We start from the raw sequence: 72,089 nt of genomic DNA, 5'->3' as shown, positions 1-72,089 counted from the left end.
ATGGACCAGGATGATTACACTTCTAGTATTGAAACTTTACTTCATAGTGAAGCTTATTTGGAAGTCTCTTTGAACGAAGTCAACGGTGCTTACCGTAAACTGTCGGGGTTCATTAGAGACCTCTTTATAGATGGACGGATTGATATGGATTTGTTTAAATACTTGGAGATTGCTTACCCAATCACCAAGTCTATTTGGTCTTCCCAAAATTCACAAAAACTTGACCAAGCCCCCCTTTCTTCCAATCATTGACAGACGACAGTCATTAACCTTTGGTTGTGCAAAATATGTGGATCTAAAATTAAAGGAAGCCTTAATAGGGGAAAAACGGATTTGTAGGGACTCGTGGGCTTTCTTAAAAGCAATCAATGAAATTCCCTTCGATGAAAATCTCAACTTCCTCACGATAGATGTATGTGACCTACACACTTCCATTTTACAAGATGTTGGTTGTGAATGGGTAAGGGATTTCTTGTTGGAGAAACATCTAGAGGGCCAAGTCATTGATACTATCATTTATTTGTTGGAATTAGTACTTAAAAACAACTATTTTTTGTTTAATGGACATCTGTACCTACAAAAAACTGGGGTGGCTATGGGTTTCCCCTGTGGCGCAACTTTTGCCAATGTAGTAATGGCATTTTGGGAGAAACATTACCTGTTTACCAACTCTATTTTTGAGAACAAAGTTGCATGGTACACCAGATATTTGGATGATATTTTCATCTTATGGAAGGGCGACAGCACTTCAGCTAATAACCTTTTGAATGAAATGGAGAAACAGACTAACTTTTTGAAATTTACCTGTGAATTTCGAACTGACTTGGTCTCATATTTAGATGTAGAACTAAGAAAGGATTTAGGTAGAAGGAGTTTCACTTCTAAAATCTTTAGAAAATCAACATACTCTACCGCCTTCTTACACTTCTCCAGTTGCCATCCACAACATCAGAAGAGAGGGGTTGTCAAGGGACAATTAGTTAGAGCCTCAAGGTGCAAACTTCTCCCCCCCCTCCCCCCCAAAAGGAGAGATATCTATACCAAGCGATTGCAGCCCCCCAAACATCTCCAACGCCCAAGTGAGAACTGCTCTCTCCAAAGCAAAAAACACAGCATCCATGGGACCTGATGGTGTCCCCGGCTGTGTGCTCCACGAACTCAATGAGGAATTAAACCCACAGCTAGGACAGCTGTTTAATCATAGTCTTACCTCTGGATACGCCCAGGAGTGGCGCACTGCAACTGTGGTCCCACTTCACAAAGGCGGTGCCTCCACCGACCCTGGAAATTACCGGCCCATTAGCTTGACAAGCCTTATCTGCAAAGCCATGGAGAGGATCATAATGGACCTCATAAATAAAGACATAGGGAATTTGCAGACTTTGGATCCATCCCAGTTTGGCTTTGTCAAAGGCAGATCATGCCTTCTAAACTTGGTTGACTTTTTCGAAACAGTCACCAAAGCCATTGATGAGGGAAAGGCAGTCCATACAGCCTACCTCGATCTGGCGAAGGCCTTTGATACAATACCCCACTCATTGAAAAACTCATCAGCTTAAATGTTAACCCATACATCACAAGATGGGTTGCAAACTGGCTGAGTGACAGAACCCACAGGGTCAGAGTTGCTGGCCATGTCAGACTCAAAGCCTGTCACAAGTGGTGTACCACAGGGCTCAGTCCTGGGCCCACTCTTGTTTGGCATCTACTTTTCCGAAGTACAAGCAAACACAGGAGGGTTATGGCTGACAAAGTTTGCAGATGACTGCAAACTAGGCCATAGTAGAAAACACATCTGACACAGATATCCTTCAGAAGGGTCTCACAGAAACGGATAACTGGTGCCAGAGCCATGGCCTAAAGTTAAATGCCAAAAATGCATAGTCATACCCTTCGGAAAAACAAGGTTACCCCTAGCTACCAAATAGGTGGCAATCCACTGAGTACAGAAGGCGTTATCTGGGACCTGGGGACCCAGGTTGATAGTAGTCTGTCATTCGACACCCATGTAGCTAAAGTAGTTAGGAAGACCTTCTACATTGCCCACCTTATCATGAAGGGATTCTCATCTAGATCAAGGGAGGTCATAGTCTCCCTATACTCATCACTCATCAGACCAATGATTGAGTACAATGCCCCATTGAATGTATCTGACCCGACACTTGCAGCAGCTGGAGAGGCCACAAAGTTCCTCACCAAAAGGATAAAGGGTCTCAAACATCTGTCCTATGCTGCCCGACTGAAAGAACTCCAGCTCTATTCAGTCGCCACGCTTGCTCAGAGGTGACCTTTGCCTAACATACAAGGCCATGTCAAACCCAGATTTGATGAATATGCTTCACCTCAAAAATCTAGATCCGTCAGAGCCACAAGGGCGGAGACTTAAACCTCGACACGGCTATTAATAGGGCGTGCTGGAGGGATAGATTCATCACCCAAAGACTCCCTATGCTGTGGAATAAAATCCCGGTATATGTGAGGCAGAGCACCTCGCTGGCCTTGTTCAAGAGAAATCTTGACCAATGGATGGGAGATCGCAGATATACCCCAGGGATTACCTCAGTGTCACTGCTCAACAGAGGCACAGCAAAATAATGGGTATAGTTCCCCATACTAAAGGGGTGGCGTAAGCCACAAAACTATGGGCTAGGCTTGTAAATGCCCTCGGGCAGATAGCCTAGTATGAACCTATGAACCTATGAACCTATGAACTTTGGATGATGATTTTTTTCAAGAATGTGAAATTCTGAAGAACATGTTTGTGAAACATGGTTACCCCAACAGATTGGTTAACAATTTGATTAGGGAAGTTTCAAATAAAAGGACAAGTGGTAGTTTCAAGCCAATTTTAAACATCAGGGAACTGAATACAATGCTAGAACAAGTCATAGAGAGAACTGATGTAGGAACACAGATGGATTTGGGGTACCCACATTTAGATAATTGTCCCCAAATTCATTTGAGGACCGATGGGTCGACCAGTTTGAATTTCATCACTACATTTTCCTCAGATGCAGACTTGTTAAAATCTATTTTTTGTAAAAACTGGTGTTTTTTGTCTGAAGATCAAAGTGTCAATAAATACATCACCGAATACCCCCAGTTTACCTTTAGGAGGGGAATGAATTTGAAAAGCATATTAGAACACAGTAAACCTTACTGCCACAAACCACACTGTGGTATGTACAAATGTGAGAACTGCACTTGGTGTAAATACATCAAAGTGACTAGTTCATTAACAGTGGGTAGAATTAAAATTTACATCAATGACAAATTCAATTGTAACACCAGAGGAGTAGTTTATTTAGGGTTATGTTCCCAATGCTCTTCTTTTATGTGGGCAAAACGGATAGATCACTGAAAAATAGAATTTATGAGCATTGTTATGCTATTAGGAAGAACAATTTCAATAATGCACTAGCTAGACATGTGTTTAGCTTTCCAGGACATGAATTTCAGTTTTTAATAACTGATAAGGTCTCAGATAGTGGTAAGGGTGGCCCTATTTGTTTAAAACTAGAGGAGAAAGAAGTGTTGTGGCAACTAAAATTGAATGCTGCAACACCACCAGGGCTAAATGATGTTATTTCCATCAAAAGCATTTTAAAATTAAAAGCTTTAATAAGATGAGAGATTTCTCTCATTAGGTATACGTTATGTGTCTTTTACGACAGTAAATGGAACATTTTGTGCTATCTAGTACTATTTATTGCATTTTATACCATGCTTTATTATGCTTGTTATTTGTTTCTTTAAAATGAGGTGGGTCATTTTTTCAATTGATGACATTACTAATTTAATTGTATTTAAGGTTTGTGAATTGAATTTTGATTGTCTGAAGAAGTTTACAACATTCAAGTAAACGAAAGCACTAACTTTTAAGTGTGTTGTTTCCAGTGTGGTTTTTTTCCTCTTTCTTTTTTGGTTATACAGTTTTTTATACATTTGTGTTTATTTATTTTGTGTTCTGTCTAGTGAGACAAGGTACAGGGTTATTGTGAGTCCTGTTTAGTGAGATAGGGTACAGGGTTACTCTGTGCTCCATATAGTAAGACAGCGTAGAGATTTATTATTTGTTCTGTCTAGTGAGATAGGGTACAGAGGTACTAGGTGTATTGTCTTGTGAGACAGGGTACAGGGTTAACGTGTTTTGTCTAATGAAACAGGGTAAAGGGTTACTATGTGTTCTGTCTAGTGAGCCAGGTTACAGGGTTTCTCTGTGTTTTGTCTACTAGTGAGACAGGGCACAGGGTTATTTTTTCTGCCTAGTGAAACAATCTACAGGGGTATTATTTGTTCTGCTTAGTGAGACAGGTACAGGGTTAGTATGTGTTCTGTCTAGTGAAACAGTGTATATAGTACAATGTGTTCTGTCTAGTGAGACAGGGTACAGGGGTATTATGTGTTCTGTCTAGTCAGACTGGTTATGTTATGTGTTCTGTCTAGTTCATGGGTGTTTACTAGGCTAATGACAACAAGGGCATTTTTAAGCCTAGCCATGCATCCCAAATCTCTAACAAGTTCTGATACCCTTGATAAGTTTAACTGGGGGCTTTGGAAATGAAACATTTACAAGCTATGGCCTGGAAGAATAAACCATTTACAGGTTGCCTGTTTGCATCAGAGAGACAGGTGCCAAGCCAGAGATGAATTTCCTGTTCCCCATCCAAATGTCTATTTGACATTTGAATTGGCTTAGAGAGGAACTCTGCTTCACATAGAGGGGGAGCCTGTGGGTAATCTCTCGGATACACACCTGTCTCTCCAGCACATCCTATTTATATCACAGGAAAGGTTTAAGTCTTTAGAATGGGCAATTCTGGTGTTGTTTGTTTTGCGGATATGCAAGGGTTCCATCAGAGTGGGGTATGACAATGCCCTGTATACAAGGCATAGATCTCCCCTCAAAAGCCTGTAGGAGACAGAATACAGGGATAGGGCCTTGAGGTAGTCTGCATAGATCATTTTACTTAAGCCCTGTATTCTTTTAGTGAGGAACCTCTGTGGATGTTCTAATTGTTGGATATGCCTGGTTAGGTGCATACCAAAGGGGGGCACTGTACTCAATGATGGGTTTAATAAATGCCCAATACAAAGGAACGATGACTTCCTTGGACTTAAATGCCATAACATTTTTTAGAAGTTGTGCAACATACCATGATTTCCTCACAGCTGTACACACATGATGGTCAAAGGCTAGATTACTATCTACATGTGTCCAAAAGTCCCCGACTACTGGGACAACTCTAAAGGGTGTGTTGTCAGTATGGTAGTTACCAGGGGGGATGACTTCCTGAAGGATACTATTATGTATTTCTTGGCATTTAGTTTAACTCCATGTCTCTGGCACCAACTGTCTGTGTCAGCCCCTCCTGGAGAACATTTGTGTCAGTGTGGGATTTAATGACACCTCCTAATCTGCGAATGAAACAGGGTACAGGGTTATTACCTGTTATGTCTAGTGAGACAGGATACAGGGTTATTATGTGCTTTGTCTAGAGAGATAAGCTACAGGTATATTACCTGTTCTGTCTAGTGAGACAAGGTAGAGGGTTATTATCATCTGTTCCGTCTAGTGAGATAGGGTACAGGGTTATTATGCGTTCTGTGTAGTGAGACAGGGCACATCGTTATGTGTTCGGTCTAGTGTGACAGATTATAGGGGTATTATGTGTTTGGTCTAGTAAGACAGGGTACAGTGTTTTGTGCGTTCAGTTTAGTGAAAAATGGTACCGGGTTATTATGTGTTCTGTCTAGTGGGACAGGGTATACGGTTTTATGTGCTCTGTCTAGTGAAACAGGATACAGGAGTATCATGTGTTCTGTCTAGTGAGACAGGTACAGAGATTTATATGTTCTGTCTAATGAAACATGAAACAGAGATATTATGTGTTCTGTCTGGTGAGACAGGGTACAGGTTTATTATTTGTCTGGTCTAGTGAGACAGGGTACAGCGTTTTCTGTGTTCTGTCGAGTGAGACAGGGTACAGAGATATAATGTGTTCTGTCTGGAGCAATAGTGTAAAAGGTTGTTACATGTTCTGTCTGCTGAGACAGGATATAAGGCAGTATGTATTCTATCTAGTGAGGCAAGGTTATGTGTTATGTGTTCTGTCTAGTGAGACAGGATACAGGGTAATTATGTGTTCTGTCTAGTGAGACAGGGTACAGGGTTATGTGTTCTGTCTAGTGAGACAGGGTACAGGGTTATTATGTGTTCTGCCTAGTTAGGGTACAGGGTTAGCATGTGTTCTGTCTAATAAGACAAGGTAAAGGGTAAGTATGTGTTCTGTCTAGTGAGATAAGCTACAGGTATATTACGTGTTCTGTCTAGTGAGACAGGGTAGAGGGTTATTATCTGTTCCGTCTAGTGAGATAGGGTACAGGGTTATTATGTGTTCTGTGTAGTGAGACAGGGCACATTGTTACTATGTGTTCGGTCTAGTGTGACAGAGTATAGGGGTATTATGTGTTCGGTCTAGTAAGACAGGGTACAGTGTTTTGTGTGTTCCGTTTAGTGAAAAAGGGTACAGGGTTATTATGTGTTCTGTCTAGTGAGACAGGATACAGGAGTATTATGTGTTCTGTCTAGTGAGACAGGTACAGGGTTATTATGTGTTCTGTCTAGTGAGATTGGGTGCAGGGTTATTGTGTGTTCTGTGTAGTGAGACAAGGTATAGGGGCATTATGTGTTTTGTCTAGTGAGACAGGGTATACAGTACTATGCACCCTGTCTAGTGAGAGAGGGTACAGGGTTATTATGTGTTTTGTCTAGTGATAAAGGGTACATGGTTATTATGTGTTCTGTCCAGTGAGACAGGGTACAGGGTTACTACATGTTCTGTCTAGTGAGACAGGGTACAGGGTTAGCATGTGTTTTGCCTAACGAGACAGGGTAAAGGGTTATTAAAGGTTCTGTCTAGTGAGACAGTTAACAGGGTTATTATGTTTTCTGTGTGGTGAGACAAGGTACAGAATTACTACATGTTCTGCCTAGTGAGACAAGCTACAGGGGCATTATTTGCTCTGTCTGGCAAGACAGTGTACAGGGTTATTATGTGTTCTGTCCAGTGAGACAGGGTTTAGGGTTTCTACATGTTCTGCCTAGTGAGACAAGCTACAGGGGCATTATTTGCTCTGTCTAGCAAGACAGTGTACAGGGTTATTATGTGTTCTGTCCACTGAGACAGGGTTTAGGGTTTCTACATGTTCTGCCTAGTGAGACAAACTACAGGGGCATTATTTGCTCTGTCTAGCAAGACAGTGTACAGGGTTATTATGTGGTCTGTCCAGTGAGACAGGGTTTAGGGTTTCTACATGTTCTGCCTAGTGAGACAAGCTACAGGGGCATTATTTGCTCTGTCTAGCAAGACAGTGTACAGGGTTATTATGTGTTCTGTCTAGTGAGACAGGGTATAGGGATATTGTGTTCTGTCTAGGGACACAGGTACTGGGTTATATGTTCTGTCTAGTGAGACAGGGTACAGGGTTATGTGTTCTGTCTAGTGAGACAGGGTACAGGGTTATGTGTTCTGTCTAGTTATATTGGGTACAGAGTGTGTTCCGTCTAGTCACACAGGGTACAGAGGTATCGTGTTATGTTTAGTGAGACAGGGTACTGGGTTATTATGCTTTGTCTCATGAGACAGAGTAAAGGTGTATTATGTTTGCTGTCTAGTGAGACAGTGTACACGGCTATTATGTGTTCTATCGAGGCAGGGCATAGGGTTATTATGTGTTCTGTGTAGTTAGACAGGGTACATTATTATTCATAAGTTCATAGGTGTTTACTAGGCTAATGACCACAAGGGCCTTTTTAAGCTTAGCCATGTATCCCCAGTCTCTGACAAGTTCTGATACCCTTGATACGTGAAAGCATGGGCCTGGGAGATGAACCATTTAACCATTTACCTGTGTCCATTAAAGACATAGGTGCCAAACCAGGGATGCATTTCTGGTTTCCCATCCAACTGTCCAAGTTGCACTTGAATTAGGTTTGAGAGGAACTGCTTCACATGGAGGAGGAACCTGTTCTATAGATGGGGTAGTCTCTGGGATACTTACCCATCTCTCCAGCATGTCCTACTTATATCACAGGCAAGGTTTAAGTCTTTAGAACAAGTAATTCTGGTGCTGTTCATTTTGTGGAGATACAGCTGGTCAATCAGAGTGGGGTCTGACAATACCCTGTATGTAAGGCATTGATCTCCCCTCAAAAACCTGTAGGAGACAGAATACAGGGATAGAGCCTTGAGGTGATCTGCAGAGGTCATTTTACTTAAGCCCCATATTCTTTTAGTGAGAAACCGCTGTGGATGTTCCAATTGTTGGATACGCCTGGTTAGGTACATACCAAAGGGGACACTGTACTCAATGACAGGTCTGATGAATGCCCAATACAGTGGAACAATGACTTCCTTGGACTTAAATGCCATACCTTTGTGCAACATAGCATGATTTCACTGCTGTATACACGATTGACAAAAGCCAGATTACTGTCTACGTGTGTCCAAAAGTCCCTGAATACTGGGACAATTCTAAAGGGTGTGTTGTCAGTATGGTAATTACCAGGGGTGGATGACTTTCTGAAAGATACTATTATGTATTTCTTGGCATTTAGTTTTAGTCCATGGCTCTGACACCAGTTATCTGTGAGTCCCTCCTGGAGAACGTCTGTATCAGTGTGGGATTCAATGATGGCTCCTAACTTGCGAGTGCAACAGGGTACAGGGTTATTACTTGTTATGTCTAGTGAGACAGGATACAGGGTTATTATGTGTTCTGTCTAGTGAGATAGGGCACAGCATTATTATGTGTTTGGTCTAATATGACAGAGTATAGGGGTACTATGTGTTCAGTCTAGCAAGACAGTGTACAGTGTTATTATGTGTTCTGTCTAGTTACATAGGATACAGGGTTATGTGTTCAGTCTAGTGAGACAGGTTATAGGGGTATTGTGTGTGCTGTCTATGAGACAGAGTATATGGTTATGTGTTCTGTCCATAGAGACAGGGTATAGGGTTACTATGTGTTCTGTGTAGTTAGATAGGGTACATTGTTATTTATAAGTTCCTAGGTTCATAGGTGTTTAATAGGGCCTTTTTAAGCTTAGTCATGTATCCCAAATCTCTGCCAAGTTCTGATACCCTTGATAAGTGTAACCATGGGCCTGGGAAATTAACCATTTTACCACTTACCTGTGTCCATTAAATACATAGGTGCCAAACCAGGGATGAATTTCCGGTTTCTCATCCAATTGTCCAAGTTGCACTTGAATTGGGTTAGGGAGAAACTCTGCTTCACATGGATGGGGTTACCTGTTCTACAGATGGTATAGTCTCTGGGATGCCTACCTATCTCTCCAGCATGCCCTATTTATATCACAGGCAAGGTTTACGTCTTTAGAACAGGTAGTTCTGGTCCTGTTCATTTTGTGGATATACAGGAGGTCCATCAGAGTGGGGTGTGACAATGTCCTGTATATAAGGCATAGATCTCCCCTCAAAAGCCTGTAGGAGACAGAATACAGGGATAGAGGTGTGAGGCAGTCTGCACAGATCACTTTACTTACGCCCTGTATTCTTTTAGAGAGGAACCTCTGTGGATGTTCCAATTGCTGGATATGCCTGGTTAGGTACACACCAAAGGGGGCGCTGTACTCAATGACAGGTCTGATACATGCTGAATACAGTGGAACAATGACTTGGATATGCCTGGTTAGGTACACACCAAAGGGGGCGCTGTACTCAGTGATAGGTCTGATACATGCTGAATACAGCGGAACGATGACTTCCGGTTAGGTACACACCAAAGGGGGCGCTGTACTCAGTGATAGGTCTGATACATGCTGAATACAGCGGAACGATGACTTCCATGGACTTGGATGCCGTACTTTTGTTTATAAGTTACGCAACATAGAATGATTTCCACACCACTGTAGACACATGATGGTTAAAGGCTCGATTTCTATATGTGTGTGTCCCTAAGTCCCCGACTGCTGGGTCACCTCTAAGGGGTGTGTTGTCAATACGACAGTTGCTAGGGATGGATGACTTCCCAAAGGATACTATTATGCTTTTCTTGGCATTTAGTTTTAATCCATGACTCTGACACCAGTTGTTTGTCTGTGTCAGCCCTTCCTGGAGAACATTTGTGTCAGTGTGAGAATCAATGACACCTCCTAATTTGCAAGCATCTGCAAATTTAGTCAGCCAGAGACCACTGACATCGGCCTTGACTTCTGGGAAGTAAATGCCAAAAACAAGCGGTCCAATGACTGATTCTTGAGAGAACCCACTTGTGACTGGCCTCTTTGTAGAGGTGGACTTCCCAGTTCTAACTTCCTGGGTCCTTTCTATGAGTCAGTTGGCTATCCACTGGGTGACATACAGGTTTGCACCTAACCTCCTGAGTTTGTCAACAATGCCCGAGTGGGTATTGTATCAAATGCTTTGGTAAAGTCAAGGTAGGCAGTGTGAACGATTTTGCCCTCATCCATTGCTTTGGTGATCTTCTCAAGAAGTCCACCAGGTTGAGTAGGTATGATCTGCCCTTCATGAAACCAAACTGGGCTGGGTCCAATTTCTGGGGGTTTACTATATCTCTATTGATCACCTCTATGATAATTCTTAGCGTGGCTTTACATAAAAGACAAGTAAAACTTAAAGGTCTGTAGATGGCCCAATTTTGTGCAGAGGAATGGCTGTTTCCTTTCTGCATTCATAAGGCATGAAGCGTGTTTGGAGGCTACAGTTAAATAGTAACTCCAGAGGTCCTGATAGGTCATACTTCATGCTATTCAGAAGGCTTCATGAGATATTGACTGGGCCCATTCATGCAGTATTCTTGGTCTTGGACAGAGCATTAAGGACATGTTCCTTAGTGATAGTAGGGGAGGGGTTATATTTGATGATATTTTCTGGGGGAAGGTTGAGGGGGAGAAAGGGGTAAAGTTGGTGAGATGAATTTATCAGCCAGGAGCTTTGCTATGTCTTCTGGCTCAGTATAGCTGACTCCACTTACAATGAGCTCTGCACAGAATTGTGTATGGCCTTTGAGGTTGTGGACACAGCTAAAAATGCTTTGTGGTTTTCCTTGCCTGGGAGGCCAAACTTACCTCAAACGTGGCTTTGGTAGACTTTATTTGTCCTCCGAGTTGTCTGTTTAGTTTGATGAGAGCACTTTTATCTTGCTGGGTGCTGCACAGTATAACTTTTGCCATGATGTTCTTCCTCTTGTTATACAGCCTATTGATTATGTGATTCCACCAGAATGGCTCGTTTTTAGAGTTCTGTACTTCTTCCTGGTGGGTACAGCTGCATCTATGCACCTAATAACATGCTGGTACAGGGTTTCTATGAAGTTCTGCATAGGCAGCAGAGTTCTCGGGGTTTAAGGGGGCTGGAAATTGTGCTATGTTCTCACTTAATAGCAGGTGTTCTGTCTACAGAGACAGGGTACAGGGTTATTAAGTGTTATTATGTGTTTTGTCTGGTGAGACAAGGTACAGGTGTATTATGTGTTCTGTCCAGTGAGACAAGGTACAGGTGTATTATGTGTTCTGTCCAGTGAGACAAGGTACAGGTGTATTATGTGTTCTGCTAGTGAGACATGCTACAGCGGTATTATGTGTTCTGTCTACTGACACAGGGTACAGGGTTATTAAGTGTTATTATGTGTTTTGTCTGGTGAGACAAGGTATAGGGTTATTATGTGTTCTGTCCAGTGAGACAAGGTACAGGTGTATTATGTGTTCTGCTAGTGAGACATGCTATAGCAGTATTATGTGTTCTGTCTACAGAGACAGGGTACAGGATTATTAAGTGCTACATTGTGTTTTGTCTGGTGAGACAAAGTATAGGATTATTATGTGTTCTGTCCAGTGAGACAAGGTACAGGTGTATTATGTATTCTGCTAGTGAGACATGCTATAGCGGTATTATGTGTTCTGTCTACTGACACAGGGTACAGGGTTATTATGTTTCTGTCTAGTGACACAGGGTACAGCGCTATTATGTGTTCCATCTAGTGAGACAGGGTAGACGGTAGAATGTGTTTTGTTTAGTGAAACAAGGTACAGGGTTATTATGTGCTCTGTCTAGTGAGACAGAGCACAGGGTTAGCATCTGTTCTGTCTGGGGAGACAAGGTACAGGGTTACTATGTGTTCTGTCTGGTGAGACAGCGTATACGGTACAATGTGTTCCGTCAACCCTGACAGCATACAGTGTTATGTCTCTGTCTGGTGAGACAAGGTATAGGATTTTCATATGTTCTGTCCATTGAGACAAGGTACAGGGTTATTATGTGTTCTGTCCAGTGAGACAAGGTACATGATTATTATGTGCTCTGTCTAGTGAGAGAGGGTACAGCGTTTTTATGTGCTCTGTCTAGTGAGACAGGGTATAGCAGCATTATGTGTTCTGTCTAGTGATATAGGGTACAGGGTTATTATGTCTTCTGTCTAGTGAAACAAGGTACAGGGATATTATGTGTTCTGTCTAGTGAGACACAGTACAGGGGCATTATGTGTTCTGTCTCTTGAGACAGGGTATATACAGTAGTATGTGGTCTGTCTACTCTGACAGCACACAGGGTTATTATGTGTTCTGTCTGGTGAGACAAGGTATAGGATTATCATGTGTTCTGTCCGCTGAGACAAGGTACAGGGTTATTAAATGTTCTGTCTAGCAAGACAAGCTACAGAGTTTTTATGTTTTTCTGTCTAGTGAGACAGGTTACAGGGTTATTATGTGTTTCTTATATACCACCAAAGTATGCACAAAAGGAAAAAAATACCATAAAAGAGGGGAAAGAGCTGTAACTGTTGTATAAAACAATGTCTTTAATAGATCTTAGCACCTGGGCTCACACAAGCCGTCAAGAGATAAAGTATACTCACATAAGTTCTTATAAAGTACATAAATCAACATATTAAATCAGTCAAGTTAATTATGTAATGACCAAAAAAATCACCAAAAATGGACAGAGTGCTGAAAAATAGTCATCAACAAACCAGAAAAGCACTCAGGCAGCCGTTTATGCCCCAGGAACTCTTAACAAAGCACAAAAGAGTAACGCTGATCACTTAACAGTACGTTTTCATCCAAGACTTCATCAGAATAACCATCTAAACCACCTCCCCCCATTTTATTATAACACAGGAAATTCACATATGTCAGTCATTAAAAGAAACAATTGAGCATAATTAAGTAACAGTAAAGTCACAAAAATTAAACAAAGTTTAAAATAAATTCAGAGATGCAGGAACAACTCCTCTTCATACAAAACTTCACTTATAACATATTATAAAAATCCCTACTGTTAAAAACCTTATTTAATAAATATATTTTAAAAATTATACAAATGGATAAATAAAAAATGCCTACTAAAAGCCAAGAATACAGCATCCATGGGACCAGATGACATCCCAGGCTGTGTACTACATGAACTACAAAATGAACTGGCACCTCACCTAAGTGTCATGTTTAATCATAGCCTCACCTCAGGCTTTGTGCCCACTGAGTGGCGCACAGCTACAGTTATCCCACTCCACAAGGGAGGATCCACCTTGGATCCCACGAACTACTGTCCCATCAGTCTTAAAAGCCTGATCTGCAAGGGCATGGAATGCATTATCATGGAATTTATAAACAAAGACATTGGCAACCTTCAAACACTGGACCCCACCCAGTTTGGGTTTGTGAAGGGCCGATCTTGTCTCTCGAATCAGTCTCCAGAGTTGTGGACGAGGGTAAGGCAGTCCACACAGCCTATCTGGACCTCGCCAAGGCCTTTGACACCATCCCCCACTCTGGAATCATAGATAAATTTACTAAGCTGGGTATAAATCTCTACATCACTCGATGGGTTGCCAACTGGCTTACTGACAGAACCCAGACCGTAAAAGTAGCCAACTCCAAATCCAGCTCAAGACAAGTGGAGTACCTCAGGGTTCAGTCCTGGGACCACTCTTGTTTGGCATCTACTTCTCTGAAGTACAGGCCAACACTAAGGGACTCTGGCTAACAAAGTTTGCAGATGACTGCAAACTGGGAGCCATTATTGAATCCCCAAATGATGTGGATATTCTACAAAAGGGCCTTACAGAAACAGGTGCCTGGTGCTAGAGCCATGGGCTCAAGCGTAATGCCAAGAAATGTATAGTTATCCCCTTTGGAAAAAAACATGTACCCATGAATTACCACATAGGTGGCAGGTCACTAAACATCGAAATTGTGATGAGAGACTTAGGGACACAGGTAGACAGTGGTCTCACTTTCGATAACCACATCACCACAACAGTCAGGAAATCCTTCTGTGTGGCACACCTCATCACTAAGGGCTTTTCATCCAGAAAAAAAGAGGTCATTGTCCCACTGTACTCATCTCTCATTAGACCCATTATAGAGTATAAATGCCCCGTTTGGTATGTACCTCACAAGACATCTGCAACAGCCGGAAAGGCCACAGAAAAACCTCAGTAAAAGAATCACAGGCCTAAAGCAGATGCCCTATGCTGACCATCTAAAAAAACTCCAGCTATACTCTGGCATACTGTCTACTCAGAGGTGATCTCTGCTTAACATACAAGGCCATGTCAAACCCTGAGCTGTTGGACATGCTCCACTTGACCCAGAGACACCCCATACTCTGGAATAGACTGCCCATACATGTCAAGCAGAGCGCCTCATTGGCCCTCTTCAAAAGGAACCTTGATGATTGGATGGGAGATAGGAAATTCACCCCGGGGGATCATGTCAGACAGGGGTCCAGAGAAGTAAATATTGTGGGAAGAAATATCCAGGGAATTGTTATGGCTAAGCTTGCATAGGCCCTAGGGCAGATAGCCTAGTACCAACCTATGAACCTATAAATTCAGTATATGAACACATACTAAAAACAATACTTTGCTGACCTCTAGTGTCCAAAATATGTATAACACTAAATTCTAATAGTTCATAATGTATTAAATCAATAATAAAATGCTAAGGTTTAAAAACACTTGTGTAAACATAGAATTGTCATAAACTATCACATAACATGCTAAAATCACTAATAAAACATTTCTATTTAAAAGTTTATATATAAGGGACATTTCTATCTGAAGAACCATTTCTAATTAAGAAATACACTTATTCACTATTGATACACATTTTCAGGGGTAACTTCAAATAATGACCCTATAATTTGGCCGCTCTTAATTTCAACACAGGTGCCAGGGAGACCATCTCATTTAGGCCTGGCCATTTATACCAGTTGCCAATATACTTTTCTATATTCTATTTGGGTCTCCCAAGGTCCCCCTCTAACATCCTTTTGAACTTCTTCCAACACAAAAATGTGAAAGCTGCCTCCTTACACGTTTGTGTTTGTTTATATAGTGCATTTCTGTAATTACCTTTCTTGACATCGCAATTATGTTCATAAATTCTCCTTTTTAAACACCTTTCCGTTTTTCCTACATAAAATCCTTCACATTTTCCACATAGGGCCATGTACACTAACCCCCTTGAATCACAATTGGAGTACCCTTTCGCTGTAATACAGCTCCTCCTACTAGGGATGTACATCTCCGATTTGTTAGATCTACATCCCCACTTTCTTATTCCTTTTGCCAAAACCCTTCTTTTCTAAAATATTTTTAATACATTTGCCTTTTCTAAACACAAATTTCAAGGGGTGATCAAACTTTATGTCCAATTCTGACAATTTACTAAATCTACCCAATGTGTGCCCCAACATTTGCCAACTTGGTGCTAGCCTGGTGGAAGAAGAAATATATTTTTAATTTAGTATACAAAGATTGTTGGGCTCTTTATCAATGCTTTTTAGATGATATATGTCTGTTTTGGATAGAGAATGAGGCAAAGTGCGACCTTGGTGAGCCATAGTCCTCCCACGTTTGCCTGTACTGAACAAGAGTGGTCCCAGGACAGAACCCTGTGGGATGCCACTTGTGACAGGTTTCGAGTCTGACATGGCTCCAGCAACTCTCACTCTGTGGGTTCTGTCTTTGAGCCAGTTTGCGACCCATCTTGTGACATAGGGGTTTATATTTAAGCTGGATAGCTTATCTATGATGCTCGAGTGGGGTATTGTGTCAAATGCCTTTGCAAGGTCCAGATAGGCTGTGTGGACTACCTTCCCTTCATCTATGGCTTTGGTGACTGTTTCAAAGAAGTCAACCAGGTTCAAAAGGCAGGATCTGCCCTTGACAAAGCCGAACTGGGTAGGATATAGTGTCTGTAGGTCCCCAATGTCTTTGTTTATGAGCTCCATGATGATCCTCTCCATAGCCTTGCAGACTAAGCTAGTCAGGCTTATGGGGCGATAGTTTCCAGGGTCTGTAGAGGCTCCACCTTTGTGGAGTGGGACCACTGTTGCTGTACGCTATTCTGTGGGCACATATCCTGTAGTGAGGCTGAGATTGTATAGCTGTTTTATTTGAGGGATTAGTTCCTCTTGGAGTTCATGTAGGATGCAACCTGGGATGCCATCTGGTCCCATGGAAGCAGTGTTTTTGCTTTGGAGAGGGCAGCCTTCACCTGCGCATCTGAGATGTTTGCGAGGCAGCCCTCTGCCGGGCTAGGTACTTGCTCTTTTACGGGGGAGGGGTGGAGAAGTTTGCACTGAACCTGTCTGCCAGGATATTAGCGATGTCTGTGGGTTCAGTGTATTTTTTGTCGTTTAGAATCAACTCAGAACAAGTCTGGGAGTTGCATCCCAGGTTTCTAACATAACTGAAAAAAGCCTTATGATGGTCTTTGGTGTCCTGTGCAATTTTTCTCTTGAAGCTGGCCTTGGAGGATTTTATGAGGGATCGTAATTTTTTGCTAGTACTGATCAGAGATGCCTTCCCTATTAGGGATTTTGCTCTATCATGTAGTAGCTTCCTCCTTCTGTTGTACAGTTTATTTATGGCAGGGGTCCACCAGACCGGACGCCTGCCTTTGGATGATTGGGTCTTGGTTTTGTTTGGGATAACATGATCCATGCATTCCTGGAGATGTCCGTAGAATGCATTTATATAGGATTCTGCAGTTTGGGCCGTAGTTTCCACTGGCCCTGGGGCCTTGAAGGATTCCACTTCGGTTTTGAGAAGTGAGAAGTTCACTTTTGAGAAGTTTTTCACTGTGGTTTTCTGGGCTGGGGGTGGGGTCGGGATGTGGACATCCAGTGAAATTAATTTATGGTCTGATCTTACCAATGAGGGATATACTTCTGGTGTGGAGCATAGAGTCCCCATGTTGGTAATGATCAGGTCTAGTATGTTGTCCCCTCTTGTGGGAGTGGTGACTAGTTGTTCCATAGCATTTGAGTTTATAATTTCCAGGAATCTTTGGACTAAGGTGCTGGAGCTTGAGTAGTGCTCCCAGTCAATGTTTGGGTAGTTGAAGTCACCCAATATAATGGTGTTTGGAGAGATCTTCATGTTCTCCAATGTTTTCAGGAAAGCCGAGTGGGATTCCTGACTTTGAGAGGATGGTCTGTAGGATGCTATAAACTGAAAAGCAGTCTTGCCCACTGTTAGTTGCACAAGGATGGTCTCCGATACTTCGTACAATGCCACTAACCTGGAGGTGTGGATATCCTTGATAAATATGGAAACTCCCCCTCCCTTTGTGGTTCGGTCTGGGTTTTGGGGCCGAAAAGCATGATATGAGGTATAGCCTGGTAGTGCTGGGGTGCTCTCTGGAGCCTTGAACCAGGTTTCTGTCACTGCACAGATATCGATGTTCTCCATACTGAGGAGAGCTTCGAGTGTGTGCATCTTGAGGTTAAGACTTCTGGCGTTTAGCAGCATTACCCTTAGTTTCTTGTTCCTTGTGCTGTCTCTGGGGGTGGGTTTGACTTTTGAGCCTTGCCTAAAAAAGGCACTATGGGGGTGGCAAGAGCCTTTGCCAATATCCGAAAGCCCAGTGGTGACAGGTGCAAGCCGCCCCTAGCGAAGCAACGTGGCTTGTCGAGCATGTCATCCCAGGCTGACAGACACTAGATCCACTTTGAATGACACCAAAATTTTAGCCAGTTGTTAAAATCGATCATTTTGTCTTTGTACTGTGGCATCATTCTAGGTGAGGGTAAGATGCTGCTCAAGGTCAGGGTCATACCAGCCTGGGCTACATGATCAGAGAGCTCCTCTATGTCTCTTTTCATGTAGTCCAGGGAGGTACGTCTCAGGTCATTCACACCAGCATGTACAATGACTGAGTCATATTTATAGTCATAGTCATATACAAATGGTTCTTCAGATAGAAATGTCCCTTATGTATAAAAGTTTTTACATGGAAATGTTTTATTAGTGATTTTAGCATGTTATGTGATAGTTTATGACAATTCTATGTTTACATGAGTGTTTTTAAACCTTAGCATTTTATAACCTTAGCATTTTATTATTGATTTAATACACTATGAACTATTAGAATTTAGTGCTATACATATTTTGGACACTAGAGGGCAGCAACGTATTGTTTTAGTATGTGTTCATATACTGAATTTAGTTGTGTCTTTTGGCTTTTCCCGGTTAGGGGTCGCCACAGCAGAACTCCGGTCCGCTAATGATTGGTAATTGATTTTTACGTGCCGAGTTACCAGCCCTGACGCACAACCTTCAACGAAGGTACGCCCATTCACGCATGTCTCCACGCAGAAGACGCTCTAGCTGAGAATCGAACCGGACAGCATCTGACTGTGAGGCGACAACGCTACCGCAGCACCACCACCACGGATCATATACTGAATTTAGTAGGCATTTTTAATTATTTATTCATTTGTATATGCTTTAAAATATATTTATTAAATAAGGTTTTTAACAGTAGATATTTTTATAATATGTAGTAAGTGAAGTTTTGTATGAAGGAGTTGTTCCTGCATCTCTGAATTGATTTTAAACTTTGTTTAATTAATTTTTGTGAATTTTCTGTTGTTAATTATGCTCAATTGTGTCTCTTAATGATTGACTTATGTGAATTACCTGTGTTATAAAATGGGGGGAGGTGGTTTAGATGGTTATTCCGATGAAGTCTTGGACGAAAACGTACTGTTAAGTGATCAGCATTACTCTGTTCTGTGCTGTGTTAACAAAAGTTCCTGGGGCATAAACGGCTGTCCGAGTGCTTTTCTGGTTTGTTTAATTATGTAATGACTTACAAAAACACCCTCCAGTTACATTCAAGATTTAACCCATTGGGTGTCAAAGTACCAAATTTTAAAATGCATACTGTCTCTTTATATAGTAATCTTTTTTTAATTTTTATTTTATCCCAGCCATGCACAGTTTCCAAAATTGTGCCCTTTAAACAATCACTTTTACCATCATGACATGTCATGTAATGTTGTGCTACTGGGCTTTCCATTTTTTATATCTCTTAAATGCTCTTGCATTCTTATTTTAATTGGCCTTTTTGTTTCACCTATATAAAAAGGCTGCAAGAGCATTTCAGTACCTACACCATGCCTTTGGTATTGCAACTGACAAATTGCTCTGGGGTACATGTAACATCATTAATCCTATCACAATATGGAACTACATGCTGGCACATGGAACACTTACCACATTTTCTAGTACCCAGTAATCTTAAACTTCATAAACCGTTCTTTAGGAAATTCAAAATTACTGTGAACTAACATGTCCCCAATACTTTTCCCTCTCTTCCAAGACAACATAGGCTTGTATGGTAATATATCTTTTAGCCTTGAATCTTTTAACAAAAACTCCCAATAATACTTAACTATTTTAAATATTTCATCTGTCACCACATTATAAGTAGTAACAAAGTCACCACATTATAAGTAGTAACCAAGTCACCACATTATAAGTAGTAACAAAGTCACCACATTATAAGTAGTAACAAAGTCACCACATTATAAGTAGTAACCAAGTCACCACATTACAAGTAGTAACAACGTCACCACATTACAAGTAGTAACCAAGTCACCACATTATAAGTAGTAACAAAGTCACCACATTATAAGTAGTAACAAAGTCACCACATTACAAGTAGTAACCAAGTCACCACATTACAAGTAGTAACAACGTCACCACATTATAAGTAGTAACCAAGTCACCACATTATAAGTAGTAACAAAGCCACCACATTATAAGTAGTAACAAAGTCATCACATTATAAGTAGTAACAAAGTCATCACATTATAAGTAGTAACCAAGTCACCACATTATAAGTAGTAACCAAGTCACCACGTTATAAGAAGTAACCAAGTCACCACATTATAAGTAGTAACCAAGTCACCATATTACAAGTAGTAACCAAGTCACAACATTATAAGTAGTAACCAAGTCACCACATTATAAGTAGTAACCAAGTCACCACATTATAAGTAGTAACCAAGTCACCACATTATAAGTAGTAACCATGTCACCGCATTATAAGTAGTAACCATGTCACCGCATTATAAGTAGTAACAAAGTCACCACATTATAAGTAGTAACCAAGTCACCACATTATAAGTAGTAACAAAGGCACCACATTATAAGTAGTAACAAAGGCACCACATTATAAGTAGTAACCAAGGCACCACATTATAAGTAGTAACCAAGTCACCACATTATAAGAAGTAACCAAGTCACCACATTATAAGTAGTAACCAAGTCAACACATTACAAGTAGTAACAAAGTCACCACATTATAAGTAGTAACAAAGGCACCACATTATAAGTAGTAACCAAGTCACCACATTATAAGTAGTAACCAAGTCACCACATTATAAGTAGTAACCAAGTCACCACATTATAAGTAGTAACCATGTCACCACATTATAAGTAGTAACAAAGGCACCACATTATAAGTAGTAACAAAGGCACCACATTATAAGTAGTAACCAAGTCACCACATTATAAGTAGTAACCATGTCACCACATTATAAGTAGTAACAAAGGCACCACATTATAAGTAGTAACAAAGGCACCACATTATAAGTAGTAACCAAGCCACCACATTATAAGTAGTAACCAAGCCACCAAATTATAAATAGTAACCAAGTCACCCCATTATAAGTAGTAACAAAGTCATCACATTATAAGTAGTAACAAAGTCATCACATTATAAGTAGTAACCAAGTCACCACATTATAAGTAGTAACCAAGTCACCACATTATAAGTAGTAACCATGTCACCACATTATAAGTAGTAACAAAGGCACCACATTATAAGTAGTAACAAAGTCACCACATTATAAGTAGTAACAAAGCCACCACATTATAAGTAGTAACAAAGTCACCACATTATAAGTAGTAACAAAGCCACCACATTATAAGTAGTAACAAAGCCACCACATTATAAGTAGTAACCAAGCCACCAAATTATAAATAGTAACCAAGTCACCCCATTATAAGTAGTAACAAAGTCATCACATTATAAGTAGTAACAAAGTCATCACATTATAAGTAGTAACCAAGTCACCACATTATAAGTAGTAACCAAGTCACCACATTATAAGAAGTAACCAAGTCACCACATTATAAGTAGTAACCAAGTCACCACATTATAAGTAGTAACAAAGTCACCACATTATTAAGTAGTAACCAAGTCACCACATTATAAGTAGTAACCAAGTCACCACATTATAAGTAGTAACCATGTCACCACATTATAAGTAGTAACCAAGTCACCACATTATAAGTAGTAACCAAGTCACCACATTATAAGTAGTAACAAAGGCACCACATTATAAGTAGTAACCAAGTCACCACATTATAAGTAGTAACCAAGTCACCACATTATAAGTAGTAACAAAGTCGACTTGCTCCTATTATTGTTTTTATTTTTATTTTCATTATTTCTCGTATCATACCAGGTATTAAATATGCTCCCTTTCTGACTTACATTATCATTTACTAGTCTGTTTAAAGCTTTCTCTAAAATTTCTTGTTCATATCCTCTATTTAAAAACCGAACACACATCTTTTCTAGATCCTCCCAAAAAATAGCATCATTACTGCTTAATCTCGATATTCTCAAAAATTCACCATAAGACAGAGAGTTTATTAAATGTGCTGGATGACAACTTTCACCATTCAAGGCATGATTAACATTTGGAAATTTCCTATGAACCCTTGTTTGTACATATTGTCCCACTTTACCTTCTAGTTCTAGTTATGTGTTTCATCAAGTGGGACAGGGTATAGGGTTATTACATGTTCTGTCTGGTGAGACTGGATACAGGGTCATTATGTGTTCTTTCTACTGACACAAGGTACAGGGGTATTATGTGTTCTGTCTAGTGACACAGGATATAGGGTTCAAAAGAGAAACAGGAACGCCTGCAGGCAAAGGCTGAACAAATGCACAGTAAAGTATAATCCAAAAAGAAGAGTTCGGCCACCACAGCAATCAGCAGCAAAAATCAGTGTAATAGAAACAAACTAAAGTAGAAATAAAACAAGAATTTTAATAACAAAAAGGTAAGCGTTTTCACAGAACACAGCTTCCTCAGACCTTAGACAGCAGACCACAGTCCTTATCAAGAGAGCTGCACCAATCAACACACACAGAAGTTTAAAAACCAACCAATAAAAACACATATAGGAGACACATAATTTAAATATGACATTAATAATGACATCAGCTGTCACTACACAGAAATCTAGAAACAACCAATAAAAAACACATATAGCAAATGCATAGTTTAAATATGACATCAATAGTGACATCTGCTGGTCATTCATAAAACAAAACCGCTGAATCAATCAGCTCAACGAGGTAGGCCAAGTTTACGAAGCACCGGCCTTAAAGTAATGCTGTCATTTAAACCAGGTTTAACATTGGCGTGCAGTTTAATTATCCAATGTAGCTATCTGCACTCCATCTTATTCGCATTATCACCACCACGTAGATCCTCAGTCAACATTTCAAGGATAGCAAATTTAAAACAATGAGCAGCACCACAGTCTACAAAATGTTTCATTAAAGCATTAGCCATCCTCTTATTCCTAGCATCCCCTACATGCTCCAGAATCCTATCTTTCAACATCCTGTTCATTCTGTCAACATAATAAGAGTCACATGCTTGACACAAAGCCAAGTAAACTACGTTGGTACTCTTACAGTCTGCATAAAAAACAATGTTGATATGAGAATTACAGGCAGAAAATCCGATACTACTAGTGACAAATATATTCTTACAGGCTTTGCAGGAAGGGCATGGGAATGTACCTAGCTGATTACAAGAAGAAAAAGAAGGTTTATGGAAAGTCCTGTAACACAAAACATGCTTAAGTGGCTGAAAGAAAAGAAAATTGTGGTTCTGGACCCAGAACTTCCTTTAAATGTTGATCTGACATAAGAATATGCAACAACTTTACAAACAATATAATTTGAATATGTGAGCACCATATGTGTAGTCCTTCTCACCTGTCCCACAGAAAAAGAACATATATTGTCAACAAATCCTTCAGCAAAATATGGTTTAGCAACACTGCCTCTGAGTGCATGGACCTCATTAACAACTTATTTTTTATTTTTGTTTTATTTATCATTTTGTTGACCGAGAAAGTCCAAGTAGAACAGAGCCTATTTTCAGTGGAGGCCTAGGGAGAAATGCTCCAGACGCATGCCTTTGGATTGTTGGAAAAAAACGGAGGAAACCCACGCAAACACAGGGAGAACATCCAAACTCCACACAGAAGGCACCCCAGCCGAGAAATCAAACCAGAGAACCTCTTGCTGTGAGGTGACCATGTTAACCGCTGCACCACTGTGCCGCCCAACTTCAGCAAGCTCACTGAAAGAGTAGCCTCTACTGATGAAGTCCTTAGACTTCTCATGCAAAGCCGGCACAGCTAGATCATCTGTATTATGCGGTCCCATAGTTCTAAGGCATTGCCTTTTCAATACGTTCCTAGGGATATGCCTAGGATGCATGCTCGTTTTGTGCAAGATATTGTTCTTCTTGCAGGTTTTCTTATGGAACTTTGTAGTAAAATCACCTAATGTACTCATGCTAACGAAAAGAAAATCTATCTTAATACATAAGCTCTTACAAGTATATCTTAAAAAATCAGTGGTACTGTGTAGATAATTAATGAAACAAGACAAATCAGGTTCAGTGCCTTTCCAAACTAAAAAGGCGTCATCAATAAAATGCCTACAGTAGCTGACAGTCAACAGGTTCATAGGTTCATAGGTAGGTACTAGGCTATCTGCCCAAAGGCATTTATAAGCCTAGCCGGAATGTGTTGGCTTTCGCCGTCCTGTTACTGCAGATACTGATTTTCTCCATGAACAGATTGTTGGCAAACACGGATTCCTGCTCCCATTGTGCAAGAACTAAGTTGGGATACGAGTTTACACAAATAGTACCCGCAGCCACACCAGTCAGTTGGAGGTAGTAAACATCACCAAAAACAAATAAGTTATTTTACAGAATGAGCTCATGGAGTGAACAAATTAGTATAGTCTTATTATTAGAGAAATCACTAGAGGTGGTCAAAAAAGCTCTCACTTTATCTATACCTGCCTCATTAGGTATAACTGGAAACAAAGAATTAATGTCCAAGGTGACAAGAAGTAAATTCTCTTTATCAATGAGTGTAGTAGACCATAAATACAAATCAGAAAGAAAATTCTTGGTATCTTTAAGGATGCTTTGAATGCCATCTAGTGTAGGCTGAAGTGCTTTCTCACTTATACAAGTGGTACAGTGAATTATTTTCTGCTTAAACTGTGAGCTTTGGCCAGCTAAGACCTGCATGCAATCAACTGAACGCATAAGTGAAGTTAAGTAAATTTTTATCTGCACTTTTTTTCAAATACACTAAATTAATTTGTTTGTGTTGCATTGAGCAATATCTGGCTGGAAGTTGTGACTGAGTTTTTTCAGTAGGTCCCCACCCACCGTCCCTGTTTTTGTTTTGGTGTTAATCTTAGTGGCTTTGAAACTCTTGTAAATTTGCACTTGGATACTCCTCCTGGGCCCATCTCATTTGCTCACTCAAAAAAAAAAAAATAAATAAATAAATTTTATCTGCTTTTATTGTATTTGTGTTTTTTCCTACTTTATTTTGCGTTTGCGTCATCTTAAAAGTACTCAATTGTATTTATCACTGCTTGGTGTAACTCATTCTAAGCCTTTTAGTTTAAGCACTTGGGTTTCAGACCAGTTGTTTTACATTAAGAAGGTTTGTGGTCTGCACTGTAGTGGCAGAACAGGTAGCTTACATCCTTCTAAGTTGGGAATTGCTGATTGAGGGCTCAGTGTCTGTTATTCTAAAAGTGTATTAGTTCTGGTTTAAGCACTTGGGCTTCAGGCCAGTTATTTTACATTAAGAGGGTTCGTGGTCTGCACTCTTGTGGGAGGAGAGGCTGGACTCTGCCCTTCTGAGCTGGGAATTTCTGGTTAAAGGCCTATAGTGCCTGCATATCTGAACTGTTTCTTACTGAAATTGGTACACCTTGTTTGCTGTAGCATAGACTAGATCCAGGCCTGCTGAATCTAGCTCTGTTTGTATGCTTGTTGTTTGTTTGCTTGTTATTTCCCTGAAACGCTAATTCCACCTAAAATGCGGCTTTTCAGTGCTTCTGTGGATCCCTAGTGATATCTGCATTGCTTACTGTACTTATTTAATTGTTTCACTTGAAAGAAAGTTACTGTTTGTCGTTTTTGCATTTAAGTTACCTGTAACACATTGCATTTAAGTTACCTGGCAATTGCTCACTAAAGCAATTATATAAGTCAGCACTAAAAAATTAAAAGCACTACACCCTCACAAACTCCCCTTGAGTACCTTTTTCCCCATTGGCCCTTTTTTTCAATTATAAAGGAATTCCCAATACTATTCTAGCATGTCCAAAGGTCAGTTGTCAATCTCCTCTCCGGTCCAGCTGGTGAATCTGGGAATCTTGAGGATCTTGAGGCAATGTTACAACTGCCTCATGTACACAGACAACCCTCTCCTCCTCCCAACAAATTCCAACACATGTGAGAGATGCAACCATATAGCCTAACTGGAGGCTAAGCTCTCTCAACTCAATACTGGCGTAACCAGTCAGGAGGAGAAGGAAACCACACTCACTACAATTCCAGTCTCACACAGACCTACCACGACAGCAAACCAAACACATCAACACACAAAAACATACTCGGAGGCTCTAAATAAAAATCTGCCTAATCAGCAGAGACCTCCAAAGAAGACACCCAAGCAACTGCTACCCCAAAACAAAACACATGCAACACATAGCTCACAAAGCCAGTGTGCCGAACAGTCACAGCCCTTAAGGCTAAACAACACATCTGATACACTTGTAATAGGTGACTCTATCGTCAGGCACACTGACGTCCCGCTCACCAGGCTGAACAAGGAAAAGGTCACGGTGAGCTGCTTGTCGGGCGCTAGGATCCGCCACATAACACAAGCACTCAGGTCACTCCAAGCCAAGTACAGATATGACTCAGCCATTGTCCATGCTGGTGTGAATGACCTGAGACGTAACTCCCTGGACTACATGAAAAGAGACATAGAGGAGCTCTCTGAGCATGTAGCCCAGGCCGGTATGACCCTGACGTTGAGTAGCATCTTACCCTCACCAAGAATGATGCCACAATATGAAGACAAGATGATCAATTTCAACAACTGGCTTAAGTATTGGTGTCATTCAAAGGGGATCCAATGCCTGTCAGCCTGGGATGACATGCTCGACAAGCCATGATGCTTCGCTAGGGACGGCTTGCACCTGTCACCCCTGGGCTTTCGGATATTGGCAAAGGCTCTTGCTATCCCCATAGTGCCTTTTTTAGGCAAGGCTCAAAAGACAAACCCACCTCCATAGGTATCACAAGGGATAAGAAACTAAGAGTAATGCTACTCAACGCCAGAAGTCTAAACCTCAAGATGCACGCACTCAAAACTCTCCTTAGCATGGAGAACATCGATATCTGTGCAGTAACAGAAACCTGTTCAAGGCTCCCGAGAGCACCCCAGCACTACCAGGTTATACCTCATACCATGCTTTTCAGCCCCAAAACTTGGACCGAACCACAAAAGGAGGGGGAGTATCAATATTCGTCAAAGATACCCACACCTCCAGGTTGGTGGCACAGCACGAAGCATCAGAGACTATCCATGTACAACTAACAGTGGGTAAAACTGCCTTCCAGTTTATAGCCTGCTACAGACCACCCTCCCAAACCCAGGAACCCCACTCGGCCTTCCTGAGAACACTGGAAAATATTAAGGTCTCTCCAAACACCATTATATTGGGCGACTTCAACTACCCAAACATAAATTGGGAGCATTACTCTAGCTCCAAAACCCTAGCCCAAAGGTTCCTAGAATTTATAAACTCAAATGTTATGGAGCAACTTGTTACCACTCCCACAAGAGGGGAAAACATACTGTACCTGATCATCACCAGCATGGGGATTCTATGCTCCAGACCAGAAGTTTATCCCTCACTGGTAAGATCAGTCCATAAACTAATCTCACTAGATATTCACATCTCGACCCCACCCCCTGCCCAGAAAACCACAGTGAAAAACTTCTCTAAAGCAAATTTCACAGTCCTCAAAACTGAGGTGGAATCCTTCAAAGCCCCCGGGCCTGTGGAAAATACGGCCCAGACCGCAGAATCCTTTATAAACGCATTCTATGAACACCTTCAGGAATGCATGGATCATGCAATCCCAAATAAAACCAAGACCCAATCCTCCAAAGGCAGACGTCCTGTCTGGTGGACCCCAGCCATAAACAAACTATACAATAGAAGGAGGAAGCTACTACATGATAGAGCAAAATCCCAAAAAGGGAAGGCATCTCTGATCAGTATTAGCAAAAAACTACGGGCACTCATAAAGTCGTCTAAGGCCAGCTTAGAGAGAAAAATTGCACAGGACACTAAGGATAATCACAGGGCTTTCATTAGTTATGTTAGGATCCTGGGTGGAAATTCCCAGATATGCTCAGAATTAGTCCAAAATGACAAAAAATACACCAAACCCACAGATATTGCCAACATCCTAGCTGACAGGTTCAGCGCAAACTTCTCCCCCCCCCACCACCAAAAGGGCAAATATCTACCCAGCAGAGTGCTGCCCTCCTGACATCTCAGATGCTCAGGTAAGAGCCTCCCTCTCCAAAGCAAAAAACACAGCATTCAATGGGACCAGACGGTGTCCTGGGGCTGTGTCCTACATGAACTCCAAGAAGAGCTAAACCCAAACATAAAACTACTGTTCAATCTCAGCCTTACTACAGGATATGTACCCAAAGAGTGGCTTACAGCAACAGTGGTCCCTCTCCACAAAGGTGGTGCCTCTACGGATCCTGGAAACTATCGCCCCATAAGCCTGACTAGCTTGGTCTACAAAGCTATGGAAAGGATCATCATGGACCTCATAAATAAAGATATTGGGGACCTACAGACACTGGATCCTACCCAGTTCGGCTTTAAGGGCAGATCCTGCCTCTTAAACCTGGTCGATTTCTTTTGAAACAGTCACCAAGGCCATTGACGAGGGGAAGGTGGTCCACACAGCCTACCTGGACCTCGCAAAAGCCTTCGATACAATACCCCACTCGGGTATTATAGATAAGCTCACCAGCTTAAATATAAACCCCTATGTCACTAGATGGGTTGCAAACTGGCTCAAGGACAGAACCCACATGGTTAGAATTGCTGGTGCCATGTCAGACTCCAAACCAGTTACAAGTGGCGTCCCACAAGGCTCAGTCCTGGGACCTCTCTTGTTCGGTATATATTTCTCGGAGGTACAGGCCAACACTGAAGGACTGTGGCTGACCAAGTTCGCAGACGACTCCAAACTGGGCGTCATGATCGACTCTCCAGTCGACACAAGCATCCTCCAAAAGGGCCTCATAGAAACAGACAACTGGTGCCAGAGCCATGGCCTCAAGCTAAACGCCAAAAAGTGTATAGTCATCCCCTTTGGCAAAAACAAAGTGCCCACAAATTACCACATAGGTGGTAATCCATTAAGTACGGAAGAAGTAATTAGGGACCTGGGGACACAAGTTGTTAGCAATCTCTCATTTGACAACCACGCGGCCAAAGTGGTTAGAAAAACATTTTATATGAAGAATGTTTAATTCAATGAAGAAATAATATATACCAACCTCAAAATTAACCAAAACAAAACCATCAACATAATTGGATGCTACTTCCCACCTGGCCAAAACATCCCTCCACTAGAAAACCTCCTCAGCTGGTCTACCCACCATCTCCCCCAAGAAACTATCATCTTAGGTGATTTCAATATTGACTGGCAATCCTGTTCTGGCAACAATCCAACCCATCATGTACACCTTCATGGCTTCACCCAACTAGTCCAGTCACCAACAAGGATAAATAAAAACTCCAGCAAGCACACTACCCTGGATTGGATACTAGTCAGTAAGAACCCCCAGTCATATATAACAGGCTGCTTATCAGATAGCCTCAGTGATCACTCCCCAACATTCCTACTCAAAAAATACCTGTACCAAGCTAAACCTGTCATCTATCGTCAAATACTTAAAAAAATTAACTTTAACCCACTCACATTCATCTCATCCCTCAAAGAATGTAACTGGCAGGCTCTAAAGTACCTCAGTCTAGATGACGCAGTTGAATTTTTTAATACTACCTTCCTGAACATCCTTAATTACCATGCCCCCATAAGATTTTCCAGAACCAAAGCACAACCCTCCCCCATGGCTACAGAAAACCACTAACTCAGAAATGAAAAACAGGGATAAAAGCCTGGGAGCACTGGCGCAAAACCAAACCCCCCGCAGCTAGACAGAAATTCCTAGAACTACGCAATAGAGTCAAAAAGCTAATAAAACGGGACAAATTCCAATACTACCAGTCTGCCCTAGACTCCTCACAACACAGCCCCAAACAATTCTGGTCCTCCATAAATTCCATCCTCCACCCAGGTAAAGTCAGTACCCCTCCTCCTAACATCCCTCACTCCTCAGAAAATATTGCTACCTCATTCAACACACACTTCACCCAAACCATACTATCACTAGCTAAACAACACAACCCCCCCTCCCCTCCAACCCACACCTTCAACTAGTAATCTCCCCACTGCCTTCTCTTTTTCTCCTGTACCTACCTCCAACATAAAAAAACTTACTAAACTTAAACCCACCAAATTAGCAGCAGACAACCTCCCAAGTGAATACCTACAAATCACAGCTGATGCTCTGGCCTACCCAGTATCTATCTTGATTAACCGATCTCTGTCAGAAAGTTACATTCCCACACTGTGGAAAGTATCACATATAATTCCCCTCCACAAAAGCGGACCCTCCACAGAACTAACCAATTACCGCCCCATAGCTATTCTCTCTCCACTCTCCAAAATACTAGAGAGATGCATACACTCTCAGGTCTCACACTACCTCCTTACTAACAACCTCCTTTCCAGTACTCAGCATGGTTTCTGACCAAACCATAGCACCACCACTGCCTTACTCTCCTTTACTAACACTATCCTTCAGCATAAAAACAATGGCTATCTCTCCTCTGCTACCTTCCTAGACCTATCTAAAGCATTTGACATGGTCCCACACAAACAACTTATCTCTGTCCTCAATAACCTATCCTTCTCACAATCAGTCACCAACTAGTTTCAGAGTTACCTGTCTGACCGCCAACAATCCGTTGTATGGCAGAATGACATATCTCCCCAACTACCTGTCTCCATAGGGGTTCCCCAAGGATCCATCCTTGGACCCCCACTTTTCTCTGTTTACACCAATAATCTAGCCTCTGCCACCAAACATGGCACACTCATCCAATACGCAGATGACTAGGCCATCATCTGCTCAGCCCAGTCCCTACCCAAACTGCAAAAAGTCACACAGGAAGCCTTTTCCTCTGTTGAAACATGGTTATCCGATGCCCAATTAATACTCAACCCAAACAAAACTAAACTACTCATCTTCCAACCCACCAAACATACTCAAAACAACTCTCACTTTAACATCACAGCAAAAGACAACACCACTATATACCCAACTGAACACACCAAATTGCTAGGAGTGGAAATAGACAATAAACTAAAATTTGACATTCACATATCCATGACCATAAAAAAGTCCACAAAAAACTAGGAGCATTATACAGAAATAAACAATTTCTCACCAAAGCAGCAAAGATTTCAATAGCAAATTCCCACCTTATCTCCACCCTACTTTATGCCTCTCCAGTATATACCAACCTAAGGCAATGTGATCTAAACAAGCTAGAGACCTGCTACAACAAAATCACCAAATTCGCCACAGGGCATCCTACCATAGTCACCACTGTCTCTCACTTGCTGAACTGGGCTGGCTTGAACTCCCTCACCTCCTTCAGTGGTATCAACTCTCACTCGCCCACAAACTAGTAAACCATCCACTAAATGTCCCATCCCTCCAGAATCTACTCCAACCCTATCGCACCACCAGGCCACTAAGATCCAGCAACAAAAATCACTTGCAGATAACTAAAGCCAATAACTCTGCTGGTGAAGCACTATTCTCTTGCGCCATAGCCAAATTATGGAACTCACTCCCACCCACAATTACCTCCATACCATCATGCACCAACTTCAAAACTTTATTAAAAGCGCACCTAAAAACATGCTGGCTATGCCCTTGCAACTCCCACTCTAATATCATCCACCCCATTCAACTACTACCTTTCTTTCCACTCCACTAACTACCTTGATGATAAGCAAGCTCAGATGCTCATAAGCCTAGTACTTATTATACAGCAGGAACTTCTCATTATTACATTTGTTAATGCCTGTTATGTACTTCACAGATAAAGATTCTAGTTGTCTACTGATGTACTATGTTCTTCATCTGTAAATATGTTGTAAGTAATTTCTATGTTAAATTGTTAATCGCTATGTAATCCAATGTAACTACTGTCTGTTTATTTTAACTGTGGAGCTTTTCTCCCCGGGCCTCCGCTGAAAATGGACCCACGTCCAGTCGGACACTCCCGGTCAACAAATTTAAATAAATAAATAAATAAAAATAAATAAATATAGCCCATCTAATCATGAAGGGATTCACATCTAGATCAGGGGAGGTCATCGTGCCTCTTTACTCATCCCTCATCAGGCCCATAATTGAGTACAATGCCCCTTTTGGGATGTACCTTACTAGACACCTGCAGCAACTGGAAAGACCCCAAAAGTACCTCACCAAGAGGATCAAAGGGCTCAAACAGATGCCATATGCTGCCCAGTTAAAGAAACTCCAGCTCTACTCAGTGGCATTACTGCCTGCTCAGAGGCGATCTGTGCCTGACGTATAAAGCCATGTCCAACCCGGAATTAATGGACATGCTGCACCTCAGAAAATCCAAATCCCATCGAGCTATGCGCTCGAGAGACTTGAACCTCAGCACTGAAATAAATAGGACATGCTGGAGGGACAGATTCATAACCCAGAGGCTCCCTTCACTCTGGAATAAAATCCCAGTCCAGGTTAGGCAGAGTCCCTCATTGACTCTCTTCAACAGGAATCTTGATGAGTGGATGGGAGATCATAGGTTTAGCCCAGGTATCACTTCTGTGTCACTGTTAGACAGAGGCACAGTATACTAACCTCGGAAAAGGGCATAGCAAAATTAATTTAAAATGGGTGGCGAAAGCCAAACACTCTGGCTAGCCTTACAAATGCCCTAGGGCAGATAGCCTAGCATGAACCTATGAACAAATATCAAGAGTGGTTTGGTGATCCATCCTCTACTGGAGACAACTGGACATATTGGAGGGTCCATCAAGCTCTTATGCACTTTAGGTAAACCATAGATATCAGGTACTATTGGATGTTGAATAAAAAAATAATTGTAAAGGTCCAGACTAATAAGACCTGTCATATGTAGCTTATAGATATAGAAATCAACTCTGCTAATTAACCCATCCACTTGGAACTTATGTAAGCATTTAAAGGTAGTACCATCTTGTAACATGGTGTGCATCTTGGAAACAGGCCAATTTATCCACCACTACAATACTGTCCCATTTATCAGCAGAATGAATCTAAATATGGGGGGGGGTCTCGCAAGGTCCAGAATGCCTCATGTTCACCAGTAGTCAAGTTATAAAAAGATGCTTTCCGCTTATCTGCAATCTCCTTATGTAGATCATTCTCACTTTGTGTAGTAAATACATCAATGAGTGGATGACGCTTAGGTGTGAAAGTGCTAGTTTTTTTGAAAACATCAGGGACATGTGTCAGTATGGAAACATAGAATTCAAGGTGGCATTTCTAGCAAATAACTTAAGGTCTAAAATAACCTCTAATGTCTGACCTCACAGCCAGTAAAAAGGAACGTCCTTTATTCAACAAGCTGATCTGTTCAATAGTGAGCTCATAAGAAGAGATGCTGAAAATCAATTGATTTGATATTTGTTCCTGCTAGCCATCCCAGGATCCATTTTTATCACAGGATCGGATATAGGGTTACCATGTGTTCTGTCTGGTCAGACATGGTGCAGGGTTGTTATCTGTTATGTCTAGTGAGACAAGATATATGGTATTATGTTTTTTTTTTCTAGTTAGACAGGATAAAGTTTACTATGTGTTCTGCCTGGTGAGACAAGGCACAGGGTTTTCACATGTTCTGTCTACTGAGACAGGGTACAGGGTTACAATGTGTTCTGTCTAGTGAGACAAGGTACAGGGTTACTATGTGTTCTGTCTAGTGGGACAAGTTACAGGGTTATTATATGTTCTGTCTAGTGAGACAAGGTATATGGTAGTAATGTGTTCTGCCTAGTGAGACAGGTTACACAGTTATGTGTTATGTCTAGTTAGACAGTGTATAGGGTTATGTGTTCCGTCTAGTGAAACAGGGTTCTTATATGTTCTGTCTAGTGCAAATTGGTACAGAATTATTATGTGTTGTTTCAAGTGAGACAGGGTACAGGATTATTATGTGTTCTGTCTAGTGAGACAGGCTACAGGGTTATTATGTGTTCTGTCTAGTGAGACAGCATGCAGGGTTATTATGTGTTCTGTCTAGTGACACAGGGTACAGGGTTTTCATGCATTCTGTCTATTGACCCAGAGTACGGTAGTATGTGTTCACATCGCAGAGTGGAGTGCACACAGTAGTGCATTGTTTTAGATTCAGTAAGCGGCTGTACATGGTGTGTAGAGGTGAGCAAACAAGGTAAAAACTGCAGCATGCTAATTATAACATAAGCAGCTAACTTGTATGCTAATCAAACAATCCAAGGTGGAAGAGCTATTCAACAAGTTACAAAGCAACAGTGTAAACTCAGTGCTGTTTTTTTCTTTGAATTCCAGAACCTACTGGAATACAGCCATAGAAAGGAGTCTACACAGAAAGAATGTTAAGGGGCTGCTGTTGTTTTAAATCATGTGTGTGTACAACATACTGAAGTCTATGCTGCTGCTGCTAACAGACATAAGACAAGAAGAAGAGCTTTCAGACCCAGTTTACGTTATCACAATCTAAATGATGTGGAAATTGCAGAGTCCTACAGGGTGGGGTGGATACAGACACACTACAGGAACTCTGCAACCTCGGTCTTCCTCAACTCAGAGCCAGGGCAAACCAAGGGCAACCCATACCTGCGAAGACAAAAGTATGTGTAGCACTTAGAATTTTGTCTACAGGTACCTTTCAGACACCAACGGGGGGGTGTCACAGTCATCAGCATTCTGGATCCTCCATTTCCTGAATGCTATGCTACAAAATGCCAGTGACCACATATATTTTCCCCATACTCCTGAGGACAGTGCCAGAAATATGCAGGAGTTCTACCCTGTAGCAGAATACCTTGAAGTACTGAGTGCCATAGACTGCACACACATATAGAAATTAAGGCACCACCCAGGGAAGAGGGAAGGCCCTACATAAATAGAAAGGGCTTCCACTCTATTAACTGCCAACTCATGCATAATTCCAAGGGAATCACCTTGAATGTGTGTGCTGGCAACCAAGGCAGTTACCATGACTCACATATCTGGCAAAACTCCCAACTGTATCAGATGTTTACTAGTGAGGATATCCCACAGGGTAATTTACTGGGGGGATACAGGTTATGCACTGGCACTGTGCTTGATGACACCAAATGCACACACACCTGCTGAAGAATGCAATAATGAGGCACACGCTCAAACCAGAAATATCATAGAGTGTGTGCTTTGACTGCTAAAGTAATGGTTCCAGTGCCTAGATACATCTTGGGAAGCTCTACAGTACAATCCATGTACATTTATTGAAATTTTCACTGTATGTGCCATGCTACACAACATCATCCTGAAAAAACAGCTTCACCAGGATCAACAAAGAGAATAACAACACATCCCAACACCAATGGCAGGGTCACCACAGCCACATGCAGTTGGGGAGTTACGTGGGGAACCAGCAGCTGCTGTGGGTGTAGGCAGACGTAGGTGTGTTCAACATGCCCTCACATTGGCTAAGAGGCAACACATGGCACACTCACTCACTACCTAAAGGGCTAAAACATTCTTCCTAGGTGCATACATACAGTAACATTGATGTCAGGCAATGCTCACAGCCTTAACCTACCCATGTAATGGCTGTGTACTGCTAGCATCACGCAGAGTCAGCTCTGAAATAAAACTGGTGCAACTGCTGGATTTACAAGATGAGTGCTGAACCTGGAGTGTACTGTGTAATAATATGAATGAATGGCATATCCTTGCATGTTGTTACTTAGTATGTAAGCAAGTAAAAGGTGGGTGATTTGTACATCAATGACTCTGACATGTGACAGCAGAGATTTATGTGACTTACATGTGTCCATTTTCAAGTAGTAGGCCTCAGGCAGCAAAGATACACACAGTCATACCTCTGAAAAGTATTGATGGTCACCTAATGTCCTCAGTTTAGCACCAGACATTTGTACTGGGAAATCATTAAAGAAAGAAGTTAGAAAGTAATAAGACATTTCAGTTTCAGACTTCACAACCCTCAACAAGATCATTAACAATATTGATGCAAAAATGTGTGATTCTATCAACCGTCTAACTTTCTAAGACCAATACAAGTCAAAGGTACAATTACCAATTCAACATCACAAATGCAGATATACTAAGCACTAAGTCAGCTATGCACCTTGAGCATTAGACACAAATGTAATGTATCCCTGACTCCAAAAGACAAAAAACAGGGATATGGTACACTTATCATTATTTGCTTAGGGTGTTGTGGGGGGGAGGAAGCCTAGGCTGACACAAAAGGTTGGTGAGTGAGAGTGAGTAAGAAAGAGAAGCAGGCAGACATTTGGATAAAGTAACAAACTGTCAGGGAGGCAAAATTAGCATTAAGCATCACGGCTGAACCATGCAACTGTTATGTGAGTTTGTCTGTATGAGCACCCCAGGTGAAATTGGTATGCAAGTGTCTGCAAGAACACAGGCAAGCTCTGTGCTAGCTCTACTTTTTGCTATGTCAGACAGGTGTGAGCCGTGCATGGTAGAGGTTGGCAGGTCATCCACTGTCGTACCCAACCACATGGTACAGGTGGCAGGTCATCACTGTAGTACCCAACCACATGGTACAGGTGGCAGTTCATCACTGTCGTACCCAAGCATGAGCACTGGCTCTGCCAGGAGTTGCACTAGCATGCCCACACCCACGGTTAGCTGCACTGCTGCTACCTGAATATAACTGATGTCTGCTGGATGAGCTCCCCTCACAAGGATGCCCAAGACCACAACCACATGGCCTGTCATGTCTGGGTGGGACAGCTCAACCAGTGACAGAACAGTGAAAGTACTGCCACTATGGAAGCTGTGATCGAGCGTGGCCATGTCAGCTAACAGCAGATGATGTGGCTAAACTACACCCACGAGGATGCTGTTCCCCACCCAGCAGATGTTCTGTCACAGACATCACCTGTTCCAATGTGTCATTCATCCAATCCATTAAACTGGCAACATGGTGGAGGCAGTCGTGCATGTCAGCCTCTTCCATACCAACAACTCTAAACATTTCTGGAGGACCTATGGGAACATGCCTGGATGGCCCTAAACATATGTTGAGTGGCACGGGAAGAGAGCTGGATCAGGTGGAGGATGGATAGCAGGCCTCCCCCTAGCATCCCTAACAACCCTCCAGAGTGGCACCTTGCCCACACTTTGGTTATGGCCAAAAACAACAGGCACTGAAGTTGCAGTAACCACACTTCCCTGATCTAGTGTCTCACCCTCCACCTGTCCAATATCGAGGGCTCACTGGAATGGGTAGGCATAGGCCTACTGGCTGTGTCTGATGGAATTATGGGGGAAGGCTGACTGTAAAGTTGAGTGTCAAATTCAACCTGTACACCCCTTGACCGTGCCTCTGTTTGGCCACCATCATCATCAGAGTCTGCTGATACTCTGACATTGATTGGTAGAAGTCTCACACTTCCACTGTTAGGACCACTTGTGATAATACGCAACAGGCAGAGGAAAAAATTAATACCTACAATACTATAGTCTAATATATGCTAACAAACTAACAGTGGTGCCATTCTTACAACACAGTAACATCACTACACACAACAGTCCCAGTCCTGACACCAGCATCACAAACTAAATATTTCTTTGAACCGCTCATCAACACGGATATAAAACTCTTTTGCTTACCATGTGCAGATGGTTGTAGGCTCCCTATGCTGGATGGTCCTGGAAGAAGTAAGGACATCACCACAATTAACAGTAACACAGGGGTAAAACTTTTTTCCCTTTATATGGCCACTAACTATACTTTTAACAAGAACTTGGATGGCAAGTCTAACCTAAGCATGAGTGTAATCAATCAAAATGAGTTGTTAATTGTAGCACTCTACAATCCCACCAACCAATAGCTTGTTAAACAGAACTAATATATTGTTGTAAAGATCTTACTATACAAGGTTATTTAACAATTAATTGCATAAGCCTACCTGGAAGCTCCTCCTAGGACACACTAGCATCACTGTCAAGGACATACTTTTCTGCAAATTGCTGGGAGTTGTCTGGATCCCTGACAGTGGACAGGAACTCCTCATTTGCTGTTAGTGGTGGTTCTGTAACAGGCCCCGCCTGGTACCCATCCATGAGCCACTGCAGCTGCTCTCCTCCATGCAGACGAGATAATGTCAGTGGCCCTACAGCACACCTGACCATATGTTCTGCTGTGGCTGCATGCTGCAGTCACATCTGCAACTACCTGCTGCCAAATTTGCATTCTGCCTGACATATCTCCACATCACCTCTCAAGCAGAAAGACACCATGTTGCCTAAAAGCTATTACAGTGACCTGATTTTCATAGTTACTGAAGGGGGGTTTTTAGGGACTGAGAACCCTGGGTGCCATAGTCCTAGGTGACCTAAAACCCAACAGAAGGATAATACACATAAATATCACATAACTAAAAAATTCCTTTTCCAAGATAAAACAGAAAAGTTAGAATTTCACTATTACCCACTGCAGAAACCTAAAACAGTCTAGATATTTCAAATATGAACAACAAGAAAGTACAGTTGTGTACCCTTACCATAAATGTAGATGTTCGAGTGTATTCACTGTTGCAGTCATCACACTTGGGTTATCTGCCTGCAGGTAGCCCTCAGTCGGCCCAAATACAAGAGACTTAGTATTTCTGCTTCGGTTGCTGTCACTCCAGGACTGACGTCAGGTCGTCAGGGGTATAAAACAGGCAGCCGACACGATTACATCAGTTTTTCTTGCCACAAATGTCAGGAGACCCCAATAGGGAGCTAAGCTATGGTGGGAAAAACACCACCAGTAAAAAGTAAATACCAATACCCCAGTAAGGGGTGAGTAATAGACATAGAGAGGAGAGAGAGAGAGAGAGAGAGAGAGAGACAAGGGGCTGGAGAGAGTGATACGTGGACTGCAACAGTGAAGACACTCGAACATCTACATTTATGGTAACTGCACACAACTCTACTATGTTCTTCGTGTTTCACTGTTGCAGTCATCACACTTGGGGTGATTCCCAAAGCTGAAGAAAGGGTGGAGGCAGTCAAGAAGAGTTGGTGATGGCTAGTATGCCCTGCAGGACTGCTGTTGAAAAACTCACCCAGGATTTGGAAAAGATAGGCAGGTGGTAATGCTTGGTGAAGATATGTACAGAACTCCAGGTAGCAGCTTCCAGAATGTCCCTGGTAGGGACTTCCCCGAGGAATGCTGTAGAGGTAGAAGTTGTCCTAGTGGAATGTGTTCTGACCCCCTGAAGGGTTGGTTTCCCATGGTGTTTGTAGCAGAAATGGATACAGTGTGCTATCCATTTGGAAATTGTTTGTTTTGAAATGGCCTTGCCCTCTGCCCCTGGTGCAAAACTGAGTAGTAACTGGTCAGATTTCTGAAGGGCTTAGTCCTATGAGCTGTCTGTGCACATAAAAGGAGTGCAGGATCCTTTCCTCTTTATTATGAGGATTAGGGATGAAGGTTGGCAAATGGATGGACTGGTTGAGAGCCACACTGGACACCACTTTAGGCATAAAGGAAGGGTTGGTCCTGAGGGAGACCCTGTCAGCATGAAAAATAATGAAGGGTTCCACAGCCATAAGTACTTGTAGCTCAGACACTCTTCTAGCTGAAGTGATGGCCAGAAGCAAGGCTGTTTTCCAAGAGAGGAATTTTAACTTTTCTGACACTGCAGGTTCAAAAGGGGGGTAAGCGTGAGCTTTTCCAGTACAAGCTTAAGGTCCCAAGCAGGAGTGGGTGCTCTCCTTGGTGGCCTTAAGTTGTTTGCTCCTCTCAGGAACTGTTTGATAAGAGGGTGAGAGAATAGAGGTGGTTCAATGTGGTAATGAGCCGAGATGGCAGATGCATGGATCTTAATGGAGGAGAAGGATAGGCCTCTGTGGAGTAGATCTGCTATATAATCCAGTATTAGAGGTAAGGAGGGCAGTGCTGTGTCCTCTCCTTTAGACTGAACCCAGGAGCAATACATTTTCCACTTATCAGCATAGGATTTCCTTGTACTGGGTCTTCTGGCTTCAAGAATGACGTCCAGCACCTGCTTGCTTAGGCTGGTCACTGGGGGAGAATTCAAGGAATAAGCCAGGCTGCAAGATTCATGGTTTGCAGTTGCGGATGCAAGATCTGTCCCCCCTGCTGAGTGAGGAGGGTTGGGATCTGGGGTTGGTGCCAAGGAGGCACCGGTGACAGGCTGCGCAGTAGTGGGTACCAGTGCTGGCGTGGCCAGTCCGGGGCAATCAGGATTGTCCATGGTCTGTCCTGTCTTATCTTGACTAATATTCTTGAGAGAAGAGGCAGAGGGGGGAATGCATAGATTGAGAGGTTTTCCCCACTGGAAGGATAAGGCATCCACTTTCCAGGCCCTGCTGTGAGGTGTCCTTGGTGCAGAATTTGCTGAGCTGGTGATTGAAGGGGGAGGCAAAGAGGTCCACCTCTGGGATCCCCCATTTCTGGATTAGAAGGCTGAAGGTGCTGGGTTCTAATTGCCACTCATGTGGGTCTAGAAGATTTCTGCTTAAGTTGTCTGCCAGACAGTTTTGTTTGCCTGGCAGGAATTGAGCTTGCACATGAAGATGCATGTCCAAGGCAGTGTTCCACAAGGCCATGGCTAGCCTGCAGAGTGGGTAAGAGTGGGTTCCCCCCTGCTTGTTGATGTACCACATAACTGTGGTGTTGTCTGTTTTTATTAGTAGGGGTCCTGGTGAGAGTAGGGATCTGAAAGCTATTAGAGCATGCTGAACAGCTAGCATCTCTTTTTGGTTGATGTGCAGATTAATTTGACTTGGGCTCCAGTGGCCCTGAATGCACTTGTCATCCAGATGTGGCCCCCAGGCACAGTCTGATGCATCTGTGGTTAGGGTCTGGGTGGCATGGGGTTATGTAAAGGCAAGTCCCCTGTTGTGGTTGCATGCTGCTGCCCACCAAAGAAACTCTGTCCTTAGACAAGGTATGACCGGTATGATGGTTTCCAGGTCCTGAGAATGTTGGCACCAAAGACTTTTTAAGTACCATTGAAGTTTCCTCATATGCAGTCTGGCATATGGAATTAGTAGGATGCAAGAGGCCATGAACCCTAGGGCTTGCAGGATTTTCCTTGCGGATAGCTGGGTTCTGGTGGCCATTTGAGTGAAGTAGCCTGTCAGATAGTCTTGTTTTTCTGGAGTAAGGAATGCCATCTGGGTTGCTGTGTCCAAGCTTGCACCCAGGGATACAATCTTTTGATTGGGGACAAGTTTTGATTTCTTTTCATTGACAGTGTACCCCAGTGAGGTTAGAAGGTTCTTTACAAATGTCAGGTGCTACTCAGGCAGTCATCCAAGTATGGGTAAATTTTAATTTTTCTCTGTCTGCAATAGGCAATGGCTGGAGCCAGGCATTTTGTGAAAACTCTGGGAAGAGTGGATAAGCCAAAGGGAAGTGCAGAGAACTGATAATGCATAGATCCTGCCCTGAAACGTAGGTATTTCCTGCATGAGTCCCTGATAGGGATATGCAGATAGGCTTCTTTTAGGTCTAGGATGGCTAACCAGGCATCTTTGGATAGCATAGGAAGAAGCTGCTGAAGAGTGAGCATTTTGAATTTTGGTACCACCAGGAAGGTGTTTAGAATGGAAAGATCTAGGATTGGGGGCCAAGTGACCTCTTTTCTGGGTACCAGGAAAAGTCTCGAATAGAACCCTTGACCTACCAGTTCTGCAGGAACAGGTTGAATTGCTCTCATGGAGAACAGGGATTGAACTTGGTTTTGTGCCTCTGCCCACTGGTTTGGAGGAAAGTCTGTGGAACCCCTTTGGGGTTGGCAGTGAGTGGAAGTAAAATTTGTAACCCTGGGATACAATGTTGAGGACCCATCGGTCTTTGGTGATGGAGGTCCAGTTTTTTGCAAGATGGGCAAGTTTTCCTCCTAGGGGCATGAGCAGTTGGGCAGAGGTGAGCAGTGGAGTTGAGAAGTCAATGTGAATTCTTTCTGTAAGGGGGTGGCTTAGCACTCCTTGTTTTTGAAGAGGCACTCCATTGCTTAGATCTCTGGATACTGTTTCCCCTGGGTCTAGTTTGAGATGGATTTGAGGGGGCTGGAAAGGACCAATGTTTCGAGGGGCAATGCCTACTGAATCTAGGAGGCTGCGCTTGCAATAAATCTTTGACTATCTGCACAGATTTAGCTTTTTCTTCCATCTTTTTCAGAACCTCTTCTGCTTTGGTGCCAAACAGATTGTCCTTGTTCAAAGGACCGTCTAGTAATTTTGATTTGACATGGTCTGACAAGGACTGCTCCTTAAGCCAAGCATGCCTTCTTAGTAAAGAACCAGTTGACTGCTGCCCTGCAAGATGCTTCAAGGGCATCAAAGCCACATTGCAAAGTATGCTTACTGACTTGGCTTGCAGAATGCATAAGCTCTTGTAATTCTTTATTTCCTGCACAGTCTACTTTTTGCTTAATACGTTCCATAATATGTTGCTGGTATTTCAGCATGTGAAACTGGTAATTCAATGCCCTAATGGTGAGAGTTGCAGAGGTGTATACTCTTTTACCCCATCTGTCTAAAGCTCTGGAATCCCTGTCCAAAGGGGTGGAATTCTTAGCTGTAGTTGCTTTTATACCTTTAGGCCCCTGGGAGATGACCTCTAGGTCAGCAGTAGGATTTTTGAAAAGAAATGTGTGAGAGTCAGGAACTCTGTAGTACCTGCTTGGTTTCCTAGGAGCAGGAGGTAAAGTAGCAGGAGTTAGGCTGGATTCCATAAAGACATCATCCACAACATCAAGAACTGGACGTACTGCTAAAGGTCTATGTTGTGGCAAATCTAAAAATTCTCTGAGTCTCTTTTTGGACTGAGGATAGCCTTGGCATTCCCAGTGGAAATGCTCTCAAAGTATGTAGAGTTTCACCAAAAGAAAAATCCTGTTGAGGTGAAGCAGAGGGAATGGATTCCTCTGCATCTGAATCCTCATAAGCAGATAAAGGCATGTCTTCATATTCAGAAACCTCAAAGTCACTGGACTCTTGGTCTGTTAAAGCTGCTGGGGACAGGTCTCTTTCTCTTAGCAGGGGAAGGCTGGCTTCCCCTAATCAGCATAATCAGGTCTTCTGCCATTTTAAGCATTTGATGTTGTGGCAAGGAAGCAGGTGCTTGAGATTGGGTCATCATTTTTTTAGGTGTAGCTCGTACTCTTGGCCTTAGAAACTCTGCAGTTTTAGACAGAACTGAAGACGTGAAAGAAGTTGTCAGTTTGTGTCGAATATCGGTAGTGCGAAGAACTTCTTCAGGAAGCCGGTGCCTGCACAGCAGCTCCGGACCCATCCAAGGTAGAGACATCCGCAGGTTCCGTAGTCAAAGAAGAGTCTCGCAGCATACCAGTCTCCGAACGGGTCTTGGTAGCGGCCTGCAAATCCATCAAAGCGAGCATCAGAGCTGCTAAAGAGCCTCACCGAGTACCGGCGAACTGGCGACTAGCTTAACGGAAGCATCTTCGGCAGTTTTGGACCTGTGCGGTCTGTCTCTGTCTTTATCCTTTCATTTTTTCGGAAGATCGGTAGTCAGATGGCTTACTGAAGCTGTTTCAGAATACGGAGATCAAGAGCGAAAGTATTTATCGACAATAAGGGCCTCACAATGAATAGTTCGGGTGCTGAACAAAGCACAAAACCGACAGCGAGCTACGTCATGGTCAGGGCTTAAACAGGTGACGCAGTAAGAAAGGAAATCTCAGTGTGGTATTTGCTTTCCACAGGTGAGACAACTGTTAACTTTTTCTGACATCAGTTAGAGCAAGAAAAAAGGATCCCCAAGGGGTACTTAGCTTTAGAAGACTTGAGAATGATTCAATTCGGAAACAAAAACTCAAGTAGCAGCCAACCGGCACTTGTGCAAACTGCTTCTGCTTCAGGCTCCTCAGCAAGAAAGACTGATGTAATGGCGTCGACTGCCTGTTTTTATACCCCTGATGACCTGATGTCAGTCCTGGAGCGACAGCAACTGACGCAGAAATACTAAGTCTCTGGTATTCAGGCCAACTGAGGGCTACCTGCAGGCAGATAACTCAAGTGCGATGACTGCAACAGTGAAACACAAAGAACATCTGTTTGGTTGTAAAATATTACATTCATGCACAAAATAAGGCTGGATACAAGGGAGAGTAATAATAGCAACATATCCTTGTTTATGCCAAAACATTTGCTCCCCCACCCCCAAAAAACAGGCAAATGACACATTCTGCTAACAAACCATCACTGAAATGCTAAAAGTGCTATCAAATGAACTATCCCTAAAACGTGTATAAATTTAACATAGACCATTCCATTTTAAGCTCTAGCCAAATCATGTACACCTGTGAAATGCCCTGACAAACAAGCCCATGCCATCAGTACACTTATCCCATCTCACTGACATTTATTTCACTGAGGTCAAATCACCTAAAGTTCAAAACACAGACAACTCATTTCACAGAAAGCTTAAAATGCCAAATTTCACAAGACTAAATGGGAAACCATGCACAAACAAACTCACAAAACTAATGTCTACCTTTTTCCACAACTTAAAAACTACTTATATATCCTCTTAACAAAAAACAGACAGTATAAAACCAAACTAAGTGGGGGTCTACACCCCCAACTATATATACTAACTCCAGGTCGCACTACAGTGGGGATGAGGGCATATACCCTTTACTTGCCTCACAGTACTCTACACAGTGCCACATCAAGTCTATCGCTTACAATTCAGTGAAATGGGATGTCAATGTTGTGAACTTTAGGTGATTTGGTCCTAGTGAAATGAATGTCAGTGAAATGGGATTTTGGTGAAGTGAAGTAGACCCATATAGATATATATACCATATTTTTCTTTTTTTTTTTTTTTTTTTTAACAGTTTTTACTGGATTTTCAATTTGTAAATTAATCACAAAGTATTGTTGTGTAATATCGTACCATAACTTTAGATGTCCTCCTCTTCTATGCTGTTGTATTCATAACACAAGGGAGTCAACCCTCATATGTCTGGCCATTTTACAAACGATAGATGCTACCACTAGGGTGCGTGTGATGTCCTGCGTCTCTCTGTGGATGTCGGCCATAAACCGACATCTGGTACAAAATGGAAGTCAGCATGCATCTTCCTCAGAACTGAATAATGCCAGAATCAGCGACTACAGAGTGGGTACTCAGGAATCAGGCAAGTGCAAGGGGGAAGGCAGGGTGGGAAACTATACAATGGCATATAGAAGAGAAGGATATCTAAAGTTATGGTAAGATATTGAACAACAATACTATGTCCTTCTACTCATATGTTGCTGTATTCATAACAAAAGGGAGAACAGAAGCATTTTCCACAAACCCATGAAGGATGGCTCTGGAAAATCCCACTCTGGCCTTAGACACAATGTCTAACTTGTAGTGTTTGGTAAAGGTAAGGACAGAGGACCAAGTAGCTGCTTCTAAAATGGCAGCTGTATCCAGCTCCTTGAAAAAGGCTCCAGAGGAGGATATAGCCCTAGTGGAGTGCACCTTTACTGGAAAAGGAAGGCTTCTGCCATGGGCAGTATAGCAAAAGTTGATTGTTTTGGATATCCAAGAGAATATGGTTTGCTTGGAAACAGGGTGTTCCAGGGCTCTTGGGTGGTAGGAAACAAAAAGCCTGTCTGATTTGTGGATGGGTTTAGTCTTGGCCAGATAGTATCTAAGCTGTCTGTGAACATCTTGGGTATGTAGAATCTTTTCAGATGGGTTTTGGGGGTCAAGGAAAAAAAAGTGGTTCAATTGAGTCTGAGGTTGGCATAACGGTTAAGGTGTTGCCTTATAAACCAAAGGTGCAGGGTTTGATTCTCAAATGGGGTAATTGGCTAGGCTTAAAATGGCCCACAAAGGCAGTTAGCTTAGTACTAAATCTATGAACCTAATCTATGAACTTATGATGGTCTGATTCCAGGACAGCTCATTGACTACTTTGGGCATAAAGGTAGGACTGATGTGCAAACACATCCTATCTTTGTGGGAGACTGTAAAAGGATGGGAAGCCATAAGGGCTTGTAGTTCTGAGACCCTTCTGGCTTAAGTAATGGCTACCAAGAGTAAGGTTTTCCATGTACAATGCTGAAGAGAACATTCTTTGGCTGGCTTGAAGGGGGTAGTGTCAATTTTTCCACTACAAAGTTAAGATCCCAAGGAGGTGGAATAGGCTCCCTTGGGGGTCTGAATAGTTTAACTTCCAGCCTAGAAGTCAAAGCAGGGGTGAGAGGCAGGCATGCTGAGATGTCAGACAGGTGGGTCTTGACGAGGAGTAGCACAGTCCAGACTTCATCAGTTCACACAGGTAAGACAGGACCACTGGCGGTTCAGTACCAGTGGTTGTAAGTGGTGTTTTTGACACCAGGCAGAAAATCACTTCCATTTTCAAATGTATGATTTTCTAGTATTTGGTTTTCTGACCTCCTGCAAAACCTGAAGCACGTCCTCTGAGTAAAGGTGACTGGAGGGAATCAATGCCCTATTACCCACAATGTAAGCCTCAGAGTGGACAGTTGTGGGTGTATGAGTGTTCCCCTCTCCTGTGTGAGCAGGTCCATCTGTTGGGGTAACTTGTGGTGATTGCCCTTGGCTAGATGTACTAGCAGGGGGAACCAGTGCTACCTTGGCCAACAGGGAGTGACCAACAAGATTTGAGGTTGTTCTTTCCGAATTTGCAGCAGAACGTTTTGTATGAGAGGGAAGGGGGGGATGCATAGGCATACATTTCCTTCCAAGGGAATGAGAGTGCATCCACCCTCCATGCTTCGAAGTGCGGTACCCTGGAGCAGAAGGTTGGAAGCTGTCTGTTAATGGGGTAGGCAAACAGATCCACATCTGGCATACCCCCATCAATGGACCAGGTCCAGAAACACATCTCTGTTTAGCATCCGCAAGTGAGATAGAATCATGGTCCTGCTTAAGAGTATCTGTCATCCTATTGTTTGCTGAGGGAATATAGACAGCTTGGATGTTGACTTGTCTGTCTAGGGTGATTTCCCATGCCTGCAGGGCTAACCTACACAGGAGGTACGATCTTGTCCCCGCATTTGCTGATGTATCATAGCACCTTGTTATTGTCTATGTACCACCTCAGCATGCCTGGAAGGAGATGATCCTTGAAAATTTGTAGGACTAATATCAAGGCTTTAATTTCCTTGATACTGATATGTTCCTTCTGTTGAGTGAGGGTCCATGAGTTTCTCACTCTCCATTCTCCCAAGGTTGCCCCCAACCTGTGTCTGAGGCATCTGTGAAGAGGTCTTGTTTGGGGGGGACAAGGGCTGCAGGGTAAGGCCTGGGTTGGCACTTACCGGAGCTATCCACCACTTCATTTCCCTGGAAAGGCACGGGAGCATTGGAATCATGAACTCCAGGGGGTGCAGATGTTGATTCCAGACTGTTCTCAAGTACCACTGGAACTTTCTCATGTGAAGTTTTGCCAGGGAAACCATGGGGATGGTGGAGGCCATAAATCCCAGGAGCCTGAGGAACTCCCTGGCTGATACTGTTTTTAGAGGGAGGAATTCCTTGAAGTAAGTAGTAAGGGACAATATTTTCTCTGGGAGAAGACAGGCCATCATTTTGTCTGTTAGCATCCTGTACCCCAGGAACACATGATCCTGAGAAGGAATCAGGGATGATTTTTTGGGATTTATAGTAAATCCCAGACTTCTCAAGAGGAAAATGGTAAAGCCTAGATGTTGTACCACCATAGGTGCTGATGAGCTGACGGGGCCTGGTACAGGATATCGTTTAGGTAGGGGAAGAGCTGGATTCCCTTCATCCTGGCAAAGGCCATGACTGGTGCCAGGCATTTTGTAGATACTCTTGGGGTCGTAGACAGACTAAATGGCAAAGCACAGAACTGATAAGTGTGCAGAACCCACTGAGAAGTGGAGGAATTTCCTGAAGAGGGGATTGACTGGAATGTGTAAGTAGGTGTCTTTTATATCTAAGGATACTAAGAAGGCCTGGGGTAGGATCAGGAGAAGCAGGGGAGGAAAAGTAGGCATGCAAAAGAAGGGAACCTGGAGGAAGGTGATGAGATGGGAGAAGTCCAGGATTGGTCTCCATGGACCTTCTTTTCTGGGAACTAGGAATATCTTAGGAGTAAAATCCCTGTCCTCTTGCATGTGCAGGGACTTCTTGAATGGTTCCTTGATCTAGGATCTCCTGAAGAACTGAGGGGAAGGAAGGCAGTTGTTCTCGAGGTGGTTGGAGAATGCCTTTGGGAATAGGTTCAGTCTCCCGAGTCATGAAGTATCCCTGTTTTATCATAGAGAGGACCAAAGAGTCTTGGGTAACCTGATTCCAGCTGGTAGGGAGAGAGAGAGAGAGAGACAGAGAGAGACACATGGAAAGTGGGTGTTTGGATCCAGTGTCTGGTAGTCACAAGCTACCAGGTTTACCCTGAAAGGGCTGTTTGGTAGCACAAGTAGAAGGAGCAGATCAGGCTGAGGTTTGTTTCCTGGAGTCCTTCCTGCTTTTGGCTGGTAACTGTCTGGCAGGCCTGCTCACAAAGAAAGTTTTGGTAGGGTAGTTCCTTTGGAAGCGTGGGATCGGAGAGACAGATGTGTCTCAAATCCTGTAGCTCCTTGCCCTTCACTTGGAGGGCCTTAAAAAGGTCAGCAGCCACTGAACCAAATAAATATTTATTGTCTAAGGGTGCGTCCAAGAGTTTAGACTTAATGTCATCAGGGAGAGGCTGCAACCTAAGCCAGGAGTATCTCCTAATGACAGACCCTGAAGTAGCAGCCCTAGAGGAGGCCTCAACTGCATCATAACTGTACTTAATAGAGTGCTTGGTCACCTGAGTGCAGGAACAGGGTAGATATTTTAGCCTTGGCTGGGGAGTCAGGGAGATCCCCTAGTTGTTTATTTACATCAGCTAGCAGAACCAGGGAATATTTGCCTATGTGGGTTTGTTAGTTAATTGCCCCAACTGCTAGGGTAGCAGAAGTGTAGACCTTTTTCCTTAGGCACTCCATTAACCTGCTTTCCTTATCAGAGTGCCGGAGGGAGGTGGAAGGGAGCAGCTTAGCAGTTTTGTCAGTAGCCATGGTAATGACTGAATGGTCTGCAGAGGGTGCTTTATACAAAAAATTAGCATCCTCAGGGACCTTATAAAACCTACCTGGGCATTTGGGTGCAGGAGGTTGTGAATCAGGGTTATTGGAGGCAACCAGGAATACATCCAGAAATGCAGGGTGTACTGCAGGTACAGGAGATAGGGTGGGAGACTCCATTTGCAAGACGCCATAATACCTCTTCTGGGTTTCTGTAACCTGACTACTGTCCCACTTATTCTTTCATTTGAGCAATGGTTTCCCCAAAGGAGAAATATTCTCCTGGGGAATCTGTGCCATTAGAGTCCTCCTCTGGGGAAGCGTACCCAGAGGGGAAGCAATCTGCGAGGTACAGGTGAGAGATTCATCCTCTGATGAATCCTCTTCTTCAGATGAAACATCTGGAACAGGTTTACTTTTGGGGGTAGATGCAGTAGTGGCCCCCTGGACCTGAGAAGGGGCATGGCGTAGGACTAAGAAGGCATTCAAAAGGCCTTGGGTGAAGGCCTTCCAGTCTGGGAGTAGTTCGGTGGGCACGGGCATCGTCGAAGGAGCAGGATGTTTAGTTTTTTTGCTTCTTTTTCTTCTTCTTAAGGGACTCCATCATTGCAGCATCTGAGATCCGGTGAAGAGTGGGAGGGGGCCAGACTCTGGACAGCACTCGGTAATATCAGAGCTGACATCCTCCTGAACCACAAATTGCGAGACCCCACACGAACCTTCGGATATGATGAGTCTAGGGACAGCTGTGATTCCCTCTGAGATGTGCCCTCAGCTGCTTTAATGGCTTCCACTTGGGTACCCACTAAAGGAAGGTCCAAGGATTCCGGCTCAGACTCTGGGTCTTCACCAGCCTCGTGAGATACAGCATGAGGACAAGGCACAGCAGTCAGCTCAGGTCTAGACGTTTTGGTCTTTTTGACTGGCAGCTCATCCAAGGGGCCTGACAATGGATCCATCACTTTGGCCAACTGATTTAGACGTTGGTTCTCTAAATAAAGTTTTAAGGCAGCTAAGTGACTCCTGAGGGTTTTGGGAACAAAGGCCTGACAAATACTACAAGTAGTGTGGTCGTGTTCCTGGCCTAAGCAAAACAGGCAGAGCTCATGTGCATCTTTATGTGGAATTTGCCTTCTACACCTACACTTGCCCTTTTTACGTGACATGAAACCCAACAGCAGTAGCAAAGGATAATCAAAAACCCCCTATGAGGTACTTATCTGAAGTCAGACAAGATGAACGATTCATGCAGAATCACTTTTCCGAAGGAGTGACGACTTGAGCTGGCAACCACACAGGCGTCAAAAAGTTCTGAGGAAGATGCGTGCTGAAGTCCATTTTGTACCTGACATTGGTTTATGGCAGATGTCCACAGAGAGAGATGCGGAACATCACACGCACCCTAGCAGTAGCATCCATCTTTTGTAAAATGGCTGGACATACATGAGTCGACCAGAGGCAGACTTCCTTGTGTTATGAATACAGCAGCATACAAACAGAAATACATCAATACTTACAGTCAAATTCGTGAACATAATAATAAAAAATTCAACTAAACCTCACATACAAAGCTATTCAAGTTATTATACATTACATTAAATCTAAAATGCATTTATTTTGCTTATTTTGCTTGTCAAGCAGATTTCTAAGTTTTGTCCATGCATTGTAGTAAGAGGTAATCATGGTTGTTCTTGACTTAACTGTAATGACAGACTTCAGTTGCAATATTTATAATTCTTTAAAGGAGGGTTTAGATTAATTCTTCCAATTCTGAGTTATAATCTTTGTAGTTAAAGATTGTACAGACAACAAAATGTGATATTTTACTAAAATGTGATATTTTATTTTTAATACATACAGGGATCGGAGTGTTAAAAAGGATTTGTGATTTAGATAAAACAAATTTATCCCTAAAACACCTGTACAAAGAGATTGGTGTTACTACAACAAGGTGTTAAGACTGTACAGTCAAAAATCATGTGTTGCCAATCCACTTTAAGTTCTTGTTTACATCTCCAACAAACTTGTTTCTGCATGAACATTAATTAAATTTTATGAGATGAGAAGATCTATGTCAAAAATTCCAAGTAAAAATATCCCATATAACAGATTAAGTTGTATGTTTACAAGATATTAGAATTAATTTCTTATCTTCTTCACTCAGAGGTATATTATTAATTTGGGTAAAATTTTTCTAATAATTGTCGTTGCAACTTTTTGTTTCTCTCCTCACTACTCTATATAATTTGGATAAGAGACCCTGTACCGTTGTATTAAGAATAACAAATATTCAATTAATTTTGGGATATGACCTCTTACACACTGATCTGTTAATGACATTTCAGCGTGTGCAGTATATAGCTGAAAAATGCAAGCATACCTTCTCAAGTTCAGTAGTCTTCTGTAGAGGTACATCCCAAAGTAATAGCCTCTTCTGTGTTCTCCACACAAACAAGTCTCCTTACCTTCAGGTTCCCTAGCTACACAGTTGCCTTTTTTATGGTCTAGATTCATGGCTGTGAGCATGGTGAAGATGCAAATGGGTTATGAACTCATTAGAATTTCTGAATCCCAAATACCTGCCTCTGTATAGCACATGTAAACATAGTGTAGGTACTCCCTCAGTGTTTGTTGATAATGGATTGCAGCTGTGAATGATTACTGGTATGGAGAAGGAAAACACAACAGCAATGCAGACTGCCCTACCTCCAGTGTGTGTGTGAGATGGTTAGACTTATAAGGTTGTACAGAAGTAATTTTATCAAGGTTGGAAATGTAAGTAAGCACCACACAATTCACAGACTGTTCATTAACATCCAAACTCCCCTTCATTTGCTTACATCTGTAAATTATTGCCATTTAACATCCTCACACATTTTAAGGACAATGATATAGAATGCCTTACAGACTGCCTGTCTCAGATTATTGGTCAGATAAGATAAGAATGAGCAACATAGAGATGTAACAGAGGTAAGACAGAACTGCATTTTTGTAAGCAATAGTTATAAATGGTTGTGTGATCACTCAGTGCACTACAGCCAAGATTAATAAATTTACAAATAACTGTTATATAGTTTCTTAGTACTGCGGATGATGTTGCAGTTGGTTGTATGCAGAATGATTTGAGTTCCCTGCTGCAAAGCTCTGTGTGGCAAAGAGGGATAAAGTTCACTTATTGTGTTCTGACGGAGTTCATTGGAGTAAGAGTTCACATCCAGATCTATATGGAAATATTTCATGTGTACTAACAAAAGGTTTGTAGTGTTCATTTCATAGAATGACTTTCTTCATTTCAACTCTGCTCTTTATATATTTATATTTTTTGCCAGTGTTTGGGCAGTGCACAGCTTTGGGGAAACAAGAGAAAAGAAGAAAATCAATGGCAGGTTTGGCTGTGCTTTTCTTACTGTGCAACACTTAGTGTGCAAACCCAAACTAGTGGCCCACACAGGAAGCAGATAGAACACCTGCAGACAGGAGTCTGTAAAAGTGTAAAGGTCAAAACAATACACTGTTGCAATTTTTGTTTTTAATTGCACAACGCCATGCCATTGTGCAATGGTTAGGAGGGTTCCTAAACACCTGCAGTCACTGAACACCTGCAGACAGTCGATCACTGAAATTTAATTCATTCAATTAACTGTATTTGGCACCACACAAACATGCTAAGAGACGCAACTTAAGAATTAGTAGGAAATTACAGAACTCTCATGTAATTAGTCCTGTGTTAGCAGGTGCAAGTGTAGGGCTGGAATACATATGGTCCTGGGTTTTAGTACAGGATGTGCAACCTGTTTTTACTGTTGTATATATTTCAATTCATTGCTATAAACTGCACTGTCACAAGTGTTATTTCAACATTCCTGTGGCAACAGGTTTAAGTATAGGGCTGCAATAAACATGGTCCTGGGTTATAATACAGGATATTCCACAATTTTTACTGTTGTTCCATTTCCCATTATATTGATTCTCACTTATAACACTTTAGACAGTGGAGCTGATATGAATTATATGGATGAGGGATAATACCCCCTTATTGTGTTTTCAGATATATGACCAAGGGTATATTCTGTTATCTGGACTTTCATGGCCTTCACAATGACATAAGACTCGCACACAAATGGATATGTATAGAAGAACATTGTCAGGTCTCACACATACATATGTAGGACCTCAAACTGTCACTGTATTTACGAAGGATTCCTGGCTGTGTGCCAGCAGCACTTCTTCTGTGACAAAGATGGTAAATCACTGCTGTGGGAAAAAAAAAAACTTGTCCCATATGCCTAGATTGGAATCTAACACACTTTAAAATCAATTTTACCAGTGTATAAAGTCAAAAACAAATGTGTCAGGCCATGACACGTACGCCTCCACTGCATGTCTGCAAATTTAACTCAACTAAGACATACCTTCCAGTTTTCAATATATATTTCCAAGCTACAACAGGAAACACCCCTCAAACTAAGATCAAGTGTCAGATTAACCTTCCAGTTAAAAATATTTCTTTCCTCCATGGTTGGCACTGCTACTCTCTGCATAACGTCATGCAAACATTGTTGGCATCATTGCTCAGGTTTGTGCACTACCTGTAAAAGCGATAACAGGAATTGGTGGGAAAGCATTAGTTGCCATTGCTCTAGTCTGGTGTTAGACATATCTGGAATTTGACAGGAAGCCCAATTTAGGGCACAGAAGTGGAGAGTCCAGGAGTCTGGGATATTTACTGGATTCCTGGTAAAGCTCCACAATGAAAGACTTCTGCATGGGGACTATGCTGGCTCGGAGTACAAGTCTGAGGCTTGGAGTAGTTTGGCTCAGGCTGTAACCAGTGTTACTGGCATCCCATGGACTGGAGAACAGTGTAGGCATCATTTTAATGACCTATAGAAGAGCAAAAGGGATACCCGCAACCAGTAGTTGAATGAATTTCAAACTGCTGACATCCCAGAGCTGTGCAAGTAAGATAACAGCGAGGGCTTGTAATACACAGAAGGTAAGACTGGCACGCGTGATGCTCTTCTCTTCTTCGCTGTTCTGACGTGCGTGATGCTCTTCTCTTCTTCGCTGTTCTGACGTGCGTGATGCTCTTCTCTTCTTCGCTGTTCTGACGTGCGTGATGCTCTTCTCTTCTTCGCTGTTCTGACGTGCCTGATGCTCTTCTCTTCTTCGCTGTTCTGACGTGCCTGATGCTCTTCTCTTCTTCGCTGTTCTGACGTGCGTGATGCTCTTCTCTTCTTCGCTGTTCTGACGTGCGTGATGCTCTTCTCTTCTTCGCTGTTCTGACGTGCGTGATGCTCTTCTCTTCTTCGCTGTTCTGACGTGCGTGATGCTCTTCTCTTCTTCTCTGTTCTGACGTGCGTGATGCTCTTCTCTTCTTCGCTGTTCTGACGTGCGTGATGCTCTTCTCTTCTTCGCTGTTCTGACGTGCGTGATGCTCTTCTCTTCTTCGCTGTTCTGACGTGCGTGATGCTCTTCTCTTCTTCGCTGTTCTGACATGCGTGATGCTCTTCTCTTCTTCGCTGTTCTGACATGCGTGATGCTCTTCTCTTCTTCGCTGTTCTGACATGCGTGATGCTCTTCTCTTCTTCGCTGTTCTGACATGCGTGATGCTCTTCTCTTCTTCTCTGTTCTGACATGCGTGATGCTCTTCTCTTCTTCGCTGTTCTGACATGCGTGATGCTCTTCTCTTCTTCGCTGTTCTGACATGCGTGATGCTCTTCTCTTCTTCGCTGTTCTGACATGCATGATGCTCTTCTCTTCTTCGCTGTTCTGACATGCGTGATGCTCTTCTCTTCTTCGCTGTTCTGACATGCGTGATGCTCTTCTCTTCTTCGCTGTTCTGACATGCGTGATGCTCTTCTCTTCTTCGCTGTTCTGACATGCGTGATGCTCTTCTCTTCTTCGCTGTTCTGACATGCGTGATGCTCTTCTCTTCTTCGCTGTTCTGACATGCGTGATGCTCTTCTCTTCTTCGCTGTTCTGACATGCGTGATGCTCTTCTCTTCTTCGCTGTTCTGACATGCGTGATGCTCTTCTCTTCTTCGCTGTTCTGACATGCGTGATGCTCTTCTCTTCTTCGCTGTTCTGACATGCGTGATGCTCTTCTCTTCTTCGCTGTTCTGGCATGCGTGATGCTCTTCTCTTCTTCGCTGTTCTGGCATGCGTGATGCTCTTCTCTTCTTCGCTGTTCTGGCATGCGTGATGCTCTTCTCTTCTTCGCTGTTCTGGCATGCGTGATGCTCTTCTCTTCTTTGCTGTTCTGACATGCGTGATGCTCTTCTCTTCTTTGCTGTTCTGACATGCGTGATGCTCTTCTCTTCTTCACTGTTCTTTCCACAGCTAATGCCAAAAGAGGGTTCAATAGACGGGCTCATGCCGATCAAATGGAACTACTGAGGGAAGCAGGTGGTATGCATGAAGCACAAGAGAAATATTATTACAGACAGATTTTTTTGTATTTTTTTATACAGTTATAGCAAACTGAGAATGGATAGCCTAATTGTAAAAGCAAGTATGCATGCGTTAGTTTGTAACACAAACCAGTTTTAGGAGTCAAGAATAAAGACTGTGGTCAGTAGTTGCGGGTTCAAATACCAAGAGAAACAAGTATACAATACTGCATTTCTTTAATAATATTACATTAACTTAAACTCTATACAACTGGCATAAATGCCCTGCTGATAACTGTAATCTGTATAATTGGACCAAGCATATGTGCAATATATATACATTTCAAGGATTATTTTCAGCAATGTATAGTTATAGTATGTAGTTGTGAGGATGTATACTTAACTGTAATATTTCAGATAACATAGTTGTATAATTGTGTTAATGCATTGCATGTCACATATGATGGTACTAATTTTATCTCTTTTTCTTTCACCCCAACCTTTTTCTCTCTCTCTTTTGTTTTCTATTAAGTGTTGTCAAAATGTTTTCATGTTATCCATCTGTACTAGATCACTAAATGCTTCACAGCACAGTGAGGTAGGCCAGCCCAAGTGGATCAGCTTGCCCCTGCTCCACCGGCTCCAACACTGATGCCCAGCACATTTGAGACCCAACCTGGCAGCACTGTCTGTGCTACTCCTGCAATACCTGCACTCTCAGGTAGTACTGCCCTGGCATCTTGTGCAATGGTACCTGCTGGGAGCTGTGGCAGAGGTGGGGATTTCATCACTCATGGAAAAATGTCAGGGTTGGTGCGTAGGGATGAGCACTGCACCATTGGTGTATGCCTATGTCGGATGGAGAGGCTACTCTTCCTCATGGTACGTAAGAGGAGGTGACATCAAGCACTCCAGCCACCTGCAGAGTAAGGGGACAGTGAGGATAATGCAGTGGGTGCTGACTAGATTCTCACTGTCTCCATGTTTGACAGGTATGAGCCTGTCTTGTCCCCTCCCTTGCCTTAATCATGGTGTCTCCCAACCTTCTATGTCCCTCACTGTCCCTGTCTCGTCTTGTCTTGTTTGCTTGCATTTGCTTCCTCACTTACCCATCTTACCTGACCCAGAAATACATATGTCCTTTACCCAGCATTCCTACCTTAATCAATTAAAAAATGGGCACTTGTCCCCCCCCAAAAAAAATATCATCCCATACATAGCTTTCCATTTCCCTCATGTCTTTTTGACACACTTAATTCAGTCCAAATAGCTATACAACATGATTACATAGCTGTCACCCCTCTTTCTGGAGGTGACAGTCCAAACTCAGTTATATTATGCACATATTTTCAGTTTTCACTGTTGAAGAAATGGACAGCTACCTCCCCTCCTCCACATTCCTGTACTGCTTTCCCTTTGCTGTTCCCCCTGCTTGGTTTCCATTTCACCACTTTCCTATCTACCCCATTTGAATGCCTATAATACGGTCAAAATAGAATCACACACAACACACAAGTACCAGAAACAGCAATGGATCCCTTCATTTTTGAACTCTTATGTTTGCACAGATTTTGTCATCATGCACCACTGACAAGCGATTGTGAGCGGCCTTATAATGCCGTGGTTACTGCTGCACAACGCTACTTAAACCCGCTGAGCTCTGCCAACATACAGCAACACGTGTACTATAATGAATTAATGTCACTACATTACCAGTGTTGATTTAAAAGTAATAGATACACCTGGATTCAAACCCAGTAATATCTGGGTACAAAAAGAAATTGATCAATGCATTTACACTTTCTGCCACAGAGTCAACTAAGCTGTAGGTATGTTTCATAGACTCGGTACTAATTCTAAGAATTTTAGCAATGCAGCTCACATTTGTGCACTGCTTAACTACCCGCAAACAGGAAAAGTAATGGAAGTGTGTATCTTGCAGATGCAAACACATTGCCAACCTTAGCTCAAACTTGCTGTTCGCTGCTGCACTATGCTGTTCATAGGTTCATAGGTAGGTACTAGGCTATCGGCCCTAGGGCCCATACAAGCCTAGCCAAAAAATGTACCCTGGCTTTCGCCACCCAAGAAAATTATTTTCCTGTGCCCCTGTCGAGCAAAGCCACAGAAGTGATTCCCCAGGGTGAATTTCCCATTTCCCATCCAATCGTCAAGATTTTTCTTGAAGAGTGCTAATGAGGAGCTCTGTTTGACATAGATAGGTAGTCTGTTCCAGAGTATGGGAAGTCTCTGGGACAAGAATCTATCCCTCCAGCATGTTCTGTTTATTGTGGTGACAAGGTTTAGGCCCCTAGAGCGTGTAGCTCGGAGGGATTGGGATTTCTTTAAGTGGAGCATGTCCAACAGCTCTGGGTTTGACATAGCTTTGTATGTTAGGCAGAGATCGCCCCTGAGTAGGTGGTATGCGATGGAGTAAAGCTGGAGTTTTTTGAGACGGTCTGTGTAGGGCATCTGTTTGAGGAAAGTAATCCTCTTTGTGAGGTATTTCTGTGGTCTTCCCATTTGTTGTAGATGTCTTGTGAGGTACATACCAAAAGGGGTGTTGTACTCTATAATGGGTCTAATGAGTGATGAGTAGAGGGGAACAATGACCTCTTTTTTTCTGGATGAAAATCCTTTTGTGATGAGATGAGCCACGTAGAAGGATTTCCTGACCACTGTGTACCTAAGTACCATGTTCAATCATAGCCTCACCTCAGGCTTTGTACCCACTGAATGGCACACTGCAACAGTTATCCCACTCCACAAAGGGGGAGCCACGACGGACCCCGGGAACTACTGCCCCATTAGCCTGACGAGCCTGGTCTGCAAGGCCATGGAATGTATCATCGTGGAACTCATAAACAAAGACATTGGTAATCTCCAAACTCTGGACCCTACCCAGTTTGGATTTGTAAAAGGCAGATCATGTCTCCTAAACCTGATTGACTTCTTTGAAGCAGTCACCAAAGCCATAGATGAGGGTAAAATGGTTCACACAGCTTATCTAAATCTCGCCAGGGCTTTCAACACCATTCTCTACTCTGGAATTATAGATAAGCTCACTAAACTGGTATAAATCCCTATGTCACAAGATGGGTTGCCAACTGGCTCACGGCCAGAACCCACACTGTAAAAGTAGCGGATTCCAAATCTGACATCAGACCAGTGACAAGTGGAGTACCACAGGGTTCAGTCCTGGTTCCTCTCCTGTTTGGTATCTACTTCTCTGAAGTGCAGGCTAACACAGAAGGTTTTTGGCTAACAAAGTTTGTAGATGACTGCAAACGAGCCATAACTAAAACTCCTAACGATGTGGACAAACTACAAAAGGGCCTCACTGAGACAGATACCTGGTGTCAAAGCCATGCCCTGAAGCTCAATGCCAAAAAGTGTATTGTCACCCCCTTTGGTAAAAACTCTGTACCCATGAACTACCACATAGCTGGTAGTCTACTTAATGCTGAAAATGTGATAAGAGACCTTGGGACACAGGTGGACAGCAGTCTCTCCTTTGATAATCACATCGCCACAGTGGTCAGTACTCTTTACATCATGAACCTACATTGGAAAACAAACTGAAGGTCCTATTCAACAATATGTCATATATTTACAATGCAGCCATGTGTTGCTCCCCCCCCCCCATGTACTGCAAACCCTGGTCTCTCAGTACTTGTTCACAAATATATCAACTCACTAATAAGAAATGTGTGATATGCAATGTACATCAATCTGGTAACATGCACAGTTGAACATGCCTGCAAATCCATCAAATGACCCTGGGAACTATTGACCTATAAGCCTAATCAGCCTTATCTGAAAGGCTATGGAACAAATCATCATGGACCTCATCCACAAGGACACAGGCAACCTTCAAAACTCTTGACCTGACCCAGTTTGGTTTTGTCAAGGGTAGGTCTTGCTTATTAAACCTAGTTTATTCTCTAAGAATGTCACCAAAGCCCTAGATGAGGAAAAATAGTACATACTACCTATCTTGATTTAGCCAAGGCCTTTGACACAATCTCCTATTCAGGAATCATAGAGAAACCCTCCCATCTGGGGATCAACCGCACATTACTAGATGGATGGCCAACTGGCTCACTGACAGAATGCACATTGTCAAAGTTGGGGAGTCCACCTCTACCAGTATGCCAGTCACAAGTGGAGTACCACAAGGATCTGTGCTGGGCCCTCTACTGTTTGGAAACTATTTCTCTGTATTCCAGGTGAAGGTCGATGGTTTACGGCTTACCAATTGTGCAGATGACTGTAAACTGGCTGTAATCATATAGACTCCTCCAGCGCTGTTAACATATTACAGAAAGGACTGACAAAGACAAATGATTGCTGCCAAACTCATGTACTGAAACTTAACACAAAAAACCCTCACTTTCCACTCTGGCAAAGAAGTAGCCCCTGCTAATGATGATATACAGAGCACCCCTCTCAGCTCAAATTCAGTGGTGTGAAACTTGGAAACACAGGTTAATAGTAATCTCAAATGCAATCACCATGTGTCCATAGTGGTAAGAAAAGCATTCCACACTGTACATCTCATAAACAAGGCCATAGCATCCAAACCAGGGAGATCTTAGTTCTGCTGTACTCTACCATTTTCAGACCAGACCACTAATTGAGTACAATGTCCCCTTCTGTATGTATCTAACTAGACACTTGCAGCAACTGGAGTGACCACAGAGGTTTCTGACCAACATAATCCAGAGCCTACAAAACATAACATACATGGAAATACTGAAAGCCCTGTCACTGTACTCAGTATCATACAGGCTGCTGAGAGGCGACGTGTGTCTGGCCTACAGAGCAGTCTTGGACCATGCCCTCATGGAAATGCTGAACATCAGCACATCAAATTAGACAAGAATAACTTGCTCCAGGGATTTCAACCTAAACTGTGGCATAAACAGAACATGCTGGAGAGACAGCTACATCTCCCAGAAATTACCATTCTTCTGGAATAGGCTCCCATTGCATCTGAAACAGAGCTCCTCAATGACCCTATTCAAGCGCAACCTTGACAACTGGATGGATGACCATAAATTCACCCCATGGGTGGCACTTATGTCCCTCATGTACAGGGGCAGTCACTGCTGATCACAAAATAACTCTGCTAACAATGACCATCTGACTATATTCAATGAGAATACTCAGGTTTTTACATGGCTAGGCTTGTAAAGGTACTGGAGCCATTAGCCTAGTAACCTCCTATGAACCTATGCAGGCCTTCCAACATATTCTCTCCTACATCCACTGCTGATGTAATCCACTATAAGTTGTCCGGCAGTCTTGTAAAAGTCAAACTTATGCCATGGCACTTGCATGAAGTACTGAGGTCTGTATTCTGTATACTTAGATAGGTAGGGGTTGTTGTCACTGCTGTCAACTGTGTGTGTGTGTGTGTGTGTGTGTGTGTGTGTGTGTGTGTGTGTGTGTGTGTGTGTGTGTGTGTGTGTCTTAAAAATGTATCCTACAGTTACCACTCCAGTCCCATAGATTGACAATATTTTGACACTTGCACACGCCTACACATCCACTTCATGCAGGCCTCCCAACATCATCTTTCCAACATTCACTGTTGATGTCTTCCACTATAAGTTGTCCTGCAGCCTTGTAAAAGTCAGACTTGCGCTGTGGAACTTGTGTAAAATACTGAGCTCTTTAGTCTGTATACTTAGATAGGTAGGGGGTCTATTCTCATTGCAGGCGACAGTCAAGTGTGTGTGTGTGTGTGTGTGTGTGTGTGTGTGTGTGTGTGTGTGTGTGTGTGTGTGTGTGTGTGTGTGTGTGTGTGTGTGTGTCTATCTGGCCAGAAAAACACAAGTGTGTATCCTGCAGTTACAACTCCAATCCCATGGTTTGACAATATTTTGACACTTGCACATGCCTACACATCTATTTCATTCAGGCCTCCCAACATCATCTCTCCTACATCCACTGCTGATGTCTTCCACTAGAAGTTGTCTTGCAGCCTTGTAAAAGTCAGACTTGCGCCATGGCACTTGTGTAAAATACTGAGCTCTGTAGTCTGTAGACTTAGATAGGTAGGGGGTCTGTTCTCACTGCAGTCGACAATCAAGTGTGTGTGTGTGTGTGTGTGTGTGTGTGTGTGTGTGTGTGTGTGTGTGTGTGTGTGTGTGTGTGTGTATCTGGCCAGAAAAACACAAGTGTGTATCCTGCAGTTACAACTCCAATCCCATGGTTTGACAGTATTTTGACACTTGCACATGCCTACACATCCATTTCATTCAGGCCTCCCAACATCATCTCTCCTGCATCCACTGCTGATGTTGTTCACTATAAGTTATCCTTGCAAAAGTCAAACTTGTGGTATTGGGCTTGAGTAAAGTACTGAACTCTGTAGTCTGTGTATTTAGATAGGAAGGGGTTTGGTTCTCACTGCAATCAACTGTTTTGTGTGTGTGTGTGTGTGTGTGTGTGTGTGTGTGTGTGTGTGTGTGTGTGTGTCCGCATTTGCTTGACATTAGAGAGAGCCTTTTACACCAGTATGTGGAACACTGCTTTTACCATATTCTCCTCAAACAGACACTGCTGATGTCATCAGTTATAAAGGGTTGTCTGAGACACTCCAAGTCAGACTTTAGCTGTGGTGCTTGCTTTAAAGACAGAGGTCTGTGTACTTAGGTAGGGATTCTGTTCTTGCCGCAGTGAACGGGGGGGAGGGTTACACACTTGCTTGACATTACAGAGAGCCTTTTACACCAGCATGTGGGACACTTAAGACCATATTCTCCTCATCAGCTACTGCTGATGTCATCATCTGTTTCTGATTTGTGGATGTGCACTATTCCCCACAGAGGCAATGTCAGAAACTGGCCTGGAGGCCAGGCAAAAGTCACCTCATCCTATATGATACAGATCAACAGTGACATTGCTTTCAGTCTATCCACATACATTATGATATGGTTTGTAGGCCCTGCATTTTCTTGGTAAGCAACCTCTGTGGTCTCCAGCTGCTGCATGTGTCTGGTGAAGTACATACAAAAGTGAGCATTATACTCTATTTGTGTTCTGATGAGGTTCGGGAACAGTGCTGTAGTATATCAAATATGATGGTGTGACTCAATACCAGTGTGGACACTTGGTGGTCAAAGTTTAGATTGCTATCTAAATGCATTTCCAGGTCTTACACCACTAAGCTGCAGCATAGCAGGACTGTTGTCAATGCTGTAATTAGGAGGGAATTCCACTTTACAGAAGGACAGAATAAAGACACATGTTTGCATTTATTTGTAGACCATATGGCTTTGTCACCAATCACTTGTTTGTGTTAGCCCCTCCTATAATATGTTATCATCATTAGTGGACTCAATGACTGCACCCAATACGCAAACACAGTAAGCCAAAGATCATATACTTTAACCTGAACTGTTGAGAAACAGATTCCTAATAGTAAAGGGCCAAGCCCAGATCCCTGGGTTATGCCAAATGGTGGCAGCTCTACTGGTAGAGGTTGATTCCCCAATTTGTTCCGTCAGTAAACCAACTGGTTACCCATTTAGTGATGAAAGGGTTTATCTCCAGCTGGGAGAGTTTCTCAATAGTACGTGAGTAGGAGATTGTGTCCAAATCCTAGGCCAGATCAGTATGCACCACCTTATCTTCATTCAGGCCTCTCACACAGAATCAACGGGCCGTGACATCATCACAGATCACCTATAGTGCAACTCAGCACATACACCTTCCTGACATGACTGAATACACATCAGCATGCATCCATCTGAGTTGGGGGAGGGGCAGCACCCTATCCATGCATGTATAGACACATCCTGATTCTCCTCACCTGTGATATACACTAACATGTCATCATGCACCTTTTCTAAATGGACATTAGTAATATCCGGCAGTGTGCAACACACCTGTGTGAGTTGTTAATGCCACATCATGTCTGTTACTCCTGTTACGTGTCCTCAAAGAGGTCATCGAGGGCATGCTTAATGACAACATTATCATCCTTTTGAACTTGACAAGCCCAAGTAATTTGATACAAATCTGCAGTGAGGTATTCACTCAACACTGTAAGATGTGGCCATAAACACCTACATCACTAAGTGGGAAGATCACTATCACATGCACGGCATCTAAATATGTTGAAATGTGTGAAGTAGCCTATATCTCAGGTCCAGTGATCAGGTGTTTCTGCTACAACTGTCTTCCATTGACATGCCCTCATCTGCTGTACATTAGGTTGTTTCACCTGACCACTTTCCCAGTGTTCAAGTCATCTGTGTGCCCCTATTCAATACACACATTCTTCTCAGAGTGTTTATTTTACATGACATTCCATGAACCCTTACAAATCATTTACACAACACTGGTACAGAATGCTTGGAATGTGATTTCACAAAACTCTTAACTGTATACACTGTCCTGTACTGCGTTTGGACCATATGCATTACTATATGTAAAGCTCTGGTAATCATTGTGGCATTCTATGCAATCCCGCTAACCTCCTGTACTCTGAGATAAACAGGTTTGCGGTTTGTGTTGTTTTACACAGTTTTTTGGCTGTTGCCAGCCGTGAAACCATGTTATTTACATTTAAACGAGGTGCACAAAATTGAATATGTAATTAGCTCTGCTGCTCACCCTGCATCACCTCACACACATGTAAACTCCATGTAGGCTTCATGCAAAGCCTAAATGGAGTTTATTGAATCCCAGGGTGCGTCTATGAACACTGAGTTTATTAGTGATGCTATCATGTCTTTCAGGAGAGATTTTCATATTAGAAATGCACACTAAAAGTGGCTGCCTTTTTTTGGAGGGAGGTGAGTGGGTGGGGGGATCTGCTCTATGGTCAGAGGGTAATGGATTCATGCAAAACACACCTTGATCTGTGTGAGTGTGTGTGTGTGTGTGCATCCAACAGCAATATATGGAAATTTCTATAGTGTAGTAGTTTTTTTTTTCACTTTCTTCTATACTAGGCATTAGGGATGTGCTCAGAAGGTGGCTATTTTTTCAGGGAAGTGGGGCAGAGACATTATGTACATGAAAGCACAAAAGCTATATGGCTTGTTGGAGATTAACATGTGCCCACCAACAGCAAGTTACAATAGTAAAATGTTACTGTTGCTCTTATGTTTGTCATTCGCTTTTCAGTGAAAAATCAATAGCCTACAATGTGGCTATCATTTTTAGAAGGTATAAAACCAAATGGCAGTCATGACTGATATGATTTGTTAGAGGGGCAGAATCTGTCAAAGGAACATTTGTTATTATTACTACTACTACTATATTTTGTGACAATTTCACAAATGTGGTCACCTCAGAAGAGCCACATTCCACTTGAACTGTACTTGTGTTTTGCATTCAAAAAGGTTATTAGGAGTACTGTTTTACTGTAGGCTGCTGTAAGGTCACTGAAATATGTCTTCTTACATAACGTAACAAATCCAGAATTTTGCAGGGCTTTTATTGTTACACTTTGACATTATGTGGGGTTGCATGACCTTTTGTTTCAAGGAATGAAGAAACTAAAGTGTACAAAATGGTCATTAGGCTAAAGTGGAAAAAAATGTTTTTCACAAGCCAAATCCACATTTCTCTTTCTGCATGTAGAGTGCTGTACTTATGCGCCACATTTCATTACATATTTTATACATATTTTATTTATTATTAGCGTTTTCCATAGTTTTCATTGTCAGCACTGTTACTATGACACTCGAGTATAGTTGCAAGGTTAAAGAAAGAAAAAAATGCATTCACATTATACCGCCCTTCCCCCAGCTCAGACAAAAGGGGATACACTACAAGAGGTGAACTCTTGTTTATTTAATACTGACGGAGCAAAGTACAACAAAATGCTATCCTCAAATACCTTATTTTCATTTATTTGTTAACTAGGAGGGTTTGTTAGATACATGTCCATCTTGGAAAGAAAACTAGGAATGATGTTTAATTAAGAAACTGCTTTTGGCATTTTGTGAATGTACCTAAAGAATTTAATCAGACTCATGGCAATCATGGTAGAGAGACTCAAGGTTGATGACAGGGCAATTACATAAGCTTAGGATATGCCCCACAGCAGAGTTGTGACACTGATGAAAAGCATGCATTCAGACAACAGTTACAAGACCTACTAGATAAAACAGGACATATGAAAGGTGTTGACAATGGGCGACCTAAATGCGCATGTTGGGACAGACAGAACATATGAGGACTAGTTGGGTCCACATTGGTGGGGCAACAGGAATAAAGGAGAGATCATTCTAGAGTTCTGTCTGGCAAATGGCTTGTCAGTAGCCAACACATGGTTCAGTAAGACAGACAGTTACAATCACAATATCATATACAAGAACAGCTAACATGCAACTCACTTGGGTAGACTTCTTCGGAAAGTGCACTGAGGTGGAATCAGAGATTACAAAGTCATCCCCAGTGAAACAGTTGTCCCACAGCAAAAAACACTGGTTGCCACAATTAGCTGCAAGCAGTGGTCAGAAAAGGATCCAAGGTCAACAGAGACAAGGGTGATGTATGGCCCACCCCAAGTCTTCACTATTAGAGAGCACAGAGTTCAAGGAATTACTTGGAGCTCTAACACCTCAAGAAGAAGAGCAAATAGGTGGAGTTGAATAACTGCAGTGCCTCAAAACAGCATGAGTGAGAACTGCAGAATAGACTTGTCGCCAAGCCATGTATGGAAATAAAGTACATAAACAAAGCTGGTGGTAGAATGCAGAAGTCCAGGAAGTCATCAAAAGAAAGGAGAAGTGCAGGAAAAAGTAGGAGACAGAAAAAACAAACCAGGTTAGGAAGGAATACTGGTTGGCTAACAAAGATGCTAAGAAAGGAATTGCAATAGCAAAGAACAAGGCATCAGTGGCACTCATCAGCTTCTGGACAGCCACTCACTAGATGGCACAAAGAAACTATTTCAGGTTGCAAGGCAAAGACAGAAAGAGAAATAAGATAATTAGACATCCTTCACAAGTGATGCCAGCAATGACCTGCTTACCAGTCCAGAGGACGTCAAATGCAGATGAAAGGAGTACTTCCACCAGCTTCTGAACTAAGAAAACCCAACAGAAGCGGTACTACCCCAGGCACAGTCTACAATGAGAGAAGAGGAGGAGCCCAACACAGAAGTAAGAACATCACTAAGAAAAATCAAGTCAGGAAAAACAGTAGGTTCAGGTGAGGTGACTCCAAATATGATGAAGATGGTGGGTGAGATAGGGGAGAAATGGCTCCCGAGGGTACTGACAGTAGTATGGAAAGAAAGGCATATCCCAGATGACTGGAAAATAAGCATACTGGTGCCAGTGTTCAAGAACACAGGGGACATTCACAACTGTGGGCAGTACAGCTGTATCAAATTCCTGTGACACTGCATGAAAGCTGTGGAGAGGGTCACTGATAAATGAACAGGCAGAGTAGTAGAAACACTGATAAATGAACAGACAGAGTAGTAAAAACACTGATAAATGAACAGGCAGAGTAGTAGAAACACTGATAAATGAACAGGCAGAGTAGTAGAAACACTGATAAATGAACAGGCAGAGTGGTAGAAACACTGATAAATGAACAGGCAGAGTAGTAGAAACACTGATAAATGAACAGGCAGAGTAGTAGAAACTAAGATGGGGGAGAAGCAGTTAACAGTCCGACCAGGATGCAGCACAACTGACCCAATGTTGGCAATGAGACAGACACTCGAAAGGAAGCTAGAAACGAGGAAAGAGTCCAACTGGGCATTCCTACAAATGGAAAAAGCATAAGCCAAGGTCCCAAAAAAGCTGATTTGGACAGTCCTGCAGTGGTTTAAAGTCCCAGAAACATTGGTAGAATTAGTGTAGGCTATGTACAAAGACCCGATGACTCAAGTATGAACAGTTCGGTCTGACAGAGGGGTTTCTCAGTGGGGGTGGCTGTACACCAGGGCTCAGCTTTGAGCCCACTGCTGTTCATTCTGGTGATGGACTACATTAGAAAAAGGTGGGAGGGAACAGATCAACAAAGTTGCTGTATGTAGATGATGGGGCATAACATGCAGGCACTGAGCAAGAACTGCAGCACAGAGTAGGGGAACATAATGCAAAACTGCAACACATAGGATGAAACTGAGTACAGATAAGATAGTTATAATGGCAGAAAAAGGGAGAATCAGTAGAAACTGAGAACTGAGAAAGAGAGAAAATAGAGGAATAGGTTAACAGCTTCAAGTATCTAAAATAAGCTGTTGAGAAGAAGTGAAGTCTGAATGAGGAGGTCAAAGCTAGAATCAGAGGGGTTGCAGCCAACAGTTAGTGTGTCAGGTGCAGTGCATGAAAGAAAAATGCCAAAGAAGCTGAAAAGTAAAATAAAACAGTGGTGTGAAACCATATATGTCCTCTTCCATGCTGCAATATTCATAACCTTTAGGATTAGCCTCCACCTAGCAACACGAATGGCCGGCCAGTATACAAAAGCTTTACTCACTGCAAGGTATGTGGGACATCTGACATTGGCCATAGGGTGCGTGGGCCATAAAAATAATGTCTGCATGTACCTTCCTCAGAACTGAATGCCCCAGTTGGACCCCAGACCCAGGATAGCGGCACAAGTCCTGAATCATCCACCAAAGTTCTTTTTTCTTCTTCAGGGGGTAGGAGGGTATGATAGCATACTGCAACAGGAAAGAGAAGGACATCTATGGTTATGGTAAAATTTTTCACATCTACTCTATATCTTTCTATTTTCATGCAGCAGTATTCATAGGTTCATAGGTTGGTACTAGGCTATCGGCCCTAGGGCCTATACAAGCCTAGCCATAACAATTCCCTGGATATTTCTTCCCACAATATTTACTTCTCTGGAACCCTGTCTAGCAGGGCGACTGACATGATCTCCGGGGTGAATTTCCTATCTCCCATCCAATCATCAAGGTCCCTTTTGAAGAGGGTCAAGGAGACGCTCTGCTTGACATGTATGGGTAAGTCTATTCCAGAGTATGGAGAGTCTCTGGGTCAGGAACCTATCCCTCCAGCATGTTTTGTTCATTGTGATGACAAGGTTTAGATCCCTGGAGCATGAGGCTCTGAGGGACTGGGATTTCTTTAAGTGGAGAATGTCCAACAGCTCAGGGTTTGACATGGCCTTGTATGTTAAGCAGATATCACCTCTGAGTAGACGATATGCCACAGAGTATAGCTGGAGTTTTTTTAGACAGTCAGCGTATGGCATCTGCTTTAGGCCTGTAATTCTTTTAGTGAGGTATTTCTGTGGCCTTTCCAGCTGTTGCAGATGTCTTGTGAGGTACATACCCAAATGGGGCATTATACTCTATAATGGGTCTAATGAGGGATGAGTACAATGGGACAATGACCTCCTTTTTTCCGGATGAAAAGCCCTTAGTGATGAGGTGTGCCACATAGAAGGATTTCCTGACTGTTGTGGCGATGTGGTTATCAAAAGTAAGACCACTGTCCACCTGTGTCCCTAAGTCTCTCATCACACTTCGATGTTTAGTGTACTGCCACCTATGTAGTAATTAATGGGTACATGTTTTTTTCCAAAGGGGATAACTACACATTTCTTGGCATTAAGCTTGAGCCCATGGCTCTGGCACCAGGCATCTGTTTCTGTAAGGCCCTTTTGTAGGATATCCACAAATATTCAATAATGGCTCCCAGTTTGCAGTCATCTGCAAACTTTGTTAGCCAGAGTCCCTTAGTGTTGGCCTGTACTTCAGAGAAGTAGATGCCAAACAAGAGTGGTCCCAGGACTGAACCCTGAGGTACTCCACTTGTCACTTGTCTGGAGCTGGATTTGGAGTCGGCTACTTTTACAGTCTGGGTTCGGTCAGTAAGCCAGTTGGCAACCCAATGAGTGACGTAGGGATTTATGCCCAGCTTAGTAAGTTAATCTATGATTCCAGAGTGGGGGATGGTGTTGAAGGCCTTGGCGAGGTCCAGATAGGCTGTGTGGACCGCCTTACCCTCGTCCACAGCTCTGGAGACTGATCCGAAGAAGTCAATCAGATTCAGGAGACAAGATCGGCCCTTCACAAACCCAAACTGGATGGGGTCCAGTGTTTGAAGGTTGCCAATGTCTTTGTTTATAAGTTCCATGATAATGCGTTCCACGCCCTTGCAGATCAGGCTTGTCAGACTGATGGGATGGTAGTTCCCGGGATCTAAGGTGGATTCCCCTTGTGGAGTGGGATAACTGTAGCTGTGCACCACTCAGTAGGTACGAAGCCTGAGGTGAGGCTATGATTAAACATGACACTTAGGTGAGGTGCCAGTTCATTTTGTAGTTCATGTAGTACACAGCCTGGGATGTCATCTGGTCCCAAGGATGCTGTATTCTTAGCTTTGGAGAGTCCAGTTTCTACCTGTGTAGCCGTGATTACTGGAATTTGGCAATATTTTGGTATTGAGATGGGCCCTTTAGGGGGTGAGAGGGGGGTGAAGTTGGCACTAAATCGATCTGCTAGGATATTGGCAATATCCTTGGGATCAACATATTTAATGCCATCCTGTTGCAGCTCAGAGCAGATCTGAGCATTGCCATTTAGATTCTTGACATAACTATAGAATGCCTTGTGGTGGTCTTTGGAATCTTTGGCAATTTTATTTTCGTAACTAGCTTTTGAGGATTTTATGAGGGATCTCAGCTTCTTACCTAGGCTGGTGAGGGAGTTTTTTGCATCCTGGGATTTTCCTCTTTTCTGCAACAGTTTCTTCCTTCTGTTGTATAGTTTGTTTATAGCAATCACCAGATTGGCTTTCTTTTTTTGGAGAAGAGCACCTTGGTTCTATTTGGGATGGCACGATTCATGTACAAGTGGATGTGCTCGTACAGTGCCTTAGTGTAGGATTCTACAGTCGAACTTTCAGATCCCGTCTGCATGGGTGCCATGAAATTTGTCACTTCTGACATCAGTAGCATGAAGTTGGCTTTGGAGAAGTTTTTTAAGCAGGTTTCCTTACTGGGGGGGTGGGATGTGGATGTCAAGGGTGATTTGCTTATGGTCAGACCTGACCAATGAGGGGATGACCACTGGTGTGGAGCATCTATCTCCCATGTTGGTAATTTCTCAGCTGGGCTGCCTTCTGTGTGGAGTCTGCATGTTCTCCCTTTGTTCATGTGGGTTTCCTCAGGGTGCTCCTGTGTCTTCCCATTTTACAAAGACATGTGTTTGGAGCATTTCTTCCCGGACCTCTGCTGAAAATTGGCTCATTCCAAGTTGGACTTTCTTAGTAAACAAATGTTAAATAAATGAAAGAAAGAAATTTAAATGATGACTATTTGGTTTTAGCCAACTGGAAGATACACTTGTTTAAACTGCACATCAGAGTGACCAATTATGCAATTAACCAGCATAGACTGACACTGGAGAGGTCGGAGCACACCATGGTGGGGGAGTGTTTATTAATACCTGTGCCACCATAACATGCACCTAATATTAAGATTTTCATTGACTCCGGATGGGGTTTCTGCATTAAGCGGTAGTTGCCGCATAAGTTCTAGGACTTCAAGTAACGTGTCCTGGTCATCGACAAAAGGTTTTACTTGTTCTAGTACTAAGAATTTGAAACTCTGAAATCCCCAGCAAGAGTACTGTGCTTCACTAATGCATTACGGAGATAAGGTTTCCTGGTTGCTCCGCAGTGTTCTTTGATGTGGTCTGCCAGCCTCTGGGACATTTTACCTACACAAAATGCATTGCAGTTGGTGCAGATACTTGCATATACCATACTGGTGCTATTGCAATTGAAGGTGCTTTAGAAATTGCTGTAAAGTTGTTGTGCCAATGCTTATATTGGTTTCCTTGTAGAATGACACAATACCCACAGGGGACCAGCCTGCAGGATGGGAGTCACAAGTGCTGGAAAGAAAGAAAAAGGGGAATCCCTTAGTTGCTGAATTTTCATTCTTAGGGTGATGCTTTTTTTTTTAAATTAAAGGTGGGTTGGGTGCCTACAGCCCTGGAGAGATTGTGGTTGCTGCGAATGATGTCCCAGTTTCTGGTCAGAATCTCCCTGATGGGAATCATGTCCCTGGAGATTGGTAGTGGGAAACTGAGGGTGAACTAAGCCATAGGAGTGCACGTGGGATTCATGTAGAATCCCTGTTTCAGTACTGCCAGCAGCTTGATATGTCTGGCATTGCTGACCTCGGTAAGGATCCTTTTCACCAGAGTTGGCAGATAGTTTCTTTGGAGAACTACGTTTGATTTCATGAAGAAGGATTGTTGGTTATTAAACTCTAAATAGGTCTTCTGGTAAGTGTCCTTTCTATGTACGTTACATTGTAAGGACTAAGTTACAGTGTCCAAAGAGATTTTGACATCTAGGAATTGAACTTTGCGGGGAATCCCAGCCACCATGAAGGACAAGAAGGCAGTACTGTCAGATTAAGCAATGAGGAAGTTTTCTAGCTCCAATTTAGTTCCCTTTCATGCAAAAAAATGTATCTTCTATATAGCAATGCAGTTTGCTAAAGCCAGGGAGAGTGGCAAGGGTGTCAGTTTCCCAAATGCTGAGCACTATATCATCATAAGCTCGGGCCATCTTGGACTCTATGGCTACTTCTTTTTGTTGCTGGAAAATCTGGACAACACACACATCTACAGATTTGTGTTCTGGATATCTGGGACCTCCTCTCTGGAATAAACAATCAGAAATGCTTCAATGGTTCAATTTGTCCAAACAA

The sequence above is a fragment of the Protopterus annectens genome, chromosome 3.part1 (assembly GCF_019279795.1).
Source record: "Protopterus annectens isolate FY-2018-M chromosome 3.part1, PAN1.0, whole genome shotgun sequence".
Lineage (NCBI taxonomy): Eukaryota > Metazoa > Chordata > Ceratodontiformes > Protopteridae > Protopterus > Protopterus annectens.
The sequence above is the reverse complement of the archived record's forward strand: the minus strand, read 5'-3'. Positions refer to the sequence as shown.